Raw genomic sequence first — 72,089 nt, 5'->3', positions numbered from 1 at the left:
GCTTTCAGACCAGGATGCTTATACTTTACACAAACTGGCTCGAATACGTTTTAAAAGAAACAAGACCATTGTTTCGGATGTGGATGCACAATGGCAGGCAGATTTGGTGGATATGCACCAGTTCTCCAAACACAACAGCAATTTTAAGTACATCTTAACAGTGGTAGACATTCTATCCCAATATGCCTGGGCCTTAGGCCTAAGGGACAAGACGAGTGGGGACGTAACCAAGGCCTTTAAAGCTATTTTTAGCGAAGGGCGCATGCCTCAAAAATTACAAACCGATCGGGGGAAAGAATTTTTAAACAAACCCTTAAGCAGATTGTTAAAGCGGCACGGCGTTCACCATTTTGTTACTAATAATGAAGTCAAAGCAGGGGTCGTGGAGCGATTTAACAGAACTTTAAAAACTAGGATGTGGAGATATTTTACAACCAATAACACCTTTTGCTACATCGATGTGTTACCTGGCTTTATAAAGAGTTACAACCAGAGCTTTCACAGAACTATACATACCAGACCCACTGATGTTAGCCCTTCAAATTCTCTGAAGGTATGGAAAATGGTTTATGGCGATGGTTTTAAAATAAAACCGGTTGTTGCCCCTTTTAGAAAAGGCGACCACGTGAGACTATCTAAAACCAAAGGAGCTTTTGAAAAAGGTTATGAACAGACATTTACCGATGAGATATTCATAGTGGATGAAGCCTTAACCAGGGGTCAGAGACCTGTATACCGATTAAAAGACTACGAGGGTGAGACAGTTACTAGATCTTTTTACCCTGAGGAATTACAAAAAGTAAACCTCAAATGAGATAGGATTTACAGGATTGAAAAAGTTCTAGCGGAGAAAGGAAAAGGGAGAAAAAAGCAACTACTGGTGAAATGGTTGGGGTGGGCTGATAAGTTTAACAGCTGGGTGAAAGCTTCTCAACTCTGTGACATTTAGACGCAAACAAACAAAAGTTATTCCTCCCCGCAAAGACAGAGAAGATGAGCGACGGCGGGTTTTACATTACTTTGCCCAGCAACGCCAGCTCTGCAGTTTTTCCCCAAAACACCAGCTCGAACTTTACAATACGGCTAATTAAGCCCTTGGATCTCCGGGGTGCCTGGGAGGTGGGGTTAGTGGAAATACAATACCCGCACAGCTGGAACACTATCAACGAAAACACCCCTTTTGAAGTCACCTTTGGAGATATGGCATGGAGTTTCATCCTACGACGAAGTTATTACGCGTCCATACCTGAATTACTGGATCATATGAACAGTATCATAGCTCATCACCCCGAACTGCCTGAGATGGTCATGAACTACAACCCTGTGGGTAGAAAAATTAGACTTAAATCCGCCGCTTTTACTTATATGTTTTCTACCAGCGGCGAGCTAGCTAACATTCTGGGCTTGGGCCTCAAACACAGCGTCCAAAAATTCCCTTTCTCGGCAGACATTACAGGGGGTTTTAATTCCTTGTATCTGTACACGGATATCGTAGAACATCAGTTTGTGGGGGACTTTTCTGTTCCCCTGTTACGTTGTGTCCCCGTCCAAGGAAGGAACAACGAGTTTGTCACCATCACCTACGATAAACCTCATTACGTCCCTATCAGTAAACACCACATCGACACCATTACCATTGAAATAAAGACAGATCAGAACAAAAGTGTCTCATTTCTCTTTGGCAAGGTGATCATCAAGCTACACCTGTGCCCCCGGAGAGAGCGAGTTTTCTGAAAAAGCAAAACAGTATTATGGCGATCCTAAAAAATTACGGTGACCCCAATGTCTACAGAAACTATTACAAAGCCCAGGCAGGATACGCCCTTCCCGGATGTCATGGGGCCCCCGTGATGTATGGGGCAGGTGTGGGTGGAATATTCCGTAGCCTCTTTCGAAAAGCCGTACCGCTTTTGAGGAGGGGGCTAGAGATTATTAAACCCCATGTAAAAACCGCCGCTCAAAACATAGCTAGAGACGTGGTAGGTCACCTTTCCCACGCTGTTCTGGAGAAGGTGGGGAACACAGCTTCACAGGAAGGATCGGGGCTGATGTACATTAAAAGGAGGAAGAAGAGAAAGAGAAATGTGTCATACCCGCGACGCGCAGGTCCCCCGAAACCCTTTAAAAGAAGGGCTTTGACCCACAGGGTCGGCCATAAGCGAAAGTCCAAGAGTCCATGTTTCTACTCACAAGCACATGGAGAGGAAGATGACTGACATTTTATTTTATTTTATTTTATTTTACTTTTCTACATTTTTAGAGTCATTTTAATAGTACTTAGCACTTGTACAGGGCCTTCCATTCAAAGATAGGATGTTAAAGCACTTCAAAAAAGTTTATAAATGTGGTAAAATAAAAAGAGACAAAAGGGGTTTAATGTGGCAGATGATATCAAGTAGATAATGTCATAGCTGGTTTAACAATAGCCTTAGTGAACACATATTTATGAATAATGGCCAATTTTTCAAACGTGACTAGTGATTTTGGATGCCTCAGGTTTTGGGTGTCCAAATTCAGACACCCTAAAGGGACTTGATTTTCAGAGGGTTGTGGGTTTTTTTTAATCAGGCTTCTTTAGTGACTTTGGGTTCTTAATTAGTCACCTTTGGAAATTCTTGGCTGTTGCCTTTACTTCTGTCAGTATCAAAGGTGCTTCATTAACACATTTTGCATTAAATATACTATTGATATTTAAGGACCTGTGCAACCTTAATTTAGCTCCTTTGGGTACATACATTATGATACAGTCTCTAATTACATAATTACAGCCTATTTGTTTTCTTCTAGGGACCCTGGCATCATACAGTGCACAGGATGGATGTTGTAGCAGGTATTGAATGATGCAGCTATTTTATTTTTTCCTTACTGTTTAATGTGTAGCCCCATGCCTTGTTTATGTTACTATTACATTATTCTATTACTACACTATTCAAACCCTGCTGTGAAGAAGGAGTTACTAATTTCCTCATGGGCTTTTCTATGGTGTTCATCACGACAGCATCTGACTGCTTTACAAACATTAATTAATTTGTCTTCACAACACCCCTGTGAGGTTAGAGATTTTTTACAGATGGGGAACTGAAGCACAGAGAGATTAAGGTAAAAAGTATCTACTAATTTGGGCTGCCCCACTTGAAATGCTTAGGACCCAATTTTTCAGAGTACTTGATAGTATCTAGCACGTTGTATGCTCAAAGTATAGCCCCCATTGACTTCAGTTGGAGCTGTGAACACTCAGCATTTCTGCAAATAGACCACAGGATACCAGATCAGGTGTCCAAAACATGAGGAACACACAGTCAGCAACCACTGTTTAAGCAATTTACCCAGCATCACATAGGAAATCTGTGGCAGAGGCAAGGACAGAATCCAATTTTCCAGGGCATCATTCAACTGCCTTAACCTTGAGACCCTCCTTTCTCTTCCTGCAGTCCTCTGCCACAGTCACAACTCATTTAATAAATTACTCAGTGGTCCTACAGACAACAACCTCCTTTATTGTACAAGACTGATTCACCTCCAGAGCAGGCTCATCCTGTGCACAGAATGAGGCAGTTGGCCTGTGGAGAAAAAACAGTTATGTTATCATGTAATTAACAACTGTATCATCATTCATATGCACAAGGGGGCAGAATTAACGTAGCACAGGCTACCTTAATTCTGGCATTGCCTAACTTTTTTGAGTGCTTGACTTTCTAACCTTACCGGCATTCTTTTAAGGTAGCATGTCTGTTGTTGGTTTGTCGTTTAATGGGGGAGGGGGTATTGTGTATTATTTAAACAAGCCAGAAAATTTCAGATAGAAAGTAGAAGTTTCAAAATGTTTCAAGTGACTGAAATGGAGTTAGAAAGGAACATGGAATCTGTGATTAACAGCAGTTCCAATCAGCTCATGCCATAATAAAGCATTGCAGGTATGCATGGCACAGTACAGAAAATTAAAAATATAACATGGTACCTGTCTGGCATGTCATTGCCCAAATTTACTGGAATCCTTTGGATTTGGGAGCTCAGCAATACTGCAGGTGTAGTCTTTCACCTGGTATTAAGTCTAGATCAAGGAAAGAAAATGCGGTGCAGAATTTTTATTTATTTATTTAAGGATTTGTCCATATCACAGAAAAGGTTTTTGTTTGGTTTGTGAGATGGGTGAAGGTTTGGTGTCTTTATTTTAACACTACTTATTTCATTATATATCATACTGGAAAGTTAGTACTTATATAGTTAACCATTAGGCAAATTTCATGTTTGTGGGTTCAGCCTGAAATCTTGTTAACGTGATAAAACTTTCTTAATTAAAGTAGTGTATTTGTAAAAATTATAAGAAAAATATATTTTCACTCTGCTTTGGACTATAGTAGAAATGTATGCTAGTTTAAATTTCCTGGTTACTACTTTCCTCTAGCTTTTAATAAATTCCCTTATCAAAGCTGAAAGTATTTGCACATCTTGTGGAATTCTTCGACACCAAATCTATCCCGGAGGTATTTCAGAGTGAATTTTAATGGATTTTTGTACTGGAGAAATCATTCTACATTTCAGCACATAGCATCAAGTGACATGGCTGCATACAGATTTTTTTAATATTCTCTCCAGTATACCTCTGTCACTGCTAAGGCTCCTTGCTCTACAACATCTCCTTCTGGGGAATAGGTGTTGCTATAGCTGCAGGCTAATGGTAACTGCCAAACCTGATTGTATGCCATTTAGTTTGGATCTATACAGATTCCAGAGAATCTTGTCTCACTGTCTCCCCCTTTTATCTGTAGGGCTAATCACTTTTGCTTATCACCACCCAAATGTATTTCTTTCCTGATAGAATTGTAACATGGAAATTCACTGTGCAAATTCAGTAGTTCCAAGCCAAGCATTATGTCAGTGTTGACATTCAGACTTGTAACTCATGGCTAAGAAAAAGAAAAGCAAGGTGATAAAGTGAATTTCAAGCCTGTTCACTGATTCCTAAAAGAATGTAGGAAATTGGAGAAGCCTTTACAGTTACATTGTTTTTAAAACTGAGAAAGGACAAGGAAATAACAAGCTAATGTATATTAATAAAATAGGGAAACAAGGTCTAGATTAAATTAATATAAAGTGGATGCATAAATGGTTAAAAGACTGGATTCAAAGAGTAGTTATCAATGGTTCGCTGTCAGACTGGGAAGACTTATCTAGTGCAATCCCAGAGAAGTCAATCCTGCATCCGGTATTATTCAATATTTTCATTAATGTCTTTGGTAATGGAGTGGTGAGTATGCTTATAAATATGTGGATGATGCCAATATGGGAGGGATTTCATGAACCTTGAAGGACAAGATTAGAATTCAAAATGACCCTGACATATTGGAGAATTGGTCTGAAATCAACAAGATGAAATTCAGTAAGGACAAGTAAAAAGTATTCCACTTAAGAAGGAAAAATCAAATGCACAACTGCAAAATGGGTAGGCAGTAGTACTGCTGAAAAGTTATATTGGATCACAAATTGGATGAGTCAACAATTTGATACAGCTGCAGAAAAGTCTAATATCATTCTGGAGTTTATTAATAGGAGGTCATATGTAAGATATGGGCATTAATTGTCCCACTTTACTCTGCATTGATGAGGCCCTCTGCTGGAGTACTGTATCCAATTCTGGGCGCTAGGCTTTAGGAAAGATGTGATCAGTTTCGAGGAAGGCCAGCGAGAGCAACAAAAGTGATAAAAGGTTTAGAAAACCTGACCCCTGAGGAAAGGTTAAACTGGGCATTTTTAGTCTTAATAAAAGACTCAGTGGGGACCTGATAACAGTCTTCAGATATGTTAAGCACTGTTACAAAGAGGACAGTGATCAATTGTTCTCCAATCCACTGAAGGCAGGACAAGAAACAATGGGCTTAATTTACACAAGGGAGATTTAGGTTAGATATTAGGAAAAACTTTTTTACTATAATGGGAGTTAGTTCTGGAACAGGCTTCCAAGAGAGGTTTTGGAAACCCCATCACTGGAGGCTTTTAAGAACAGGTTGAACAAACACCTGACAGGGATGGTCTAGTTTACTTGGTCCTGCCTCAGCTCAGGGGGCTGGACTTGAACTCTCAAGTCCCTTCCAGTCCTAGATTTCAATGATTCTAGGATATTATTTTCAGAGCATTAAGAAATATTTGGGACCAAGTCCTGCTTGCATTAAAGTTAAAGGCAAATCTCTCATTGATTTTCTTGGTAGCAGGATCACACATTGCTGCAGACTGAGAAGTCAGATGGGGCAGGTGGTGAGAGGCCATCTTTGCTCTGCATGAAGGTTCATTGCAGAAATGTTGCTGCTAAATATAGAAAGGTAGCTCATTGGTCAGTGATCAAAGTAATTTGATCTGTAAAAGTAATTTACTATAAACTTATGACTGTTTCTAACCCTCTGCTATTTGACTTGTGCATTTTATTTTTTGCATTCAGTGATTCTGTTTGCAAACTGTTTTGTCCTCATTTTGAAAGACTTGAGAAAGCATGTCTGCAACACCATAAAATGAAGCATCCTAGGCCAAACATAGATTGAAATTAATAAGGACACTGAAGATGTTAGTAAGCAATTGTCATATTACATATTACAGTTTTAATTAATATGCAATTTCATAACTCTTTATGCACATGATTGTATCTTAGTGCTGAGAAACTGAGCATAAGAGTAACAATGTGATTGACTGATTTGGTAAGAATTTGATGTAATTGTTCTATCTCAGAAATTATATCTAGACTCAGTTATTTGCAGTGTTATTGTAGCTGTGTCGGTCCCATGATACAAGAAAGACAAGGTGGGTAAAGTAATATCTTTAATTGGACCAAATTCTGATGATGAAAGGTTGACAAGTTCTCTTTCACCAACAGATGTTGGTCCAATAAAAGATATTACCTCACCCACCCTATCTCTCATTTAAATTGAGTAATGTTCTTTGGAGCTTTGGCTTACAAACCACAGATTCCTTAGCTGGAACTGAACATACCAACCTCTCTTGGCATCCTCATCACATACCTACTGAGGAGCAGAAATGTTACTTCTATGTTGTTTAGGTGGTCCTTTTAGCACAGCAAAATGTAATCCTCATTTTTTGAAATGTAACTAGTGTCAAGAAAATACATGGAACTTGCAGGGACGTGTACAGATTGTATGGGGGGAAGATTTTCAAGGAAGCACCAGGAAGTTAGTCTGTATGCGGGTTGTTAGAATGTTATCTGGAGTCCTTTCACACTATTACACAGCACACAGTACATGACACTTAAAAGTATCTGTATTGTTTCAGATGCTGGCACCTGTAAATGGTATTGGTGAATATGTAGGATAAATCCTTGCGTAGCAATACAAAATGCATTCCTAAATCATCAAAGATGATGGGTGAAATCCAGGCTCCATTGCAGCCCAGGGGAATTTTGCCATTGAATTCTGTGGAGATAGACCATTATCCAAAGAGTTTAAATAAACTTTCAAGAAATAAAATGAAATAAAAAATACACATAAGATGAATTGGCTAAATAAATATTAGAAAAGGAAGGAGGATGTTTGACATACATATTTCATACACCTTAAGAAAAATATGTATTGCAAAGGATTAGTTAGGTAAAAGAGAAAAATGAACCTGAGGTAAAATAAGAAGGAAGAGACAGTAAATACTACCATAACTTTAGAATTTAGGGGCAAATTCTGCCATTCCTATTCCAAGACCAAACCCATTAATTGATTCAAGGTAATATTAGCCAAATCTGGTTCTAAATGAATGTCTGCAAGTTTACTATACTTATGTGTGGACATATACTAGAGTCCAAAAAAAAAACAACCCAGGACATTTTTGGTCAATTCTTAAACCTTTGCTGTACATAATTTACATAAATTATACATAAATGTACATAATTTGGCCCTTCAGAATGTAGTTGAATTTTCCCCAAATCTAGTTACACAGGCAAACAAAGAAATCCATGGGATTACAGCAGTGCTGAATTTGTTCCTCAAAATCACATTATTTCCTATATATCTAATATTTCTTTGGGACCAGTTATGAAATATTTAGAAAGGATTTTTTGGGCTCTCATGTTGAACTTCTGTTAGTTTTTTTATACAAAGTGAAGTATGAAGGGGATGGTAAATACTTCCAGAGATTTTTAAAACATTAGAAGGTAAAGGCAGGTGTTTTAGAAAAGACATATAGTAGGGATAATCAAGAGCAGAAGATGGGTTCGGTAAGAATGTTAAAAGATACAAGGATAGATGTCTATGGCTGATGAATGTTGCAAAATGAAACACATTAAGTGTGAATTAAATTTCACATAACAGAAAATAAATTAACATAGTAACACCATTTAAAATGACTGATATGTCTGATACAGCAAAATAGAAAACTATCAGCATGACATCTATGACATATAAGTGATGAAAACTATCCTGAGGTTAAAAGCAGAAGAGCATAGATCACACTGCATACATTATCAAAAATGCCAGATAACATGGATTTTAAATTAAGACTCTTATGGAGGAGACTCTTGGTAGAACTCAGAAATAGAAATGCATGTTTGTAAACTATTCATTTTTTTTCTCAATGAACAGATGCATGGCTCCTACTTAAGATAGAGTCTTCAAGATTAAAAACAGGTACAACTACAATTATTGTACATATCAACAAAAAGAATTACAAAAGACATATTAAAGAGAATAGAAAGTTTTATTCTATCTTCTTGAATATGCAATAGGTCATAGATTCTTACAACATTCCTATATGGAGCAGAGGAAATTTTACTGCAGGTTTTGTCATGTATTTTCACCTGGGTTTTTTGAGTAAGTTTATTTAGAACTGATCATGTAGTTTAGTTACATGATAATGGTCTTTGTTCCCTAACTGTGATTGTGCATCGATTATTGTTCATGAAGTCATCAGAGTAATTGGAAGCCATTTTGTATCTGTTTCTCTGAGACAAAAGAATCCGTGTTCTCTTTTTGAGGTAATGCCCCAACCCCAACATTCTGCCTGTGCTGTTGCTACAGTTTGACAAACAATACAACATGAGACCTGATTATGGCTATTGCTGTGCAACAGTAATTTACCTTTTACAGGTATTCATCATGTTATAGTCGACCAGATATTCCAACCGGCAACCACTCTCTGAGTTTCTCTTCAGTTGTGCTGGTGTCTGTATGCATCTTTCTTTCTTTCTTTCTTTCTTTCTTTCTTTCTTTCTTTCTTTCTTTCTTTCATAAAAAGTGTCTGTATTGAATTTAGAATTTCAGTTTATTTAAAATATGAATGACAAATGTGACTAATGCATGCAGACTAATAAGCTGCATACAAAGCAATCAACAGAGACTATTAATCAACCCAAAGACTCTCTTGCCACAATTTCTATAGAAGACTGACAATGGTTTTAAAAACTAACACATGAACTTCTGTGGCTTGTAGCTTTTAACAAGGCCAACCTACTCGCTTTCATTTGTTTTCTTTTAAAAAATGTTATGCAACAATATTGAGAGAAGTAGAAATAAAAAAGAAAAGGGCTTTGAGTGGTTCTTCAAGATGGTATTGAATATGGAATATTCAATATGTTAGAACCTGCAGGGCTGGAACTATGGTAATTCTGGGTTGCTGACTCCTCCACTCTTGATAGGAGGCATTGGCTAGGCTCCCGCAGGAGGACCCTGTGAGGCTGGGCTCAGCAGGAAATACTGCCCACCAGGACCTGACGGGCAGCCCCTCACAGCCCCCTGATTGGCCAATACCAGTACTTAAACCAGGAAACCATGAAAAGGAGCTGTCTGAGCAACAACACAGATTGCCTACCTATCTCTGCTCCAGACCCTGCTAGACTCTGGCTTCTGACCCTAGTTTGTCTTCAGTTTCACTATATGATTGCTGTCTGTAACCTTGTGTGCAACCCTGATCTCCTGCTAACCTGATCCTCCCTTTCTCCTGATGCCTAACTCTCAATTCACCCTAAGGCCAGTCTCAGACTATAAACTCCCGGTAACCTGACCCTGCCTGTCTCCGGGAGCATAACTCTCAATTCACTCTCTGGCTCATCTTGGACTCTGACCTCCCAATACCTGACGTAGCCTGGCTCCTCCTCCAACTACTAGGTATGACTGCCCTCATCCTGGTTGTGACACAATAGACCAGGGGTCATCAACCTTTCAGAAGTGGTGTGCCAAGTCTTCATTTATTCACTCTAATTTAAGAGGTTGCGTGCCAACAATACATTTTAATGTTTTTAGAAGGTCTCTTTCTATAGGTATATAATATATAACTAAATTATTGTTGTATGTAAAGTAAATAAGGTTTTTTAAATGTTTAAGAAGCTTCATTTAAAAGTAAATTAAAATGCAGAGCCCGGGCAGTGTGGCTAGTGGGCAGGACCCGGGCAGTGTGAGTGCGACTGAAAATCAGCTCACGTGCAACCTTTGGCACATGTGCCATAGGTTGCCTACCCCTGCAATAGACCATGTGCATAATCATTTCCCCCCATTGCCCAAAAAAACGCTTCCTATTGCTCTGGCATGAAGGCATTGTAAACTTTTTCCTCTCAGGATTGTCTGTAGAGAAATTTAGAATCAATATTTATATCTCATATAGGTAGAAAATCCTCCCTCTCTCCCGCCAAAAAATACCTGCTCTTTGAAAGGCAAAAATATTCTGAATTCAAAACATCATTCTAGTGCATAATTGTTATAATAATGGCAGCACTGGTGAGTCCAGAGTTTTACAGATACCCAGTATGACATGACGCAGGGAAGAAAGGTAAGCAGCAGGATACGGACCCTGGACTTCAGGAAAGCAGACTTCGATTCCCTCAGGGAACGGATGGCCAGGATCCCCTGGGGGACTAACTTGAAGGGGAAAGGAGTCCAGGAGAGCTGGCTGTATTTCAAGGAATCCCTGTTGAGGTTACAGGGACAAACCATCCCGATGAGTAGAAAGAATAGTAAATATGGCAGGCGACCAGCTTGGCTTAATGGTGAAATCCTAGCGGATCTTAAACATAAAAAAGAAGCTTACAAGAAGTGTAAGGTTGGACATATGACCAGGGAAGAGTATAAAAATATTGCTCGGGCATGTAGGAATGATATCAGGAGGGCCAAATCGCACCTGGAGCTGCAGCTAGCAAGAGATGTCAAGAGTAACAAGAAGGGTTTCTTCAGATATGTTGGCAACAAGAAGAAAGCCAAGGAAAGTGTGGGCCCTTTACTGAATGAGGGAGGCAACCTAGTGACAGAGGATGTGGAAAAAGCTAATGTACTCAATGCTTTTTTTGCCTCTGTCTTCACTAACAAGGTCAGCTCCCAGACTGCTGCGCTGGGCATCACAAAATGGGGAAGAGATGGCCAGCCCTCTGTGGAGATAGAGGTGGTTAAGGACTATTTAGAAAAGCTGGACGTGCACAAGTCCATGGGGCCGGACGAGTTGCATCCGAGAGTGCTGAAGGAATTGGCGGCTGTGATTGCAGAGCCATTGGCCATTATCTTTGAAAACTTGTGGCGAACCGGGGAAGTCCCGGATGACTGGAAAAAGGCTAATGTAGTGCCAATCTTTAAAAAAGGGAAGACGGAGGATCCAGGGAACTACAGGCCAGTCAGCCTCACCTCAGTCCCTGGAAAAATCATGGAGCAGGTCCTCAAAGAATCAATCCTGATGCACTTGCATGAGAGGAAAGTGATCAGGAACAGCCAGCATGGATTCACCAAGGGAAGGTCATGCCTGACTAATCTAATCGCCTTTTATGATGAGATTACTAGTTCTGTGGATGAAGGGAAAGCAGTGGATGTATTGTTTCTTGACTTTAGCAAAGCTTTTGACACGGTCTCCCACAGTATTCTTGTCAGCAAGTTAAGGAAGTATGGGCTGGATGAATGCACTATAAGGTGGGTAGAAAGCTGGCTAGATTGTCGGGCTCAACGGGTAGTGATCAATGGCTCCATGTCTAGTTGGCAGCCGGTATCAAGTGGAGTGCCCCAAGGGTCGGTCCTGGGGCCGGTTTTGTTCAATATCTTCATAAATGATCTGGAGGATGGTGTGGATTGCACTCTCAGCAAATTTGTGGATGATACTAAACTGGGAGGAGTGGTAGATACACTGGAGGGGAGGGATAGGATACAGAAGGACCTAGACAAATTGGAGGATTGGGCCAAAAGAAATCTGATGAGGTTCAATAAGGATAAGTGCAGGGTCCTGCACTTAGGATGGAAGAATCCAATGCACTGCTACAGACTAGGGACCGAATGGCTAGGCAGCAGTTCTGCGGAAAAGGACTTAGGGGTGACAGTGGACGAGAAGCTGGATATGTGTCAGCAGTGTGCCCTTGTTGCCAAGAAGGCCAATGGCATTTTGGGATGTATAAGTAGGGGCATAGCGAGCAGATCGAGGGACATGATCGTTCCCCTCTATTCGACATTGGTGAGGCCTCATCTGGAGTACTGTGTCCAGTTTTGGGCCCCACACTACAAGAAGGATGTGGATAAATTGGAGAGAGTCCAGCGAAGGGCAACAAAAATGATTAGGGGTCTAGAACACATGACTTATGAGGAGAGGCTGAGGGAGCTGGGATTGTTTAGTCTGCAGAAGAGAAGAATGAGGGGGGATTTGATAGCTGCTTTCAACTACCTGAAAGGGGGTTCCAAAGAGGATGGCTCTAGACTGTTCTCAATGGTAGCAGATGACAGAACGAGGAGTAATGGTCTCAAGTTGCAGTGGAGGAGGTTTAGATTGGATATTAGGAAAAACTTTTTCACTAAGAGGGTGGTGAAACACTGGAATGCGTTACCTAGGGAGGTGGTAGAATCTCCTTCCTTAGAGGTTTTTAAGGTCAGGCTTGACAAAGCCATGGCTGGGATGGTTTAACTGGGAATTGGTCCTGCTTCGAGCAGGGGGTTGGACTAGATGACCTTCAGGGGTCCCTTCCAACCCTGATATTCTATGATTCTATGATATTGCATCTGTAATGTTAACTAAATACTATCATTCAGTGACATTAAATGAAAATAACTTTGGTGACTTCTCAGATATAAACACCGAAAAAAACACCTCAGACTCAAAACTGATTAAGTCTGTAAATTACTTGTGCTTGAAAAAAAAGACAATTGCCAAAAAAGAGGAGAGCTTTATAAAAGATTATGACAAATTTATATCAGAGGCTTTTTCCTAGTTGTAGGTCAGCTAATGCCCCTACAGTTCTGTACCCAATTCTTACTTGAAGAAGGCATGATAGGACACAAACAGCAGCACTTAAATGAGACTTAAGGTTAATGCAGATCGATCTGACATCTGTATAAATGTGACAGCCAATCCTGCTGAAATACTTTAAAAATATTACTAATGCCAAGATCAACAGTGCTGAATGTTACAATAATATCCAGCTGTGAGAAACAGACACCTCATTGGAATGGCAATTCAGGTTCAGAATTAAGAAGTTCTGAATATGCTGTGATAAGGCTGTGAACCAGACTAAATTTTTCAATTAAATGATTGCCAGAAAGACAACTGAGAAGAGAACACACAACTCATTGGGGAGTGGGAGAGGCCATTCAGCCCTTCCAAGTTCATCCATTCTTAGTACTCTACGTCCCTGTGGATGGCATCTCATTTTTCTCATAGAACCCCTGGTGTTTTTGCCTCAGCAAGTTTGCCTGACAACCTGTTTCACACAGTTATCACTCTCTTCATGAAAAACGTGGTTCTTGACACCTATTTTGATTTTTTTTTGCCTTAAATGGTCATTGTATTTTCCCATATACAATCTTCTGTGCTGAACTGAAAATTTCTCTGATATTATTGTCATAAAAATGTTATATGCTTCAGTTTAACTACATATTTTAGTTTCTATACTATTAGTATAATAGTATAATATTATAAATATTAGTATATTTGCTTAGCTACTGTATTTTCCAGCTAATGTAGATGTCAATATTTTTAGTTGGTCCACTTAAACATGGGGGCTCAATCTCCAGGGTTGTCTTTCTTTTTTCCAGTGCTATGGCAATTAATTTCTGTATCAAAATGAATGAAACTGTTTGTCCTATCGTGTCTGTTTGTTGTAAGACATGAGTGCAGATCTGTAGTAGTTTTAGCTGAATTATGACTTACAGGGCCAAATACTCAGTCATGGTGTATTGGCAATGGGCCTAAGCTAACTGACACCAGATGAGTTTCTGCCCAAGTATCTCCAAGCAAAATTGTGGCAAACATCCACATGGATGAGCTGGTGAGGGGGAGAAACCAAGGAATCTTTCTGCCTTGTGTCCTTACAAAAGTTCTGCTCAGGTCAAGGATGCACTTGGCTAGTGACACTTGAGCCACACACAAGCAGCAGGGAAAGGGAAGGCCACAGTACATACTCCCTGATGCCTTGGTTCCTAGAAATTTTTTGGCATGCTGTTACATGTTTTTCTCTGCAATTTTGGTGCCTGGTGCTGCCAAACCTAAAAGTAGATTAGGCTGCATTAGTATATTTATAGTAAATAGAGCCCTCAATGCAAATGATTCTGAATGATAGAAACTAAAATATGTGACAATGTGAAACTTATGGAATGGTTTCTCTGAAAAAGATTGGCACATTTTATGTTACTTGAATGGCTAAATTTGACCTCTCAGTATATTTCTTTTTGATACTTTGGTACTTTTCTAGTTAATTTGTACACGTGGCATGGTCTTGTATGCACTGATTTCATAATAAAACTATATTTTCATCTCATTTACTGTCTGCCAGTTGTATTTGTCTTCCTAGTTCTATCTATTTATCTGGGCTCTGTCTCAGCACTCAATTGTCCTTTGCACTACATGCCAGCATAGAGACATGAGGAGTAAGAAACACATCACTTCATATTCCTGCATGGCCTCCCTGGATTTTAGGTCCAGGTCCACAAAGATAAGCAAAATGCTGATTATTTACCCGAACTTTACAACAGATGACTCGGAGGTGAGGAAAGTTCCATCCTCCCAGCAATATATCACCCAATATGGATAACCCGGCATAGGAACACCAGTAATTTACTAGTGGTGTGGAATAATGCAGCAAGTTACTACCCTCCTACAGCAAAAAGAGAGCAAGGAGATAATCATGCTTCTCTGGGCCTGATTCCCTTCCTGCACTGATTCTGGTGTGACACACCAACATAACAGCCTTTACAAAGTGCTAACAGCTAAAACACAATCTCTCACTCTAGTAAAGTAATCTGGGAACTTTCAGCATTCAAGTCAACACTTTCTCAGAGTAACCTTGAAATGTTATCCTATATTGATTATTATCTGCTTTCATGAGGTACTTAGCACGTTTTAGGGCACTGAGATAATTTTTATAAATAATCATAATATATTATCTGTCACACTTAGGATTTTTTCATCTCTTTAGTTCCTGGTGTGTAGAACTGTAACAATCTGTGAGGTCTGATCTTTTCCTTGCAAGATCAGTTAGAGCTTACACTTGACAAATTGGTCTTAGCATAGCAGTTCTATTTTTAATTGGTCTGTTATGTACATATTAGAAATATGATCTAATCTTAAAGTACAAATGTATCATTTTATGAGTTTTAGCTTTCCTGATGGCAGTGGAACTATTAGTGGAACTGTTAGTGTAACTAAGATGAGCAGTATTTGGCCTTATTAAGTTACTGGCATTCACATCTTGTAAAGTGAGAGAAGACAGCTACAGAACCTTCTAGGTTAAATTTCAAGCCATTGCAACTGGGGACAGCCATTGAATCTTTCAAATTTTTAAAATTCTCCTCAAGTTCCAGAAAAAGCACTTTTAAGTGTTAACTTGGGAAAAAACATTAGAAAACCTTTTGAAGCAGAGAAACTGCTTCCTTCTATTTTTCTGTGGGTTGAATGTTTTTAAAAAGAACTTCACATTTACCCCAATGGGCCTTTTAGAGGGTAGAGAATATAACCTTTTTTTCCCTCACCACTGTTTACTTTTTTGTATCCTCCATTACAGTAATTCCCAAGGATGCTCATACACATTCTTCTGATATTTCAGAACTGTTTTCAAGGGCTGCAATTCATGACTGAGAGATTCTGCACTGCTGCCACTTTGTTGACAGTTTGGCTGGCTAGGTTATGGAGTCCTCTTATTTAGGTTTGCTCTTGAGCTTTCATACTTCAGATATACAGCTTCCAGAACTGGCTGCACAAAATCTGAAGTATTATAGGAAACTCCAGCCACGGTTTTGATTAAAGTTCTCATTTTGATTATAAAAATGTTCTTGTAAAATTAGCATTTGCAGAATCTGAACCAGAGTTAATTAATAAATATGCAGAAACGAAACCACAAAAATCATTAAATCTAAACTATAAAAAGGTCAGTCACATCAGAGCTCTGCCTACTGTAACTAATCCCAGTTCACCTAGCTTTTCCCCACTTACATTGATATTAAAGTTAAAATGTACAGTAATTGGCCTTTTAAGAAAACATTGAAAATTTATGATTAGACAAAATGAAAAAAAAAGTTTTCTTTCTTTCCATTTTTTTAACACTAGAAGGCACAGATAAAAAGCAATTTTATTTCCAGCTAAACATGAGCTGAGCCAGTCTGAAAGGATCCAGTACTGTCACTCTAAAAGTGGGACTACTCACTCATAGTTTTTACAGGACAGTGAGTATTGTGGATGTAATCTCCACATATAATTGTGTGCAAAGGGGTACCTAATCTTGCATTAATGAGAGCATTGCTATTTCTCAGAAGGAGAGTACCTGTTGGCTGTGGCAGCTGGATGATCTCCACCTCTGTCAGAGCTTTGTACCATTGGTAGAATCAGATTGAATGTCAGTCTATAGCGGTTAGGTTCCTTGACCCTGTGCACAAAACTACCTTTTTTCGGGGACCCTGATCTCCTGTAACAATGCTGACATGGCTGCTCAGCTGCATGGCTCAGTAGAGGCTTGTCATGTAAGCTCTTTGGATTTGTGGGTAGAAAATCTTCTCCTCTCACTCAGACCTGATTGTGACAGATTCAGCAATTTCTTGCAATACTGTGGACAAACCTTAGCCCTGGTCTACACTGGAGGGGAGGGGCGGGGGAATCGATCTAAGTTACACAACTTCAGCTACGTGAATAATGTAGCTGAAGTTGATGTACTTAGATCTACTCACTGCTGTGTCTTCACTATGGCGAGTTGACTGCTGCTGCTCCCCCATCAACTCTGCCTGCACCTCTTGCAGCGGTGGAGTACACGAGTCGACAGGAGAGCGCTTGGGGATTGATTTATCATGTCTAGACTAGATGAGATAAATTGAACCCCACTGGATCGATCGCTGTCCGCCAATCCAGCAGGTAGTGTAGACATACCCTTAGTGAATTAAATTTAAGTATTTTAGGAGTTCATTGTACCAAAAATGCAAATGTTTATGTATTATTGTGGGATTGTATGTAAAGTCTCTGAGGAAGAGACCTGATTGATGAAAACATTGGGAAGTGTTATAAGTATCAAAGGACTCTCAGAAAAAAAGTACTAAACAAACGGTGACTTCTAGGAAATACCTGGGAGATTGGAAATGCAAGTTCTCACCTCCAGACCCATCCTGAGGAGAAAGCATTTGCGTGATGATCACCTGTTACACAAGTCCTAGACCAGAGGCCCAAACTGGCTAAAAAAGTGACTCTTGGATTCATGGGTGTATTTGTTCTGAAATAGCAGCTGTTATGAACTTGTGTCCATAGAAAAACCTCTTGGTGGGGCCTGGTCTCTAGTCTGAGCTCTTTCTGGAGTTGTGGAGATCTCTAGGGAGCTTATTAGCATGTGTGTAGGTTCTTTTATTTCAATGTATTTTCTCTGTAATGCTTTTACCTTAATAATAAATGTACATGCTTAGAAAGAGCAATGAGGTAACTTATAACTGGTAATTGCATTGTTTACATTCTTCAAAGAGTAAGTAAAGTGCAGACACAGACCTATCCAGGACTAATGCAGTGTAGGCAGGAAACTTTGCAGCCTGGAAATACCCTGGACAGGAGGAAAAGAGGTATGTGTCTCCACCCAAGAGAGGTGATGGCTGGGGAGCCGAAAGCTGAAAAGTGGGTGCCCTTGGTGGACCACAGGGGTAGAATACAGATACAGTTGCCCTGAGCTGTGACACTGATAACTAGCAAGGTCTGATTTTCCTGATAGTTTCCCAAACCTATTGAGCCCAGGTTCCAACTCCCACTCCATCTTGGTCAGCATTTCCACGCCCCGTCCCTTCACCCATGCCTGCCTGGAGCATGAACGGATGTGAGACTTCCAGGGAATTCACTGTGTACTGTGTTTCCACAGACATTACTTTGGTATCATTCACAAAGACTCCACCTTGAAGTGTCACTGATACAGTGGAGCTCCAGTTCCAGCTGTTCAGAGAAATCTATGCTCGAAAATGTTTTTTCCAGGCTGCTTTATTATTTCTGTTGATTGTATTAAAAAGGGGGTTGTTTCTGCAGCTCAAGAACAAGCTCATTATTTGGGTTTACATCATGTCTCCCATCTGTTTTGCTCTGAAGAGGGACCGGTGTTAGAGCACTGGTAGGTTTTGTTTGAAAAGAACCTCTGAGCTCCCTTTCTTTGAGCCCTTAGGAGCAAGCTAATATCAAAATTAGAATTTTATATTGTACTTGTAGCCCCTCCCCTGAGATGTAACTCAAGCTTCCTCCCTGATGCTTGTTAGTTGAAGTGGCATCTCCCCACTCCTAGCATCAACTGGGTCTTGGGTTCTTTGTTGTGATACCTGATGCCTCCACTCAAGGTGATTCTTCCCTGTGCCTGGGACACAAGGGGGGCTATTCCTATTACTACTATTCTTAACAAGTATTTTGACCCAGTACACGAGAACCAAAATACAACCCTTAATAAATAAAATGCTATGACCAAAAATAACAATATAACAAAGGGGACTTTATTTGGGACCAGAATGAGAGGCTCTAGAGAAGGAAAGGGTTACAGATAACTAATAAATGCTAAAATATTAGCATAATACAACAAATTCCCCATTTCCCACCATTCACAACTGTACCCCAACCTCCAGTTTCCACTCTGGCATCTCCCAGGCAGATGGACTACTAGAATGAGACCAGAGATGGGTGTACCAGTGGTACCATGGGCATTGTCCAACTCAAAGGGAATAAAAGAGGCCCTCTTAAAATGTTTTTACCCCTAAGTGGGTTGGTTCCTGTCTTGGCTCCATGGTCCAGAGTGATGGGAAGTCTCAACTGGCTCTAGGTAGCTGGAACCAAATTGATTCTCTGCCTCCCTGCACAGTGTTCTACATAGAGCTGCTGGAGTTGTCTGAGCATTCACTACACCCCTCAGCAATGCAAAGCTTCCCTTGGGAGAGACCGTATTCCCTAATCAGTTCTGTTTTCTCTCAACTCTCTACTCAAACAACCAAACTGAAACTAAAACTAGTCCCTTTGCCAGGGAGGGATTGAGCAGCCCTTGCTCCTCATTGGCCCAGCAAACTGTCTGTACAAATCATCTCATCAGAAGTCTCTATTGGCTTTTGAAGGAGTATCCAGTATATTCTGTCCCCTCAACAGACTCTAAGCAGGCTGAGAAAAGGTGTCCCAAGGCTCTGCAGTGGAGCCTTTTTGTTGTAGACCATAGGGTAGGACCTCTAGAGGAAGTTCAATTTCCAGGAGCTGGCAATCTCTGAAGGGGTTACACATTCAACTCCTCGGTTGGAGGGGGAAGTTGGATTCTCTGGTTATCATGTGCCTGCTCTCCCAAATAACTCTGGTGTTTTGCTAGTACAGTTGTCCAGATCTGGTCTCTTCCACTGGGGAGATTGCATTCTGTTAGCGGCTACAACAACATTAACTGCATCAGACTGGCACATGAGCAAACAAGTTGTTCTTTGTATGAATTAACATTTAACTCAGGGTATGCCCTCTTGGGCATAAAAGGCTGAGCTAGTGGCTGGTTTTGTCTTGTATTAATCTGCACACATATAAGTGATCTAATGCACACACACTTAACAGGTGTATTAACTGGACCTGAAGGCATCAACAGACTCTGCTCTCCTCTCAAAGTGTGGTAAGTTTCTTATAAACTGTGAAGGGGCAGCCTTGTATCCTATGTACTGGGTCAGAGTCTCAGCCGGTATTAATTGGTGGAGCTTTTCAGTTCACACTAACTGAGAATCTGGTTCATGGTCTGGCGCATTGATTTCTTGGCCACAGTGTTTCCTGGTAGATAGAGCCATAACACAGATTGAAAACTAATTTAGCTTTTCAGTATGTCCTGCAAAAGGTCTCTTCATAGTGGATAATGTGTATTAATTTTCTACTTGGAGAAGACAGACAGACAGAGGGAGAAAGGAGGGCAGATTGGGTAGTGTAGTGGTCCCTTGCTCCAAGTGGGGAAGGAGGCCACTCTGCTTCACTGTGTCAGGCAACAGCGCTTGGGCTTGGTGGAGCCAAGCAATAACATATCTATAGTTCTGGAGCCATCTAGCAGAGGCAAATAAGCAGTAATGGTCTGAGCTTTAGCCCCCTCGGGCGGGGCAGAGCAGTGAGCAGTCTTTTAGCCCACAGCCTCCTGGCTGGGGCTGGCAGTAAATAACAGTCTAGGGCTCTGGCCCTTTGGGCAGGGCAGAGTTTAAGCTCATCGTCTCCTGATGTGGGGGGAAGCCACAAGCCAAGCATGGGCCTTATAGCCAAGGAGTGCAACGGCTGGCACCCCAGGGGTGGGGTTGGCAGCAGGGGAGGTAGGGGGACCCAGACCTAACTGGCTCCACTGGGTCCCAGCCCAGGGCCCTAGCTGTGGCAAAGTGTTCCGTCACTGGGTCAGCAGGGATTCCAGCCATAACATGGTGACCGCTGCTCCGGTAACAAAACCAGCCTACAGTCTGGTTTCCTTGGGGTACTTCCTACCATGGTCTGGAGAGGGGGTTCTGTAGTCCAAGGGTCATCTGTCTCCTCAGGGCAAATTGTGGATGACATCTCCTGTGGTGGCTTCTATCTGCAGCAGTCAGCAGACTGGAGAAAGTTGTCTCCTATGGCTCCCAGTCAATTGAACTGCAGGGCCCTCCCTTTATACTTCCTGTCTGGCCCTGGTACTTCCAGCGAGGAGGGCAGGGGAGAGCTGGCTCTGCCCACCACGGTAGTGGTCCCTCACTCTCAAGGCCAGAGGGAGGCCACTTGGCCTCACTACAGGTAGCTAATATGTTGAATATTACAACATATTTTTTGTAGTTGCGAATCTAATTCTTGGGTGTCAATTGCCATATTCTACGTAGGTCATAATTAACATTGTGTACTGAATAACATATAACATGGCTCCACTCCTAATGATAACTGTTCTTCCCTTCATAGTGTGTTGCACTTTTGCCTGTTCAGCTGACTGCATCTTTCTAATCCCTGGACTGGGATTTCATAATTGTAGTTGCTTGTTTTCTGTGTACACTAATGAAATTGGTACATCTATGAACTTAAAAATGTTAACTTGGCCTGGAACAAATGAATAGCAGAATGTGAAGCACACTCTCATAATAATCAGAGCTCAACCCCAACTAAAATAATCGATTCTGACATCTCCAAATATTGAAGAGATTCTAATCCATATTGAAATCTGAAATTTGAAGTATTGGAGTTCTAATCACAAAGGAAAATAAAGGCTCGATTAAGAAAATCTAGGGACCTAGACACATTGGCTGCACTTGGTTCCTATGCTGACATGTTCATCTCTTCTGACCATGGCCACATATCCCACAGTCTGGATCTACCTTTGTTATAGTGTGAGGGACCTTCCACAAGAACCCACTGCTGGGCTGCCAGGGGGATACTCCCTTCCCCTTTGGGGGCAGGCTGGCTCTTTCCCCTCCCTAGACCATCATTCCCTGTCTCCTGGTGGTCTCTTGCCTGTCCATAAGAGGGAGGACTCATTCCCCGCCCAACTGAGAAAAGGACTGGGAGTCTGGTGATCACAGCCTGCACCACCACAGCAGAGCTACGGGGTGGTGGCAGCCAGATCCCTTCCACAGGTGAGTTTCTTACTTGGTGTCAGGTGTCCCAAAGAGCAACGTGTTTCAGAGGTAACCCTTGCCTCATAAACTGAGTGGAGCAGCTCACATGTTTCAGGGCTACTGTTCTGGGCTTTGTGCAGACCCAGACAACAACCATTGCACTGGTCACACACATCTTATAATTTCCAGTTTTCCTTCATGACCATACAACTTCTTTTGTTTATGAAATATATGATTCTAATGTCAGCATGTAACAATGAGATGGTTCCCTAGGTATGAGCCTCTAGTGCCTAGGTCCTCATCCATCCCTGGTAATTAGCAGATATATATTGTTTTATACATTCATATCTTTATGCAAATATTAACCAGTCCTCACAATGCCTGTTTGAGTTAGGTAATGTTATCCCCATTTTATATGAAAGGAAACGAACATACTGAGGACAGCAATTTCCCCAGTGTTGCACAATAAGTGAAATGCAGAGCCTGGATGAGAATGTAAGAGTTCCTTTCTTGAAAACCCATATTCTGTCCTCTAAGCCCTACTGTGAATGTGCGGTGGGATGGGAGGAAGTGCTGTCACAGTGATAAGCTAGCAAAGATATAATTCAAATGTAACATTTATAAGTTCTAAGCACCTTCAAAACAAATGCATCATTTGATATTTAAGAATTTTGTTTGCCTAACATCCTTCACAGCTAGAACCCAAACACTGTTATTTAAAACATTTTGATGTCAATGCCTCTTCTGTTTCGACTGCTACCTTTTTTTTCTAAATAATGAAGTTAACTTAAATGGATAGTGTTTGTCATTCATATTTTATTTATATATTTTTGAGTCACTCAGATAAGAAAGAATTACAGCAAGTGATAGACAAACTTCAAAACATTTGGAGATTCAGATCATTTTGGAAGAACATTGAAAAGTCAGCATTTGTTGTGAACTCATTCAGCCTTTTTGATTTTAGAAATAGAGCTGAAAATCTCATAAGAACACATTTTCTTGTGAGATTTCTTGTGCTTTGTATTTCCATCTGGGACAAAAATACTGTGAAAATAGTCTCACATTATTTTGGTACTTCTGATGCTGGCCTATCAATTTGGCTGGAATTTTAAAAAGTGACACCTGCGAAGTTATTGAGAGGTTCTGACTGCAATATGCTAGAAACAACCAAATTAAACATGGTAAAGTTAATGGAGGCATTTAAGATTCAAAGCCTGTAGACACCGCAAATTTGATTGTGGTTCTCATGATGGACATCTGGAACTGACACAGCAAAATTAGTGGAATTTTTTTTGTCTATAGCATTTTTTAGTATAGCATTATAACAAATGTAATTCATATAGGTTCTTATGCTGCCTTCTCCAGTATAGTTTTCTTTCATGATACCTTTTGTTAAATGGGAACATGGGAATCATTCTTACAGCTCAACTCCTGAAAACATGTAGGCATAGATTCACAGACTTTAAGGGTAGAGTCACCTAGTCTGACCTGTATCACGCAGGCCATATGACTTCCCTGAATTAACTCCTGATTCAAGTCCAATAGCTCTAGTTGAGCTCTAGCATATCATTTAGAAAAACATCAGCAATAAAACTAGCCTAAATTAAAGTGGCCTTCCATAGGGTGGAATTCTCATCTATTGAAGTCAATAGGAGTGCCATTGTCTTCAGTGGGGCCAGGATTTCACCCATAATATTTGGGGCAAAGCTACATACCAGGAACCTTTAACTCTGGGGTCTGAGATTAGAAATAGAGACATGTGAAATAAGGAAACTTTTAGGATTTTCCAGAGTACACAGTGACAGAAACAGTTTCTCTTAACACTTGTGTGAACTTCTTTGCTTTTAAAATCTACTCTGTTCAAAGCTTATCTGCAGGAATTATGCATGGGTAAACAAAATCTATTTATGGCACTGTAATATCATGTAAATATGCATGTCTGTTTGTCACCTACTCTTGATGCACTCTCTCTATGAGTGCAAACTTTTCCCCCTCTGGTCCCCTTCAATGCATCTGCAATCAGACTAGTCAATAGACTCAATTTAAGATAAACTCTTATCAGCCCTTAACTGCAGGTTTTACAGACTCCTTTTGTCTCCTGGTTTGTGTCTCAGAGGCCTGACAAGGAACAATTACCCCTGTGCTATCCCAGGCCTCTCAGCGGCCTTCTCCTGCTCTGGTCTTCCGCCTTTATAACTGGGCTTGTTTTCTTTATTGATCACAGCTCCAGGTGAATGTCTCAACCATTGGCAGTACTGGCAGCTGGGTCAGCTGTGTGATCAGCCTAATTGCCTAGAAGTAGGGAAGATAGATATAACCCACTGGTGAGTTTGTGTATGTTTACATATTCCATTCTATGCCAGTTGTAGAGAATATGAATTATTACAACCACTGGCTACAGAAGCTGAACTCTTTGGCTCAAGTTTTACCTGCTTATGCTTTTAGCTCTGCAGGTCCCAGGTTCAATCCTGGTGAGTCAGCCAAGATGGCAGCCATCCCACAAACACAAGTTTTTTATTACATATAAAACATTAACTAGCACTAAATCTATAGGTTGCAAGAAAATGGCAATCTATAATTGCAGCAGCAATTGCAAAACAAGACTGGAACCTGCAAGCCTTCTTCAGAGGACTATTTCTTGAACATGTAGTCTCACTGAAGCTACAGTAAATAGTTTAGATTAGATAGATATAATTTAAACCGAGGTCACATTAATAGACTTCTAGAAATATAGAAGTACCACCATAGATGTGTATTGGTTTTGAAAAATGTGCCTTCAAAATATAACAAATGAACCCCAGATTTTTAGCAGTTATTTTTGAGTAAAAAAGTACTTTGTTTAAACATATAGTTTTGTGAAGATACGTCTTTGTATATCAGAAAGGCTACCATATTCCATCCAAGTTTTCACTAATAAGGACGCCTTCCTTTGATATTATGGAATTTTACTCCATGAAATTCCAGGTACTGTACAAGAATGTAAACAATAATAGAAGCTCATTAGAATGAAACTATCTTTCTTCACAATGAGAGCTCTCAATATGCATTTAATTGGCTGAATGACAGAAGCAAGGGAAAGGAGTACTTGTGGCACATTAGAGACTAAATTGGTTAGTGTCTAAGGTGCCACAAGTACTCCTTTTCTTTTTGCAAATACAGACTGACACAGCTGTTACTCTGAAACCTGTCAAAAGCAAGGGAGTATGTGAAAACCGAAAATATGGCATTTAAGTGGGCATGACAGCCAAGCTATGAAGCTGAGTATTGTTTTAACCCTTTTGTTTGTGAGTAGTCTGACCATCTTTACTTTTATTTAAGCAAAAGGGTAGTGCTGTACCTCTTCATGACACTTCTCAAACAGCTCTGGTGGAAATAGCATGTGAAAATGTTTTTGACAGAGCTGAAAATACACGTAATAAAAACCAGATTTATTGCAAATTAATGGGAAATGCATTATACTGCATTAGTTCTGCTGTAATGGCATAGAATGGTTTGAATTTTCATGCAAGAGTGAAAATCACTCCTCGGCAGAGGGCTTGTGTGAGGTCCTTGTGGAAGCTTCTCAGTTTACATGTGCGGGGAGATGGGGACTAAAGGGGGAAATCTGGTGGAGAAGATGTTCAGTGGCACCTCTGCAGCCCTCTATAGAGGGGAGAAGAGCTCCATGTCAGTTCAAAATAGGCTGAATACGCTTATGTGCAACTAAAGTCTGGGAATCTCTGCACACTTGCAGAGTGATTTAAGTGTGGAAAGATAGAGGCCACTACTTCACTGCAGGGTGTAGCTCCTGCAGAGGAGCTGTGCTGCTATATGGTGATCTGCTCCAGAATTGGTTGGGTATATCCCTGTGTTAGGAGGCCTCATGCAATTGCCTTAACAAAGATCATAGGGGACCCCATCCCTCTGCATTGGTACACCATGATCCTCAGACAGGATAGCTCCAGAAGGCATGACTATTCTGATTCCATTGAATTTCACTTAGCCCTAAAATTTAGCTGCTAATCTGCAATCTGATACTGTCCAAACAGAGTAAAGGAGATGGAGGAAGCAATCATGTTAAAATCTTGACAGAGGCTCAGACTTCCCATAAATAAGATACATAAGACGTGCACAACTAAGAATCAGTAGTACCAGGGAGTAAGGACTTTTGCTTGAAAAATAATTACTTGGCCAAATACAGGGCTAATTTACATATTCACCTGAGGTCCCAATATCATCTCTAGCTAATTCAGAGCTCATCCTTAGTAGAAAGTGAAAGATTATTTTATTGTCTTATCAAATTTGCTGTAACAGCTGGGTAAAGATACAAGTTAATTTATGAGCTGAACACACAGTCTGAAAAAATCAATACAAATTTAAACTAATCCAATTTTCAAATTTAGATAAGAAAAAGTCAACCCTTTAAAATCAAAGGATATCCTTAGGCTGAACTTACCATGGCTCTAATTAAACCTACATTAATTGAATTAACAGTTCTTTAGAAAATCATAGCCAGTTGAATATGACCAAGTATGTTTAAAGAACATATAAAAGAAAATGCAATGTAAGAAAGCAGAGCACAGAAATTATTCCAGTCAATTAACTGGCAAAATTCAATGAATGGGCATGAATTACCTGCTAACAAAATCTTCTTTATTATACCCATCATTAGACTCTTTAATCCTGATGGTGGCTGTTACAAAGCACAATGTTCTTTCCATGTGTCTCTCCATAGAAGCTAAGCATGTCATGACTGTAAAGTCACAAAGTTAATTGGCTATTGAGTAATTAAAGTAGGTAATTCTGTCTTACAAATTATCTGATGTACAAATTTAAAGTTCTTTGGTCAATGTTGTAGATTAGAAGCATAACTTCACATCGGGAAAATATTCACTGGGCTAGTGATGTCTCCCTATTCAAGACCACTGATGAAATTATATGAGGATGCTGATTCACTCAGTGTAAATACTGAATATTTGGACATTTTAAAATTAACAGTTTCCTATTTGCAGATGAGAATAAAATTATTTTTCCCACTTCCTTCCATCCCCCAACAATTCTGTCATTCTAACTCAAACCCAGTATTGATTAGGAATTGTAATGGGACAAGAATAGCTGTTACTTTTTAAAATGTCAGCGTCTCATAGGTGAAACACAGTAATCAAATTGCATGGGTGGCGCCATTTCTGTTCTACTCTAAGTCATAATATAACCCAACATGATTATTATGTACTTTAAGCATGTTTATTGCAGTAGTGCCTAACAACCAACCAAGAATGGGGCTTTGTTATGCTAGCACTGTACAAACACAGAGTGACAAACAGTCCCTGTCCTGAAGAGCTCACAATCTAAATAGACAAGACAGACACAGGAAGGGAGAAAGGGTACAACACACTGTGGTCAGATCTGCGCTTGCATATGTGTTTATCCTGTGTGCTGCCCCAGCTTTGTGCAGACAGCCAGCACAGCAGACCTCAAGTGAATCACCCAACAACAACAAGATCCGTTAAGGTACGAAGGCACCAAGCCAGGTTTATTGTTGACAAAGCACAGTAATAGTACCTGACAGACTCTACAAGGATGCTAAATAATGGGACGGACTATTCCACCCATCACTCTTTTTTTGGGTCCTTAAACAAAGAGGCTTTGCAGGGAACGTATGAAGAACAGATAGAAGCTACTAGAGTGAGCTTTGCCATCACGTTCGCCAAACCCACCATTTCTAGGACCCCCGAACCTACATCCTGATCCTGACTACACCAGACCAGAGTGAAATCATGAACGCTACCAGCTCCAGCTGAATCCCAAACGTCACCTGAGATGAAACGAAATTGGACTTTAACAACAGCAATAACAACTCCAGTCCATCTCAATGAACTTCTTCTCTTTTTCCTAAAGGACAGTTATTACCTTCCTTACTACCATCTAAGAGATTGTTAAACAACAGGCCCCCGAGGGAGTGGGGGCTTTCTAAAACTAAAGCTAAAGGGAAAGGGAACAAGAAACATTAAAATAAAAGCCTTAATAGTTTACATTTCAAGTGCTTCAACTGTTTTCCCTTGAAACTAAGGGTTTGCCATGGAACTAAGCAGGCTGAGGTCTCTATATACCAAACCCTAGTTAACACTGTTTAATGATAGACAGTGACTGGGTTATATTCACAGTTTAGGCCCATATATTCCATCTGTGACATTGCACTCTGCATGATTTTATAAAAATATGCTAATGAGTGTGAATATAATGGAACTGGAGTATGCTTCATGCAAAAGGTCTCTTGTAAGGTATCATTACAAATCTTATAATCTACTGAGTGTGGTCATCTGATTTGTATAAATGTATCATTCTTGTATATGAAACTAGAAATATGAAATATAAGTGAGGTCCTATTGTAATTATGCAATGTGTGGGCCATTAATGGTGGTTTAGAATCTTGATGGCTCCCATCAACTAGGACAATTGGCTGTAGATGGCTCTGTTTACTTGCAAGCCTTCTTGTGAGTCAGGCCGGGAAGAATGAAGGCTTGGGGTCTCAAAGGACATGTGACCATGTCACCTGGTACTGGAATCCATCTTAAACGGGGTGCTTTTCCATTTAGGAGGAGAGGAGGGGACCCAGAGACAAAAGATTCCCACCTTGTGCCAAAGCTATAAAAGGGGGTGGAACAGAACAAAACAGGCTGCAGTCACGAGAAATCCCTTAGTGATCACCTGAACTGGAACAAGGACTGTGCCAGGGGAAAGGATTGGGCCAGACTAGAAAGGAGTCTAGTCTGTGAAAGAAGCTTACTGTAACATCTCTGAGGGTCAGATGTATCTGTAATCAGTTTCTTACTGTATTAGGCTTAGACGTGAATGTTTTATTTTATTTTGCTTGGTAACTTACTTTGTTCTGTCTGTTACTTGGAACCACTTAAATCCTACTTTTTATATTTAATAAAATCACTTTTGCTTATTAATTAACCTGTAGTAATTAACACATGTCCATATCTCTCTATCAGTGTTACAGAGGGTGGACAATTTATGAGTTTACCCTGTATAAGCTTTATACAGAGTAAAACGGATTCATTTGGTATTTGAATCACATTGGGAGCTGGATATCTGGGTGCTGGAGACAGGAACACTTGCTAAGTCATTTTCAGTTAAGTCTGCAACTTTGGGGGACATGGTTCAGACCTGGGTCTATGTTTGCAGCAGGCTAGTGTGTCTAGCTCAACAAGGCAGAGTTCTGAAGTCCCAAGCTGGCAGGGAAAATGGGCTCAGAGGTAGTCTCAACACGTCAGGTGACAGTCCCAAGAGGGTTTCTGTGACCGAACCCATCACACCATCTAAATTAATAGAACAGTCCACAAGGCCTGAGGAAGGGGGGAAAAGGTACCATCTGGGAACTAGTGCCCCCAGAGTTACTGGATCTCCTCTGCACATGTCTGAGTTTGGGGAGGTGGAGTTTTGGGTGGAGGGATGTCCCCAGATGGATGCCCTTTTTCTCCCTCCTTTTTTCTCCTCCCCATGCAGTAAACTGATATAATTCAGGACATTTTGCAACACAGACCCATTATATTTTAAACAGCAGTAGCAAAATAAATCTCAAGAACACAGTTGACCTATTTTGTGTTGTAACTATTTTAACTAGGAAAATTTAATATGTGAATGTCCTATGAGTACTCCTTCATATCCACCCATTACAGAAATCTTTGAGTACTTTATGTTCTTGCATCACCAAAAAGAGATAATATTTCTGTCAGTGATATCAGAAAATTACTAATATGCACTGTTTCATGCTAAGAAATATTGAACCCACTGCCTCCCTGCCCAAGAAGGAAGACTGCTGGAAGCACCCGAAGAAACGAAGGAATTAAACTGGGTCAGGGGGAGGGGGAGAGGCAGGGCTGAGCCCAGCCAAGGAAGGTCTAGCCTGGGAAAGGAATACCTGGAGATTTAAGCTACAAGCAGTGCAGTTTGCCTTCAAGAAATTCTGCAACCTGCATAAAACAACATTTAGGGTGATAAATTACCATTTGTAGCCAATTTCTTTAATGTATTAATCCTAGTTTGTATGTTTGTTTTATTTGCTCGGTAATCTGCTTTAATCTGTTTGCTATCCCTTATAGTCACTTAAAATCTACCTTTTGTAGTTAATAAACTTGTTTTTGTTTATTCTATAACCAGTTTGTGTAATTCATAACTGGGGATGGGGGCAAAAAGCTGTGCATATTTTCCTCCACATTGAGGGAGGGAGCAACTTTCAGATGCTTATACTGTATAGGTCTCTATACAGCGCTAGACAATATAATTTGGGGTTTGCACCCCAAAAGAGATGTGCACTTGAGTGCTGAGCAATCCCCAAGCTGAGTTTTCCCTCACAGAGCTGATTGCACACTCTATGTGAGTGTAAAGCTGTGTGTGTGTCTGTGTGTGTGTGTGCGTGCGCACACACACACAGCAGGACATGGGGAGGGAGTCCAGGCTGGTGTAAAGGGTGGGCTCAGTGGGACCCCAGTACATCAGGTTACACCCCAGGGAAGAGGGTCCAATCTGTCACAGTGGCGCAGCGAGCAGGTTAATGTGCACAGTTTATTGCTCCGAGGCACTGGTGGTAATTTTAAGTGAGTTTTAAATGTGTTGGCTATAGAATAGACAAAGCGGTTACTGGTTTGTTATTTTCTGTTTAATTATTTTGGGCAAAGGAAGTATGGAAAAGTAAGAAAATGAGTGAAAGTGAAGCTACAAAAAAGTTGGAGCTCTAAAAATTACAGGTAGAAGAAAATGAAATGATGCACCAGAGACAGGTGGAATTAAGACAATTGCAGATAAAAGAACAGGAATCAGAAGAAGCCAGACAAAAAAGTAGCCCATGAGAGGTCCATGGAAGCCCAGAATCAAGCCATGGAACTGAAGAACCTAGAGCTCATAAAGCCCTGGAACTGGGAGACAAAGACACAGAGGAGAGGGGAAAAGAGAGAAAACATGAACTGGCCTTAATGGAGTGGAGGAAACAGAACCACACCAGCAGGCCCCACCTCTCCAAAAGCCACAAATGGTAGTGGTTATGTCCTGCATACAGCAAGTCTGGGGACATTGCTGAATATTTAATTGCCTTTGTGAGGTTGTGTGTGCTCCATGAAACTCCTGATAATCAAAAAACTGCCACTTTGGTTGCAAAGTTATGTGGGAGAGCTCTGGGTATATTCAATAAGATGTCAATGAGTGATGCTTCCAATTACAGTAAATGCAAGGAACTAGTTTTTAAACACAGTTTCAGATTACACCTGAAACTTAGAGTAAAATTTAGAAGCCTTAAGAGAGGAGCTGGATTGAGTAATGTGGCATATATAAACCAAATGAGATATTTACTGGATAAGTGGAAAAGTATTTTGAGCTTTGAAGAAATGTGTGACTTAGTTGCTCAGGAACAGTTCCTGAATATGTCTAATGATGATGTAAAACAGTGTTTATGGAATAAGAGGGTAAAAACAATCAAAGATCCTGCAACTTTTGTGGATGAATTTGAATTTGAACAATCCCAAGCATATATTAGGAATAAATCACAGGCAGAGGGGTTTAAGTTTGGTGAGAATCAGGGTTCCCTTTTTACCCCAGGGAAGGAGGGTGAATGGGAGGCTGGATGCTCATTTCTCCAAGTTCATTCCTTCAGTCCTTGTCCCAAATCTCCTGTAAAAGCAGAAGAGCCCAGAAGGTGCTGCTATTGTAATTCTACTGAGCACCTGCAGAATAAATGCCCTGTGATGAGTGGGAACAGGCAGCAGGCATCACATGGAAATGCTTCTACCTAGAGCACAGAGGCACCTCAGGCAATTGCCACTTATCAAACAGGGTTTATAAAGATAGCCACTGTACAGCCTGGCAAGAAGCATATAAAGTTTGTCAAAGTAAATGGCTCCCCGGATGGAGGGATACTGGTGCAGAAATTTCTGTGGTCAGGAGAGACCTTGTTCAGCAGGAAGACATGCCAGGACAGATGGCAGAGCTTTTGTTTGTAGGAGGTCACAAAATCCTTGTGCCTTTGGCTAAAGTGCATATGGAAACTAAGATTTTGAGAGCTGAACAAACAGTTGCTGCTGTTCCACATAACCCAACCCAAGTATTATTGGGGGACGACTTTTTTAAGGTGGCTCAAGCTGTCCAGGGGTCTGTCAGCAGCAAGGAGGAATCTTGTGCTGAAGCCCCAGAGGGAAAGAGTAAAGTCACAGAAACTGCTGGGGAAATGGGAGAGTGTCTCTAATGCCTCTGCAGCATTTAAAAGCAGTCTGCTGCCAGATGGGTGTGGCTCAGACCAGCTCTTACCTGGTGGCTAAGGACAGGTTTTTCCTCCGGGGGGAAGGGAGGATTTTACGTATCTGGGAGAAGGCTGTCCAGTTGCAGTTAAGCAAGGGGCAGATTTCACTCTAGAATGCATAGGAAGATGTGTCCTAGAGGGAAGCCTAGAGGAGGGTGGTGGAATCCTAGAGACTGCTCCGGTGGGTGAAGATTCCATGGGCTCTCTAACTGGAGGGAAACCCAATTCAAAGAGGGAGGAGGGTACAGTGCTTACCAGTGAAAGGACTATTCTGGATCTTAGCTGTGAGCCCACAACAGGGGATAGATCCCACTCTAAAGAGCACAGAGGTGTGTGCCTTAGAGAGGGACCCAGAGAAGGCAGTTAGGAAGGGATGTGGGGGAGTACAGCAATGTCTCCTCACTTATTACCTGGAATGGTTTACCCAGGAGAAATGTGCTGGGTCGGCATCTGTGCTCCCAGGCACCCTACCAGTGGCTCAGGTTTTAAGAGGGAACTGTGTAACTGACCTCCCGGAGGGAAGCAGTCATACAATGGACCTCTTGGGAATGGATGGGGGGGTGACAACAGGTACCCCAATCCAGGTCCCACTTTTGCAAAATGTTGTTCTTAATATACTAGTAAAAACTAAGTAACTGGCTCTTTATGGCAGGATGAGGGTCTTTTCAATGACCTGAGTGTCAGTGAAAATGCTAATGACCCACCCGACAAAGCAGAGGAGGGGCCATTTCCTGAGCAGGTAAATGCCTCTCAAGACCAAAGCATAGGTTGCTGAGTAATGGGAGTGAGAAACACAAAAATACTCCAGAAGAGGGCATGAATTTTTCGCATGGGTTTAACATATCATCTCCAGGGCAACTCTGCAGTGGGAGGGCCAGTAAAATGCAAGGTCTCCTTACACCCTTTCCTCCCCAACATCACAAAGACATACATAAACAAAGAACCTTTACTAAAGGAAAGAGAAAACCTGTATCAGGACACATACTATAGTACAGAAAGGGGTTGGAAAATACAATAAATGCAGAACAAACCTGACTGTCTAAACAGAAGGCATGGTATGATAACAATGCTTCAAAGCCCCTCCCTGTCATGAATTCTCTGATGATGATGTATTTCTTCATGTACTATATATGGATTGTATTTGGTACGGATGGTAAATCCTTTGAAAATGTGTAACATGCATGATTTTGTGGGGGGGGGGGACTTTGGTACAGGCTAGGAGTGGTAACAAGGAAGTCCTATAAAAATACTAATTCTCAGCTAGTACCTGTAAACAGGCTTAGAACTTGTCACAGCAGAGAAAACATAACCAATCTAGACTGCTCTGTGACAGGGGAAACTGAGGAACACCACCTCATGGCATTGGTGGCTAAATGCCAAGACACCTACACTCTAGAAGATATTAATATCTACATTGTGTTGACAGTGCTGTACACTAAAAGGCTTTCAGGCAACTTGGAAAAAAGGACTCATGAACTTAGTAAAAACATCTGTTTGTAACACTACAATTTTTGGTAACACTAAGAAATTAGATAACCAAGACCTAAAGAGAATTTTAGGCACAACTGCCTTCTCATTAGTCAGTGACTAAACCCCTGGAAGTAATCTAAGGTGGGAGGTGTGACATTATGCCCCATATTATTCATAGAAATATGCTTATGATATGAATATGGCATAACTAAAATGTATTTTATACAAGATGGGTCATGTGAGATATCGTTGGAAAGGTTATGATTTATTGAATATGATTATCCAATGTGTATGCATATATAATTTCTGTATCATAATCTAGGAATATGAAGATAGGAATATTGACTATAATGATTACAACTGTGTGTACACTTGGGAAACGTCCACAAGACAGTATGCAACCAGCATGGATGGGCCATTAGGGAGAACAATGGGACTTTGAAGATACTCATCTCCCTTCTTCCTGATAAGTTTCCTGGCATGCCACTTTGACTCTGCAGGGTCATGTGATCATGTCACCTGGTACTGGACATCATCTAGGACTGCTGGTATTTTTCCACTAGGAAGGGATAAAGATGAAACTGGGAAACAAAGGATTGTTGCCATATGAAAATCCTATTTAAAGCTGGGGAGTGAGTTAATCTAGGTTCTTCTCCACTGCCTCCCGACCTGAGAAAGATGACTGCTGAAAAAAACCTGACGAAACAAAGGAACTAAGCTGGTGGTGGACAGGGCTGAGCCCAGGCAAGAAAGGTCTAGCCTGGAAAAGGAATACCTGGAGTTTTAACCTGCAAGCAGTGCAGTTTGCCTTCAAGAAACTCTGCAACCTACATAAAACAACATGTAGGGTGAGAAATTACAATTTGTAGCCAATTTCTTTAATGTATTAAGCCTAGTTTGTGTGTTTGTTTTATTTGCTCGCTAATCTGCTTTAATCTGTTTGCTATCCCTTATAGTCACTTAAAATCTGCTGTTTGTAGTTAGAACAAACAAAAAAGTTTATTCTATAATGAGTTTGTGTAATTCATAACTGGAGTGGGGGGTAAAAAACTGCATATTTTGCTCCACATTGAGGGAGGGAGCAAATTTCATGAGTTTACGCTATCTATCTATCTATATATATATGTACAGCGCTAGACAATGTAATTTTTGTGTTTGCACCCCCAAGGAGATGTGCACTTGAGTGCTGGGCAATCCCCGAGCTGAGTCTTCCCACACAGAGTTGATTGCAGACTCTGTGTGATTCTACAGCTGGGTGTGTCCCTACCTGTGTGTGTGTGTGCGTGCACACAGATGCACACACCAGGACAGGGTGAGGGAGCCCAGGCTGGTGGAATGGGTGTGCTCACTGGGACCACAGTACATCTAGTGGCACCCTGAAGGGAAATCCAACCTGTCACATCCATACTCACTGAGGATCTCCCCTCCTATTAAAGTGTTAGTTTAGAATATAGCTATCAGAGGTGGTCAAAGTCAAAAAGAGGAAATGTCCAGGTAGCTAAAATCAGTCCCATGAATGATTTTTCATACCAGAACACAGATCTTGAACTGCACTTTTTTTTCCAATGAGGAGCAAGTGTGTTACTAAGCGTATAAGATACTGCATTTTGTACCAGTTCTCTTTGCAGATTGAGTATCACATAGATGGCCAGCTCTTCAATCTCAATTCCAGAATAAAGGTGGTCATGAATGAGAATCAAGATTATGTCTACATTCTAAAAACTAAAGAGGCACTAGAACAGTTATTACTGACCTTCAGTATGCTGATGACTGAGCTCTCACGCACAGTGAAGCTGACTTGCAATCCACCCTAGATCTCTTTTCAGGTGCCTATCATAGCCTTGGACTTTTCCCTCAACACTTGGAAGACCAAGATGCTCCACCACTATGCCCCAGCACAAGTTCTCCCACATTCTCCCACAAATTGTCATTGGTGGTGAATGCCTTGAAAATATTGAGCATTTCCCTTACCTTGGTAGCCACCTTTCCCAGACAATTAATCTTGATGTGGAGATTGAACAAAGGATCTGTTGTGCCAGTGTACCCTTTGGAAAGTTGCTCCGTCATGTCTTTATTGACAGAGATCTGCAGATGCAAACTAATATCCTAGTCTACTAATATCATTCCCACTCTTCTTCTTAAGCATCTGGAGTGGTACCAACAGCACTGCCTTAGGAAGATTCTCCGTATCAGATGGGAAGACCATCACACCAATGACACAATTCTCTCTACAGTTAATTTCAGCAGTGTTGAGGTGAAGATTACGAAACATGAACTTTGCTGGGCTCGTCATTGTGTGCAGATGGCTGATATTTGTCTTCTGAAGCAAGTCCTCTTTTCTCAATTTAGTCATGGCAAGAGGACCTGTGAGGGACAGAGGAATGGCTGCAAGGACATCCTGAAAGTATATTTTAAGAAGGGGAGGCATTGACCCCATGAATTGGGAATTACTTGCTGGCCATCAACTGCAAATGGAATTTCATCATACGTCAAGCCTCAGCCCAAGTTGAAGAGATTCGCCTTCTCAGGTTGAAGAGAATCACCTTGCTAAAGAGGCTGAGAAACAGTAGAGGAGGAAGGAAGGAAAGGATACAGAATCACAGCCTGCGATTGTGCTATTTTCAAGTAACCACCTGTTACATATGTGGAAAATCCTGTAAAGCATGAAATCAACTCCTCAACCATCTTAAGTCTCAGCAATGACTTTTCCCCCAGCAGACATCATGGTCATATTGAGGGATAGCTGCTGCCGTCGTCCAGTTCTCTTCACTCTCTTTCCTCTCCATGTGTTTTTCCTTCATCTCTTTCTTCAGAGACCAAACAAAGGTGCCCAACTAATTGTCTAGCAAACAGTTTGCTGAAATATATGCAGTATTTAAGGCATTAGATCAAAACTAGTTTAGTACTTACTGTGTAGTATAAATAGCATCATACCAAATTAACACAACAATTGGAAGGCCAAAGCTATATGTGTAGCAGAATACAAGTGTTGCAATATGGAATTTTCTAGTTGTCATGATTACTACTATCATCAGTGGTGAAATATACTAAATTCACAAATTAAACCATTGTAAAGGCAACAGACTAATGGGGATTAAGGGCCTGATTCTGTAAGTGCCCTCAACTCCCATTAGCTTCAATGGGTATTAAATGAATTGACACTTTGTCAAACTGGGTCCTAAATTTATACACTAGTGGTGCCTCAGACATCCATGCTTGCTAATCACCATTTAATTATAATGACCCGAGTTTGAATATTTTAAACAAAAGTATCAAGTAAAACTGAATTTGTATGGTGGTACTCTAGTTTCCTTAATTACTGCTTTATGCTAATATATATAAACACAAGAACATTGTACCTGTAAACCAGTGTTAGTGATTCATTCCACAGAGGAGAACTAGGATAGAGGTGCAGAAAAAGGTATAAAGAATGATCTAAGCATGAAGAGAGACTGAAAACTTTGTAATTCTTTACTTTAGAAAGGAGATTAATATGAGGGAACACGATAAAAATAAAAAAAAATGTAAATCATATACAAAGGGTAAAATTAGAACTTCTGTTCTCAATATCTTGCAATACAAGAACAAGGGATCATCCAATTAAATTAAAAGGTGAAAAATCAAAAATCAATAAAATGCAATACTTTGTCACACAACATGGAATTAGACTGGAACTCATTGCCAGAAGTAGTCACTGAGGCCAAGAATTTAATGTAATTCAGAAGGGGACTGAACATTTATAACAACAAGAATATCCAGAATTGTTATAAACAACAAGAAAAATGTGGAAGAGATCTTAAACAAGGGGTTAAATATTAGATCTGGGACATTTTTACATAATATTTTTTTCAGTGAAAAAATGCATATTCAGTGACACTAAAAAGTTTAATAAATTTGTGTTTCCTAACCAAAACAATTTAGTGAAACTAAAACTAAAAACCAATTCTAAAATATGTAAAACATTTCATACTGACATTGTTGAAACAAAAGGTTTAAATTTTTAATTTTGAAATGACCTTTTTTCAAAGTTTCTTTTAACTTTATTTAAAAAAAAATCAAAATCCCTTAAAATGCTCAAAGTAGAACCAAAACATGTAATTTGACTCTCCCCAATTTTTTCTTACTTTTTGATTCACCAAAAATTTAGAAAAACCTCTAACCAACTTGCCAGCTAATCAAAAACTTCATTTTCCATGTAGTTCTATTAAGAATATTAAATATGTAAGAACAGCCATATTGACTTAGGCCAACAGTCCACATAGCCCAGTATCCTGCCTTTCGGGGGCCTGTGTCAGATGCTTCAGAGGGAGTGAACAGAACAGTCAAGTAATAATCCACCCCCTGTCACCCAGACCCAGCTTCTAGCAGTCAGAGGTATAGGGACACCCAGAGGATGGGATTATGTCCCTGACTATTTTAACTGTAGGATTCAGGGCTTAAGCTAATCTCTAACTCTTAGGCTATGTCTATACTGCCACGGTAAATTGACCTATGCTACACAACTCCAGCTACATGAATAATGTAGCTGGAGTCGATGTACCTTAAGTCGAGTTACCACGGGGTCTACGCCGCAGGGGGTCGATGGGAGAAACTCTCCTGTTGATTTACCTTACTCTTCTCATTGCGGGTAGAGTACAGGGGTCGACTGGAGAGCAATCTGCTGTTGATTTGGGGGTCTTCACCAGACCTGCTAAATCAACCAGTGGTGGATCGATTTCAAAGCATCAATCCCAGCTGTAGTGTAGATGTAGCCTTAGAGAGCTACTAGAAATCAATATGAGACCTAATATGGGAGACTGATTACACAGTATCTACAACAGATTATGGCAATCACATGATGCTAACACTTTTTCCATTCCACCAATACTTCAGAAAGATGTTAAACAGCAACTGTAAAAGTCATACATTTTATATCATTATGTCCAGATAGCTTGCATCCAAGAGTTTTAAGAGAGCTTGTTGAGGAGCTTGTTGGACCATTAATATTGTTTTTCAAGAAGTCTTGGGACACTGGGGAAGTTCCAGAACACTGGATGAAAGCTATTGTTGTATCAATATTTAAAGTGGTAAATGGGATCACTCCAGTAATTATAGGCCGGTCAGACTGACAACGAACCTGGGCAAGTTAATGGAGCAACTGATGTGGGGCTTGATGAATAAAGAATTAAAGGAGGGTAATATAACCCAATCAAAATGTGTTTATGGGAAAAAGATCCTGCAAAACTAACTTGATATCTGTTTTTCATAAGATCACAAGTTTGGCTGACAAAGGTAATAGTGATGTAATATTTCTTTGACTTCTGTAAGACATTTGACTTGGTACTGCTTGGCATTTTGATTTAAAAAAACCCTAGAACAATATAAAATGAACATGCCACATGAAATGGATTAAAAGCTGGCTAATAGATAGGTAGGGCCATACCAAATTCACAACCATGAAAAACATGTCATGGACCACGAAATCTGGTCTCCCTCTTTTGTGTGCTTTTACCCTATACGATACTATATAGATTTCATGGAGCAGACCAGGGTTTCTCAAGCTGGGGGTCCTGACACAAAAGGGAATTTCAGGATGGGGTCACAAGTTTATTTTAGGAGGGCGTCACGGTATTGCCACCCTTACTCCTGCTCTGTATTCAGAGCTGGGCTGCCAGAGACCACCTCACCAGCAGCACCAGAGAAGTCAGGATAGCATTAGCATACCAGGCCACCCATACTTCTGCACTGCTGCTAGCGGTGGCTCTGCCTTCAGAGCTGGGCTCTCAGCCAGCAGCCAACACTTCCCAACAGTCCAGCTCTGAAGGCAGTGCTGCCACCAGTAGCAGCACAGAAGTAAGGGTAGCAGTGCCACAACACCCCCTACTATAACCTTGCAACCGCCTCACAGTTCCTTTTTGCGTCAGGATCCCTACAATTACAACACCGTGAAATTTCAGATTTCAATAGCTGAAATCATGAAATTTATAATTTTTAAAATCCTATGAGCGTGAAATTGACCAAAGTGGACCTATAGGTAGGGCCCTTTAGATAGGTCTCAAGATGTAACTGTAAACGGAGAATCATCATTCCCCGAGGGACCATTAGAAACACATCTGAGATCTGCTCTTGCCCCTCCACTATTTAACCATTTTTGCCAATGACCTGGAAGAAAACAAGATCACTGATAAAGTTTGCAGATTCCACAAAAAAAGTGGTGTAGTGGTAAATAATAAAGAGGATTGGTAACTACGATAGCTCTATCTGGATTTCTTGGTAAACTTTTCACAAACAAACAATTTGTGTTTTAATGTGGCTAAATAATATAGATATAAATATATTTAGGAATGTAGGCCATACTTTCAGAATGGGGGAGTCTATCCTGGGGAGCAGTGACAATGAAAAAGATTTAGGCATCATGATGGTTGATCAGCTGAACATGTACTTCCAATGACACGGTGGCCAAAAGAACTAATGTGATCCTGGGATGCATAAACGGGATAATTTTGAGTAAGATTAGAGAGGTTATTTTACTTCTGTATTTGGCACTGGTGCAATATCATGCCCAGTTCCAGTGCCCGTAGTTTAAGAAGCATGTTGATAAATTGGACAGAGCTCAGAAGAGCCACGAGTATGATTAAAGGGTTAGAAATCTTGCCATGCAGTGATAGACTCAAGGCACTCAAACTGTTCAGTTTAACAAAGAGAAGGTTAAGGGGTGACTTGATTAGTCTACAAGTACCTACATGCGGAATAAATACTTGATAATATGCTCTTCAAATTAGCAGAGAGAAGTATAATACAATCTAATGGCTGGAAGTCAAAGCTATCCAAATTCAGAGTGAAATAAGATGTTTGTTTTGTTTTGGGGTTTTTTGTTGTTTTTGGTTTTTTTTTTAAAGCAGTAATGAACCCCTGGAAGTAATGAACCCCTGGAATAATTTACCAAGAGTCATGGTGGAATCACTGTCATTGACCATTTTCATATCAAGATTGGATTTTTTTTTCCTAAAAGGTACACTCTACAAATTATTTTGGAGAAGTTTGGTTGGTCTGTATTATGTAGGATGATCAGACTAGATGATCGCAATGGTCCTTTCTGGCCTTGGAATCTATGAAGACAGGATACTGAATTAGATGGAGCTTGGGTCTGATCTGATATAGCAATTCCTATATTCCTAAAAGAACAGGAGTACTTGTGGCACCTTAGAGACTAACAGATTTATTTGAGCATAAGCTTTCGTGGGCTACAGCCCACTTCATTGGATGCATAGAATGGAACATATAGTAAGACGATATACACAAACACACTGTCATAAATATAAAGGGAAGGGTAAACCCCTTTGAAATCCCTCCTGGCCAGGGGAAAGCTCCTCTCACCTGTAAAGGGTTAAGAAGCTAAAGGTAACCTCGCTGGCACCTGACCAAAATGACCAATGAGGAGACAAGATACTTTCAAAAGCTGGGAGGAGGGAGAGAAACAAAGGGTGTGTGTCTGTCTGTATGCTGGGTCTTGGCCGGGGATAGACCAGGAATGGAGTCTTAGAACTTTTAGTAAGTAATCTAGCTAGGTATGTGTTAGATTATGATTTCTTTAAATGGCTGAGAAAAGAATTGTGCTGAATAGAATAACTATTTCTGTCTGTGTATCTTTTTTGTAACTTAAGGTTTTGCCTAGAGGGGTTCTCTATGTTTTTGAATCTAATTATCCTGTAAGATATCTACCATCCTGATTTTACAGGGGGGATTTCTTTATTTCTATTTACTTCTATTTTTTATTAAAAGTCTTCTTGTAAGAAACTGAATGCTTTTTCATTGTTCTCAGATCCAAGGGTTTGGGTCTGTGGTCACCTATGCAAATTGGTGAGGCTTTTTATCCAACATTTCCCAGGAAAGGTGGGGTGCAAGTGTTGGGAGGATTATTCATTGTTCTTAAGATCCAAGGGTCTGGGTCTGTAGTCACCTAGGCAAATTGGTGAGGCTTTTTACCAAACCTTGTCCAGGAAGTGGGGTACAAGGTTTTGGGAAGTATTTTGGGGGGAAGGACGCGTCCAAACAGCTCTTCCCCAGTAACCAGTATTAGTTTGGTGGTGGTAGCGGCCAGTCCAAGGACAATGGGGGGGAATATGTTGTACCTTGGGGAAGTTTTGACCTAAGCTGGTAAAGATAAGCTTAGGAGGTTTTTCATGCAGGTCCCCACATCTGTACCCTAGAGTTCAGAGTGGGGGAGGAACCTTGACATGGTGGCATAGTGGTGGGATTAACCTGAAATCATTTTGAGATCCAGTTGAGATTTTTTGAACTAGAAATACAGATTTTAAAAAGGAATTTTTTTTTCCTTTGGAAAGGAAGTCCTGAAAGCAGCTTGTTTTTTCTCTGCTTTGTGGCCAAGCAGAGACAAAAGGGGATTATCGTTGTGAATTGCAGGTTTTCTTTGCCTGGAGGCAGGGTACTTAACTCCTGCAGGGAAATTCACAGTCTTCCAACCCAGAGTTTTTTTTTTCTTTCTTCCTAAAAGTAAGTAGGGGGTGTGTGTTCTACCCATTTGCTTTTTCTTTGGGCTGGGTAAGCAGGTTTCGAAGTAGTTGGAGGTTTTTTGCTTTAATTTGGGCCCAGAGCAGAGACAAGGGAATTGTCTTTTTCTGTAGGCTGACAATCACTATCAGAGAATAGGTATTCTATTCCAGCACAGCAAAATTTTACAGCCAAGTTTTGTTTGTTTATTTCTAAACCTCGGGTGTAAAGTTAGTTAAAAACAGAGAGGTTAGAATGACCAAATCCTCAGCTCGACTACAGCTGGAATTAGCCAAATTTCAGGCTGAGGAAAAACAAAGGGAACATGAAAGACAGATAGAACTCATGCGGCTGGAGAAGGAGGTACAGGAGGCTGCCCACAAGAGGGAAATGGAGGCAAGGAAGCATGTGGAGGAGGAGAAGGAAAAAGAGAGGAAGCATGTGGAGGAGGAGAAGGAAAAAGAGAGGAAGCATGTGGAGGAGGTGGAGAGGATAAAGGCCCGGCAGAATATACCAACAAACCCTAGCAATCCTTCTCCAGGTACCACTCCCCATCCCAGAAAGTTCCCCACCTACAAGGCAGGTGATGATACTGAGGCCTTCTTAGAAAACTTCGAAAGGGCCTGCCTTGGGTACAACATCTCTACTGACCAATACATGGTAGAGCTGAGGCCGCAGCTCAGTGGACCCTTAGCTGAGGTGGCAGCTGAAATGCCTAAAGAACACATGAACAAGTATGAACTGTTTAAATCCAAGGTGAGAGTCAGAATGGGGATAACACCCGAGCAGTCTCGTCGGAGGTTCAGAGCCCTAAGGTGGAAACCAGACATGTCATTTACCCGACATGCCTACCACATTGTGAAACATTGGGATGCCTGGATATCAGGAGCAAGTGTTGAATCTCCAGTAAATTTGCCCTTCCTAATGCAAATGGAACAATTCTTAGAGGGTGTTCCTGAGGAAATAGAAAGATACATCCTAGATGGGAAACCCAAAACTGTAAACGAGGCAGGAGAGATTGGAGCCAGATGGGTGGAGGTGGCAGAGAAGAAGAAAACTGGTCGCAGTTGGAGCGGAGACCAGAAGGGACCACCCCAGACCACATCCTATTACCGGGGGCCGCCCAAGGCCCCACCTACCTCCCAAAGAACCCTCCAGACCGCTTATCGTCCTGCCACCCCGTTCTCCAGCAACCCTCCTCGCCCCAGTGACCCGTCAGCTGGACGATGTTTTAAATGTAACGAGCTGGGGCATGTAAAGGCCAACTGCCCCAAGAACCCCAACAGATTACAGTTCATTGCACCGGAATCACGCCAGAGGTCCACAGGCCCAAATACCTCCCAGATACCCTTGGAGCGGAGGGAAACTGAGTGTGGGCGGGAAGAAGGTCACCGCGTGGAGGGACACCGGAGCACAAGTGTCAGCTATCCATGCTTCCTTAGTGGACCCCAATTTAATCAACCCAGAGATCCAAGTGAGGATTCAACCCTTCAAGTCCAACTCTTTCAATTTGCCTACAGCCAAGTTGCCTGTCCAGTACAAGGGCTGGTCAGGAACATGGACTTTTGCAGTCTATGATGATTATCCCATCCCCATGCTGTTGGGGGAAGACTTGGCCAATCATGTGAAGCAGGCCAAGAGGGTGGGAATGGTCACCCGCAGCCAGGCTAAACAAGCCGTGAGGCCTAGCTCTGTTCCGGAAACTTCTATCAGGACCCAGTCAGAGGTGATGGACCCGGACCCCAGGCCAATGTCTGCAACAGCAGTAGTGGATCCAGTCCCAGAGACCCAGACGGAACCAGTCCCAGAACCGGAACCAGCCGAACAACCAACACCAGACCCAGTGTCAGCACTGAATCCAGTACTTGCAACCTCAACACCAGAGGGCCCCACCGACCCTGAACTGGCAGCAGCCGATAACCCAACACAAGAGGCTCAGCCGGAGCCTGAATCCCAACATAGTGCACCAGCGGAGAGCGGTTCACAGTCAACAGAAACAGCTCCATCCCCTATATCGCTTCCAGAAGGACCAAGCCTAGGTCCACAATCCAATGAGGGACTGATGTCTCCAGCATCAAGGGAACAGTTTCAGACCGAACAGGAAGCAGATGAAAGCCTCCAGAGAGCTTGGACGGCGGCACAGAACAACCCACCGCCTCTCAGCTCTTCTAATCGATCCAGGTTTGTTGTAGAAAGAGGACTTTTATACAAGGAAATTCTTTCTGGTGGACACCAGGAAGACTGGCATCCTCAGAGACAGTTGGTAGTTCCAACTAAATACCGGGCCAAGCTCTTGAGCTTAGCCCATGATCACCCTAGTGGCCATGCTGGGGTGAACAGGACCAAAGACCGTTTGGGGGGGTCATTCCACTGGGAGGGAATGGGCAAGGATGTTTCTACCTATGTCCAGTCTTGTGAGGTGTGCCAAAGAGTGGGAAAACCCCAAGACCAGGTCAAAGCCCCTCTCCAGCCACTCCCCATCATTGAAGTTCCATTTCAGTGAGTAGCTGTGGATATTCTGGGTCCTTTTCCGAAAAAGACACCCAGAGGAAAGTAGTACATACTGACTTTCATGGATTTTGCCACCCGATGGCCGGAAGCAGTAGCTCTAAGCAACACCAGGGCTAAAAGTGTGTGCCAGGCACTAGCAGACATTTTTGCCAGGGTGGGTTGGCCCTCCGACATCCTCACAGATGTAGGGACTAATTTCCTGGCAGGAACTATGAAAAACCTTTGGGAAGCTCATGGGGTAAATCACTTGGTTGCCACTCCTTACCACCATCAAACAAATGGCATGGTGGAGAAGTTTAATGGAACTTTGGGGGCCATGATACGTAAATTCGTAAATGAGCACTCCAATGATTGGGACCTAGTGTTGCAGCAGTTGCTCTTTGCCTACAGAGCTGTACCACATCCCAGTTTAGGATTTTCCCCATTTGAACTTGTATATGGCCGTGAGGTTAAGGGGCCATTGCAGTTGGTGAAGCAGCAATGGGAGGGATTTACACCTTCTCCAGGAACTAACATTCTGGACTTTGTAACCAACCTATAAAACACCCTTCGAACCTCTTTAGCCCTTGCTAGAGAAAACTTACAGGATGCTCAAAAAGAGCAAAAAGCCTGGTATGATAAACATGCCAGAGAGCGTTCCTTCAAAGTAGGAGACCAGGTCATGGTCTTAAAGGCGCTCCAGGCCCATAAAATGGAAGCATCGTGGGAAGGGCCATTCACGGTCCAGGAGTGCCTGGGAGCTGTTAATTATCTCATAGCATTCCCCACCTCCAACCGAAAGCCTAAGGTGTACCATATTAATTCTCCAAAGCCCTTTTATTCCAGAGAATTAAAGGTTTGTCAGTTTACAGCCCAGGGAGGAGACGACGCTGAGTGGCCTGAAGGTGTCTACTACGAAGGGAAATGTGCTGGTGGTGTGGAAGAGGTGAACCTCTCCATGACCCTTGGGCGTATGCAGCGACAGCAGATCCAGGAGCTGTGCACTAGCTACACGCCAACGTTCTCAGCCACCCCAGGACTGACTGAACGGGCATACCACTCCATTGACACAGGTAATGCTCACCCAATTAGGGTCCACCCTTACCGGGTGTCTCCTCAAGCTAAAACTGCTATAGAACGGGAGATCCAGGATATGTTACAGATGGGTGTAATCCGCCCCTCTGAAAGTGCATGGGCATCTCCAGTGGTTCTAGTTCCCAAACCAGATGGGGAAATACGTTTTTGCGTGGACTACCGTAAGCTAAATGCTGTAACTCGCCCAGACAACTATCCAATGCCCCGCACAGATGAACTATTAGAGAAACTGGGACGGGCCCAGTTCATCTCTACCTTGGACTTAACCAAGGGGTACTGGCAGGTACCGCTAGATGAATCTGCCAAGGAAAGGTCAGCCTTCATCACACATCTCGGGCTGTATGAATTTAATGTACTCCCTTTCGGGCTGCGAAATGCACCCGCCACTTTCCAAAGACTTGTAGATGGTCTCCTAGTGGGATTAGGAGAATATGCAGTCACCTACCTTGACGATGTGGCCATATTTTCGGATTCCTGGGCAGACCACCTGGAACATCTACACAAAGTCCTTGAGCACATAAGGGAGGCAGGACTAACTGTTAAGGCTAAGAAGTGTCAAATAGGCCTAAACAGAGTGACTTACCTTGGACACCAGGTGGGTCAAGGAACTATCAGCCCCCTACAGGCCAAAGTGGATGCTATCCAAAAGTGGCCTGCCCCAAAGTCAAAGAAACAGGTTCAATCCTTCTTAGGCTTGGCCGGTTATTACAGACGATTTGTACCGCGCTACAGCCAAATCGCTGCCCCACTGACAGACCTAACCAAAAAGAAACAGCCAAATGTTGTTCAGTGGACCGGAAAGTGTAAGAAGGCCTTTAACAAGCTTAAAGCGACACTCATGTCTGACCCTGTACTAAGGGCCCCAGACTTTGACAAACCGTTCCTAGTAACCACAGATGCGTCCGAGCGTGGTGTGGGAGCAGTTTTAATGCAGAAAGGACCTGATCAAGAATTCCACCCTGTAGTGTTTCTCAGCAAAAAACTGTCTGAGAGGGAAAGCAACTGGTCAGTCACTGAAAAAGAATGTTATGCCATTGTCTACGCTCTGGAAAAGCTACGCCCATATGTTTGGGGACGGCGTTTCCACCTGCAAACCGACCATGCTGCACTAAAGTGGCTTCACACCGTCAAAGAAACTAACAAAAAACTTCTTCGGTGGAGTTTAGCTCTCCAAGATTTTGATTTCGACATCCAACACATCTCAGGAGCTTCTAACAAAGTGGCTGATGCACTCTCCCGTGAAAGTTTCCCAGAATCAACTGGTTAAAATCGTCCTTGAGATGTGGAAAATATTGTTAGTCTTTATGTACTTGGTAGTATATTTAGAGATGCATGTGTCTTATTAACTCTGTTTTTCCTAGAGCTCCAGGAAGAAATCCCAGCCAGTGTTTCACCCTAGCTGAGATTTGGGGGGCGTGTCATAAATATAAAGGGAAGGGTAAACCCCTTTGAAATCCCTCCTGGCCAGGGGAAAGCTCCTCTCACCTGTAAAGGGTTAAGAAGCTAAAGGTAACCTCGCTGGCACCTGACCAAAATGACCAATGAGGAGACAAGATACTTTCAAAAGCTGGGAGGAGGGAGAGAAACAAAGGGTGTGTGTCTGTCTGTATGCTGGGTCTTGGCCGGGGATAGACCAGGAATGGAGTCTTAGAACTTTTAGTAAGTAATCTAGCTAGGTATGTGTTAGATTATGATTTCTTTAAATGGCTGAGAAAAGAATTGTGCTGAATAGAATAACTATTTCTGTCTGTGTATCTTTTTTGTAACTTAAGGTTTTGCCTAGAGGGGTTCTCTATGTTTTTGAATCTAATTATCCTGTAAGATATCTACCATCCTGATTTTACAGGGGGGATTTCTTTATTTCTATTTACTTCTATTTTTTTATTAAAAGTCTTCTTGTAAAAAACTGAATGCTTTTTCATTGTTCTCAGATCCAAGGGTTTGGGTCTGTGGTCACCTATGCAAATTGGTGAGGCTTTTTATCCAACATTTCCCAGGAAAGGTGGGGTGCAAGTGTTGGGAGGATTATTCATTGTTCTTAAGATCCAAGGGTCTGGGTCTGTAGTCACCTAGGCAAATTGGTGAGGCTTTTTACCAAACCTTGTCCAGGAAGTGGAGTACAAGGTTTTGGGAAGTATTTTGGGGGGAAGGACGCGTCCAAAAAGCTCTTCCCCAGTAACCAGTATTAGTTTGGTGGTGGTAGCGGCCAGTCCAAGGACAACGGGTGGAATATTTTGTACCTTGGGGAAGTTTTGACCTAAGCTGGTAAAGATAAGCTTAGGAGGTTTTTCATGCAGGTCCCCACATCTGTACCCTAGAGTTCAGAGTGAGGGAGGAACCTTGACACACACACAACATGAAAAGGTGGAGTAAGAGGCTAATTAAGATGAGCTGTTATCAGCAGGACCAAAAAAAACTTATGTAGTGATAATCAAGATGGCTCATTTAGACAGTTGACAAGAAGGTGTGAGGATACTTAACATAGGGAAATAGATTCAATATGTGTAATGACCCAGCCACTCCCAGTCTCTATTCAAACCCAGGTTAATGGTATCTAGTTTGCATATTAATTCAAGTTCAGCAATTTCTTGTTGGAGTCTGTTTTTGAAGCTTTTCTTTTCCAAAATTGCTACCCTTAAATCTTTTACTGAGTGGCCGGAGAAGTTGAAGTGTACTCCTACCGGTTTTTGAATATTATGATTCCTGATGTCAGATTTGTGTCCATTCATTCTTTTGCGTAGAGACTGTCCGATTTGGCCAATGTACATGGCTGAGGGGCATTGCTGGCACATGATGGCATATATCACATTGACTTTGTCCTCACCCACAACTATTTCTCATTTGGGGTCAATATATACCTTCAAGTCAGCTGCACTGCTATGGGTACCCACATGGCCCCACAGTATGCCAACATTTTTATGGCTGACTTAGAACAACACTTCCTTAGCTCTCTTCCCCTAACGCCCCTACTCTACTTGCACTACATTGATGACATTTTCATAATCTAGACCCATGGAAAAAAAGCCCTTGAGGAATTCCACCATGATTTCAACAATGTCCATGCCACCATCAACCTCAGCCTAGACCAATCCACACAAGCAGTCCATTTTCTGGACACTACTGTGCTAATAAGCGATGGTCACATAACCATCACCCTATACTGGAAACCTACTGACCGCTATACTTACCTACATGCCTCCAGCTTTCATCCAGGACACACCACACGATCCATTGTCTACAGCCAAGCTCTAAGATACAACCAAATTTGCTCCAATCCCTCAGACAGAGACAAACACCTACAAGATCTCTATCAAGCATTCTTAAAACTACAATACCCACCTGCTGAAATGAAGAAAACAGATTGACAGAGTCAGAAGTGTACCCAGAAGTCACCTACTAGAGGACAGTCCCAACAAAGAAAATAACAGAACGCCACTAGCTGTCACCTTCAGCCCCCAACTAAAACGTCTCCAGCGCATCAAAGATCTATGACCTATCCTGAAAAATGATCTCTCACTCACAGATCTTGGGAAACAGACCAGTCCTCGCCTACAGACCGCCCCCCAACCTGAAGCAAACACTCTCCAGTAACCACACACACCATACAACAAAAACACTAACCCAGAAACCTATCCTTGCAACAAAGCCTGATGCCAACTCTGTCCACATATTTATTCAAATGACACCATCACAGGAACTTATCACATTAGCCACGCCATCAGGGGCTCATTCACCTGAGCATCTACCAATGTGATATATGCCATCATGTGCCAGCAATGCCCCTCTGCCATGTACATTGGCCAAACCGGACAGTCTCTACACAAAAGAATAAATGGACACAAATCTGACATCAGGAATTATAACATTCAAAAACACTTCAACCTCTCCGGCCATTCAGTAAAAGATTTAAGGGTGGCAATTTTGCAACAGAAAACCTTCAAAAACAGACTCCATGGAGAAACTGCTGATCTTGAATTAATATGCAAACTAGAAACCATTAACCAGGGTTTGAATAGAGACTGGGAGTGGCTGTGTCATTACACATATTGAATATATTTCCCCATGTTAAGTATCCTCACACCTTCTTGTCAACTTTCTAAATGGGCCATCTTGATTATCACTACACAAGTTTTTTTGTCCTGCTGATAATAGCTCATCTTAATTAGCCTCTTACTCCACCTTTTCATGTTCCCTCTGTGTGTGTGTGTGTGTGTGTATATATATATATGTTCCATTCTATGCATCCTATGAAGTGGGCTGTTGCCAATGAAAGCTTATGCTCAAATAAATGTGTTAGTCTCTAAGGTGCCACAAGTACTCCTGTTCTTTTTGCGGATACAGACTAACACGGCCGCTACTGTGAAACCTATATTCCTAGGAGACTGGAAATCTAACCCAAATAAGCAACTCTGTCACAGTAGTTGTTCTGATTAGGCTCTCAAAAATTCCTGAAAAAAGGAGTGATTTCTTGCATTATTATTACATTATTGTACATTCTGATGAAAAAACATTTTAATATTTTTGTAGGTCTATTTCATATAGAAATGTTCATGATCATCAGGGAAGTTTGTGTCCATAAAGCACAAGAAGTGGAGATAAAGTAATTGGCAAAAAGAGACACGGGTCAAGATTTTAAAAAATGGGTACCTACACTTGGTCTCCTAAATTAATTGATTTTCAAAACAGCTGAACACCTGTTTTTTATTGCTGAAAGTCAACATTTTCCATGAAGAGGGAAAACATTTTCTAACCAGTTCTAGATTTAAGAACCTAACTTCAAGTACCCATTTTTAAAAAGTGGTTGCTATAATTTATAGCAGCTGTTCCCAGGAGAATTGTAAAATTCAGCTTTCCATATATTCCATAAGCAAAGGGAGTCTCCAAATTAATCTTCTTCATCTGAGATCAGGTCTTTTTAAAATAAAATTAAAAGGTAAAGACAAGGTTCAGAGGCCTAAGTGTATAATTTAGATGCAGGAATCCTTTAATAAAACAAAAAAAAGTATAGAAATTATATGGGTGCTTCATCTCTCTCTGACCTCGGAATCGTAACTCAGATATTTGTTGAAGAATATATCTACATACTTTTGAGTCCCATGTGTTACCCTAACTCTTTAATGGGCTTTTCTCAAAACCTCTGATCCAAACCTACCTGTATTTCGGGGTACTCCAAATTCAGCTCTGGATGCAAATTTTGTGACATTGGCCTTTGTTTTACTTTGGGTACTTTACAACCATTTTGTCTATGAATTTGCTGTCCCCAGCTCTGAATTATCTGAATCGTAACTCATGTGGACTTCAGTTGTTGTCCTAGTCTTTCAAGATATATAATATGCTAGGATAAACATCAGTAACTTCATTGTCACTATTGGAAGGTAAATCACAATTTTTCAAAGATAAAAGATATCAAGAAAAAAATACAGAAAATTACAATATGAGATTATGTTTCAAGTAAAAGAATCTGAGGATGGTTTGTGGTATTTGCCATTACCCCAATATTTCATGAATACACTTTTATAATATCAAAAAAGAGATTAGCATGAGAAACTTTATAAATGCACAAAATGAATGAAGAAAGCTACTGAAAGGTTAAGTTGGTTAGATGTAATAAAACATATCCTGCAACCTTTCATCCATATCTAAAGTGTTGCATCTGTATGGAGCCCCATTGACTTTGCACTAACTCTGCAAATTGCAGAAATGGTGAAAAGTTGTGTAATTTTCCATTCAGAAAAAAACTTCTTTATAGTCTTCACTTTGTTACAGATACATAAGTTTTCTTGATTTATTGTGATAGCAGTATTTCAACAGCATATTGCAGTAACGTTTCAGTTGATGCAAAATGTGACTTTTTAAATCTTTACATAATATTCATTCTGCTCTAAGATAATCAAGCTTGACCTTGGCTTTTATCCACATAAAGTATATACAAATGAATAATTTTTTGTACTTAACTAGCTTTCTTTACTTTATCAGGACACTTATCCTTGAATTGATCTTAAGGGATCTTGCTTACTTTTATAGTGATGTGAGAATATTAAATTGTAAAGAGGTAACTGAACCTTTTGGGATTAAGGTGCTTTTTGATCAGCCTGATTACTTTTTGGTGGAAGAATGCAAAGTAAGAATTTGAGAGCTGCTTATAAATGTTCTGATTAAATTTAAACACACGTAATCTACTCCAAACCCAAGTCAGGTCAAACACTCTGAGCAACAAGGAGCCACTTCTAAAACACAATGTAAAAATGAGTATTTCTTGTCCTTGGATTCCTTTATTCCTTGTTCTTCCTCCCATCATCTATATACATATCCTTCATAATAAAATCAGATGAACACTTGATGGAACTTCCTTTATTTGAGCTTGTGAAGTCTTCACACTGAACTTAACAGCATTTCTGTGTCTGTCTGTATGTAATGCAGTAACTTTTGAGTGCCACATCCAATCAATTCTAAAATGTCAACGAATGTTTGAGGCACTGTGATGGGCTGTCCACCCCACACAAGACTTGAAGGGGGTTAAGGTGGCTGGGTAGGACAATTAACTCCGCAAGCTGCACCTAGAGTCAGGGAGCCAGGATTGATTAAAGGAACTTCAGCTAGACAGCAACAGGCCTGTATCAAGCCCAGAAGCTGAGAGTAGAATGGGGCTTCAGGCTGAGAGAGGACAATGGGTGGAGATACTGCCAAAGGAGAGCACAGCAGGCTGGAAAATGACCAGGAGGAGGCAATCTAGCAGTGAGTGGGCCCTGTGATAGGCATCAATAAAGAGAGTCCTGTTGATTTTGGGGGAATAGCAGAAAACCAAAAGGGAGAAAATGAAGGACACATGGAGCCCCTGGTACTTGATTAGCACAGCTACAGCTTCAAGCACCTCTGCAGGTGTCTAATCAAACAGGTTGATGGCACCAAAGGACATCTTCTCACATAATACCTCTGCTCATGCTCCCAATAGAGAATGGGGTCATTGCTTTGGGAGTAGTGGGAGATGAAGGGCACACATGAGTTCCTGGCATGGGGGCAAATGCAGTAAATCTGGAACTGGGGGGAAGAGGCAATGGTGGGGGATTGAAGGCCTGGTATATGAGGAAGGGGGCCACACAGAGCACCTGGCATGGGGGGCGGGGAGGGTGCACAGAGTTTATGACATGGGGGAAAAATAGGGGAGCCTGAAATGGAGAGAAATGAGGAGCACACAGAACCTCTGGCAGGGTGGAGATTGGGGGAAGTCACAGGGAGACCCTGAAATAAAGGGGGATGGGAAAGTTGCTCAGGGAGATTGTGGGTGAATGGAGAGATACCAGGAGCCCCTGGGGTGTGCATTACACTAAGCCTATATGAGTTACGAAGTGTGTGCCCCCCTAGTTAAATGACAAATTATGGGTCGAATTCAAATTGTGTTTGTGATGGGTATTACAATCCCATCAAGTACCTTAAGGGTCCATTGTTTAAATTAATGATTTAAATAGGATTGATTTCTGCTTCATGGGGGAGGGCTATCACAGCTCATCCAGGATCAAAAAACAGGAGGTGATGATTCTGGGGACATTACAACTTGGCTGATGTGCCTTTGAGATACCACCCTGTGAGAAAGCTCGCATATACTAATTCAAACTGGATTGTCCAGGGACCAACAGCCTAAGTAAGGACTATTGGATAACTATCCTGTGTTTAAACTCACTCAGGAATTTCTTTCTGATACAGCAAATCAACAGGACCTTCTGTCCAAGGGGCTCCCCAATCCTTAGGGTAGGGTTGGAAAGACTGACACCTACCAGAGTACAAATTTTTAGCGGTGGTGATCTCTTGTAAGCTTATTAGCATGCCTCTCCCACAGCATAGGGTCCTTGTCTTTTCTGTTCTTGTTGGCCCCTTCCTTTGTCTGCTCTTCCCTAAAGAGGAAAGTAAATAAATCCACATGCTCACCCTTCCAATTTTTTCTTTAACTCCTTTAGACAAAGGATTCCTAAGGGGTAAATCAGATTCCACATAAGATCCAGGGGTCTTAGCCACTGTATCTCCCAGTTGTGTCTCATTAAAACACAATGCCACCACCCCAATTGCTCAGTATTACTTAGTGGAATGTCAGTAATACCCTTAAATCTGTGATAGCATCATCTGAGAGGGACTGACTTTTCTGCCTAGCCTATAGGCCACCAGTTTTGTCAGGTCACTCCACATCACTCGAGGGGGGATGTCAGAGAGAGGAGCAACTTGGGAAGCAACCCTTGCCCCTGAGCACCAAGACTTGCAACCTCTTCCTTCCTTATCTGTGGACCACTGATGAACTGTGCTGCTCTTTCCTAAGGGGGCCTGCAGGACTCTTGGTGGGTTATGCGAATGAGACCCAGGCTCAGTGACGCTCACTTGCTCCTCATTATCCTCATTCACCTCAATGAGGATCAGATGATCACTGTCCCCACATTTGGGCTCTGAATCTCTCCCATGGACCTCCTGTATAAAGGACTCAGGACCCAATCCAGAAGGAATCCAGTCCTCTGACTCACCACTGTCTACAAAGCAAACTGGCCCCACAGATGTCCTAGCTCCTGGTTCGCTATTTCCCTGATCCTATGGTTCTTCAGTAATGTTGGTTGCAGGGTGTTAGTCCTCATCCAATCTGCACTCCTGTGAAAACTAAGCACTTCCTTCCACATGGGGGGACAATTCCAGACCCACAATTCCACAGCAAAGGTGCCTGAAGACCTCCCCACCGCATCTCTCAGGCCACAATGCTCAATACCTCCAGTAAGGCAGATATGGGTCCTTCTGTGGGGGGGCACCCGTATTACCTACACCCTGTCCTGTGCTGGGCATTCTGCTTGGCATGCTCAGAGCAGCTACTGGACAGGGCACCCAGCTCCTGGAGAGGGCCACTGGCCATACTCCAGGATGAAGCCCCATGAGCCCTTCCCCTCCAACCACCAAAGCAAGAAGTGGAGGTGTACTAGGACACGAGAAGCAGTGTGTTCATGTAGCAGGGGTGATATGCCTGGGCTCCCCTTTCCATAACTGGGGTGGGGGATAGCAACTGACCGAGCCCTGGCAGGGCAGCCCAGGAACACAGGGTCCTTCCCAGCTGCCATCAAAGCTTCATGTGCCCTCCCCAACCTATCCCTCATGAGCAGAGGGAGGGGAGGAGTTGCAGTTACCGGCCCTACCAGGGTTGCACCACCTGAAGACACAGTGGCCCCATAGGCTTCCCCATGTGGCCCTCCTCAAGCAGGGAGGCTGGGGAGGAGCCCCCATGGAATCCCTCCTAAGGGGGCTCCTGCTGCAATAGTAGGCAGAGCCCCCATGCTGGTGGGGCAGGGATATAACCCTTGCAGCAGGGTAAAGATCTATCTGCTGGACAGATCCCCTGGCCCAAGGGACAGAGACCCCTCAGAACCCTTACATACACTCCTCAGCGTCCTGAGGATGACAGCTGTTGTTGCTGCTGGAAAAATAAGCAACTTTTCTCTGTTGGAACAGAACTAAAAGAGACTCCAGATGGTCCTGTTCCAGGTTAAATCCCGGGAGCTGGGAAATCCTGGCCAATCAGCTTCCTTCCCCCTCAGCTGGCCAATGGGTGCTAGATTATCCCATGGGGAGAGAAGCTTCCTGGTGTCCCTGAGTGAGCATCCTCCTCCCTTCCTCCTTGAACTATTCTCTTTCATTGCTGGCTCCATTAAGTTCCCCCAGCCATTGAATCACAGGTGGGTGGCTTTTATCTGACTGTTTACATTTACTCCCTATCTCTCTGTATCTATTTGTTGCCCCTTTTCTTATACCTGGTTTGTAAGACACTTTGGGCAAGGACTTGTCTTTTTGTTCTGTGTTTGTACGGAATGAACAATGGAGTCCTGGTCTATGACTAGGGATCCTAGGACCTAATGCTAATACAATTAATAATAATAATTAATTAATAATAATACAGTGTATTCCATGGTCTTTGTGAGTACGAGGGAGGTGAAAGCAGCACACCCCAAAAATATTCTGGGGTGCAGGGGGACACTAGCACAAATCCCCAGGGTCTGGAAGCAGTCAAGAAGGATAATTAGCCCAGGGTTTTTGTTTGTATTTTTGGGATAACAGTTTGTTTCTTTGAGGACTATAGATCTCATATCCAGTACAACTGAAGATGGTCAAATAATGGGGTGAGGGGCAGAAAGTATTGGCAAATAAATTATTTGTCAGCTGATGAGAAATTCCAGAATAATGTATTTGATAAATATTGTCTCACCAGCTATAGGTATGGGTCGTTAGTGGAGGAGGAAATATAAATAGTAAAGCAATGGGGGAAATCACAGAGAATGAAAGTTCCCATTCCCTCAGTGTCTGGCCCTAACATGAAGGCTGTGTCCATTTTTGGTGTGTTGTGTTATAGCAACATAAGAGTGCTTCTGAACACAGAGGAAAGGAAAGTGCTGATTGGCTGATGCTCGTGGCAGTGATTGATAATGGCCTAACAATACCACCTGCGTTTGCACTTATAACTTAATTTTGAACTTCTTGAAGTTTGTCAGAGCAATAGCTAAATCAATAAGAGAAAGGTGTACAATTTATGAAGAGCTGCTCGTGAAGTGAAAGAATGGGGTTAGAGGCCCTTTCGTTGAACAGGATAGAAAAAATGTTGAAGCATCAGTAGTTTCATTATTTACAACCACAGTATAAAAAGAAAAGCCGTAAAGCTGACTGCAGCACAGTGCTTCTAGTATGCTTTAAAATTTCCCAGACATGCTGTACATTCCCTTTATGCACGAATGCTTTGCACTCTACATTTTCAAGGTGCTATACAAACATTACCGATTTAATCCTCATAAAACTCTTCTGAAGCAATTAAGTGTATTATTATAATAAAGATGGAGAAATTGAGGCAGAGAGGTAAAATAACATGGGCACATAGTGGATTAGTGGTGGATCCAGGATTAAAACACAGGACTTCTTGGCTCCTATCCTCATGGTCTGCAAGATCATGTTGCCTCTATCTCAAATACACACTTAGGGGAATGAAATGTTTTGGATTTTGTTCAGTGATACATAGATTTATCTACAGTACCATTTACAAGCTATGGGCAACAGACCTTCATTTCTTGGTGGATAGAATGGACCTCCCCAGTGCTCAATTTATAAAGAAATAGGTGCTCGCCCTCAGCCCCGGCAAGCCCCAGCATAAATTAAGCACTGATGCACCCCTCTTCCCCCACACCCAACCCTGCCTATCCTCCATGCACTCCCCATACACCCCCCAACCTATACCCCATCACAAACACCCACCCCAAACATACCCCTGCACAATTGTTGGGGGGGAGGGGGCTGGTGCTTTGGTTTCCAAATGAGGCAGGGGACAAGGGAAAGCAGCACTGCCCCCACAACCACTCCCATCCCTATCGCTCTTTTAATGGTGGGGGGTGTTAATTTCCACCCTACCTAATCCATTGCTCCTGTACAAAGGGGTTGTGGGCCCCACCACCTGAATCTGGATTTCTCTGCTCTTGGTCTGGATCAAGCCACCTGCCCAGCTGGAATCCCCTTGGAGGAAAGAGCACCCCACCACTCGTGCAAGGATCAGGCTCAGCTCTCACCTCCTCCCAGTGAGGGTCCCCTGTGGGGGCAGGCTGGGCAGTGCATCCCTTCCCCCGCCACTGACCATGGCTGCTGCTGCGGGATGCGGCAGCTAGAATTGTGGGCACCATGGAAGTCAGTGTCCCACAGCTGGAACACAGAACTGCTCCCCACCTGGTGCATCTTCTGCGCCCCACTCTGACTGCTCCATGTGCCTGCTCCACCTCCCTCAGTGAGGGCCTGCCAGAGACTCTGGGGCTTGCCCTGGTGCCCAGCTCCCCCTGGCCCACACTTCACCCCGGCTGGATGGTCATCTCCCCAGTTCCTGATGTCTCTCCTTGCTGCCAGCACTGGGGAGTCTCTGTCTCTCCTGGGCTTCGCAGGGGGCAGCAGACTCATCATGGAAGCCCCTCAGGAAGGCAAGGGGGCATTGGTACTGGCAGAAGCACTGCTGCGGGGGGGGGGTTGCATCCCTGGCCCTGAAGAACTTGCTACCCGGGTTAGGGGAGCTCATCTTCTGCCACTTTAGCCATAGATGCACCTGCACCTGCTGGACATCGGGCAGGTTCAGTGTGCTGCTGGCCTTCCGCAGGGGTGCAAGTGAGGTGGTGACGCTAGAACCTGTGGGTGAAGCGGTTGCAGCCCCAGCCCAGAAAGGGCTCTCTGTGGCCAGCATGAGCCACTTGCTGCTCACTCAGGACCAGTAACTGATGTAGCAAACTCAGAGGTTCTGGAGCTATGCCCAGACAAACATCGAGGTGCCGGGGCTCAGCCCTAGCAAGCCCAAGCACAAATTAAGTAATGGACTTCCTGTATGAAAACATTCCCATGGGTGAATCCCACTAGAATTGTACACCCTGTTTTGATGAGGGATGTGATAACATGTAGAAAGCTATAGAAATTATAAGATGAATTAATTCACATAGCTTCATTTAAAATAAATTTATGGTTATGTATGCAATTACAGTTTTTTAAAAAATCATTTCCCATTCAGTTGTGTAATAGTTTGAAACTGTCCATAGTGGTGTTTGGTAACAATAATAATAAATCTGTTTAATTCATGCTTCCAGTGTTTCACATACTTAAATTCAGCAGAAAAGTGCCTGATGTAATGTAAAATAAGACTCATGTCAATGAGGAGATTGAGGCAAAGTATTCATTTTATGGGCAAGTAATTGAATCATATTACTTGTATTAAATTGTATCTTATGTCATGAACTCTCTGTTGTATTAATTTAGATGGAATTAAAGGTGTTAAAGTAACCCAGTCACTGTCCAACATTAAACAGAGTTTAGCAAGATTCAGGGTTTTGTACAGAGACACCTCAGCCTGCTTACTACCATGGCAAATACACCATCAAAAATCCATATAACCTTTTATTAAAGAAACGGAAAAGAAGGAAAACAGAGTATTTGAAATGTAAAGTATTAAGTAAGGAAATATTGTTAAAATGAATTCTTGTTCCCTTTAGCTGGAGAGTGTTTTAGAAGGAAACCTCTCCTGTCTGCCAGTCTCTTGGGGGTTGGGCAAAGGGGGCAATTGCCCAGGAGCCTGGGCTATTTAAAAGGGCCCAGGGCTGGTGGGGGTGGCCGGGAGCCCTGGGCCCTTTTAAATTACCCGGGCAGGCCACAGGGCTCCTAGGCACGCATGACCGCTCCGGGCCACATGCTTTGGGGACACCCATGGGCAGGCGTGATTGGCCAGTGCAGTCGGTCCCGGAAGTGATGGGTGGTCCTGGAAGTGATAGATTCATCACTTCTGCCCCCCACCCAGGGATGGCCCTGGCCCTGGGGCCCAGAATTGCTGTTGGCGGGCTTGGTCACTGCTGCTGCTAAAGTTCAATCCCATGTCATCTCTGTTTGGGATTCAGCTGGAGCTATTAGGGTGATGATGTTACCCATGTCCCTCTCTCTTTAGCTTAGTTTGCTCAGGACATCTCTCAGTATCAGGATGACAAAGATCTGGGTACCAAGAGATGGTGGAAGTGGCAGCCATGATGACAGAGTTCACTCAAGTTGCCTTAATCTGTTTTTCCCTGTTCTTTTCCCCAAGTCTCTTTCTTTAAGGACCCCCCTGCCAAAAAAAAAAAAAAAAGAGTGATGAGTGGAATAACCCAGTGGCTCCCAACCTTTCCAGAATATTGTACCCCTTTCAGGAGTCTGATTTGACTTGCATAGCCCCAAGGTTCACCTCACTTAAAAACTACTTGTTTACAATATCAGACATAAAAAACCAAAAGTGCTACAGCACACTAGTACTCAAAAATTGCTTACTTTCTCATTTTTACCATATAATTATAAAATAAATCAATTGGAATATAAATATTGTACTTACATTTCCGTGTATACAGCAGTATAAACAAGACGTATGAAATTTTAATTTGTACTGACTTTGCTAGTGATTTTTATGTAATCACTGCTGTAAAACTAGGCAAGTATCTAGATGAATTGATGTACCCCCGGGAAGACCTCTGTGTACCCCCAGGAGTACACATACCCCTGGTGGAGAACCACTGGAATAGTCCATCCCCTCATTATTTTGTCCACAAATTAGGCCTAATACCCAAAACACCAATTTTGGTTCATTAATTTCTTGTTCCATGTCTTCTTTTTTTTACCAAGCATGATTTCCACATAGTCCTTCAATCAGATCAATGTATCTTTTTGTTTAGACTAATTTTGTCTCTCTCTTTCTGGATCTCTTGCACCTGTTTATAACTTTCATTAATGAAAGCAACTTGACTTAGTTTCTATTAATATTTGTTAGTATAGGTTATTGTAATATTTTATGAACATTCATATATTTTGTACAATTGAGCTTACAACTAGGATAATTTTTGTAGGCGCAATTATCACAACAGGTCCCATTAAAGTCAGAATCTGGCCCTGGGGCTGTGTGAATCTTTTATTACAACCCTAAAATAAGGCCAGATTAACAAAAGTTTTGTTGATGTTTGTAGACTTTTTTCACTAAATTTGGGCAAAGTTTCAATTACCCGTGGGTTCCAGGGCAAGATTTACAGCTTTGTTTGAAACTAGACAAAATATGGTGTCTGTAGTTACATTTCTCTTCATTTTTTTATTACTCATCATCCTCAAAATAAGTATAAAACACATTAGCCAAATGTGTTGAGTGTAAATATTTGATATATTACAACATATCAGTCTTTTTTGCAAAGTATCCCATAGTCAGAGGTAACTGAATTTTTGCTGGATGGTTTTATTTCTTCCTCCCCATCTCTTAAATAACATTCAGAAAAAAAATAGTTTCAATTAAATAGACTGATATATAAATTCAATTTTGCGGATCACACAGATTATAAAATTATTAAATGTTGTTCTCTAGTTCAGGAGCAAATTCTACTGAGAAAGAAAAAGGTCACCCAAACGATTACTTGACCTGTAGCTTCACTGTTTATGTCTTACCAGTTCCTTCCCCACATCCCAGACACTGAATGTATTTCACTTTGACACCAGTGCATGATATGTTTCTTACTTACTCAAATATATGTTCAAACATATCTCCTGCTAAAACAAAAACTTCCAGGGACATACCTTTTGTGTCAGATTAGTGAAATGCCTGAGGATAAATGCAAAATGGAAAATAAAGGGAGACTCTGAAAGCAAAACTTATTAACAACTTTTAGTATTAGAACTCACTAGAATATATTACATGACAGTACTATAGAGCCACATAACATAAGATTCAGAATTAATTTAGGATCTGCTATTGGAAATAGATTACTTAAAAATACCTTACAACCTTACTTTGTGTTTTAAAATACTGTTTTGGAAAGAAAAAATTGAACTTTAACGTTTCGTTTTGCAGAGACTTTAGCTCAGTGATGTATTTAGAAAAGGATTGTGATGGACTGTGTTCATTGGTGGCACTACCTAGGGGTTAGGGAATTAGGCCTTTCTTCTCCACACTTCTACTCTTTCTCCTGGTGGTGATCAGTCATTTATTGGGGGTTGACTCAACTGCTGGTCAGGTTACCACTCAAGTTCCCCTCAGTGTGACAGGGTTTCTAGGAAAATATGGGGTTCAGCTATTGAGCCCACCAAAGTGTCCATTCTCAGCTGGGACGGGGGCGTTTCTAAAGGCATCTATCCTTTCCCTCCTTTCCCATGGGGTAAGTCTAGAAAACAAGAGTTTTCATGCCCTTCTTAATGGGGGGAGGGAGTTGAAAGGGGAGCTCGGCCTCCCACTACAGCAGGCTCCAGCCCCAGGCCCTGTAAGTGTTACCAAATGTCCAGAACTCAGGAGTGTCTTAAAACTTCCTTCCTGGGCCTTACAGTCCATTCTCTTGTCAAAGTCTTGCAGTCTGTCACAAAGTAGTAGAGAAAAGGAACCAATTGAGCCTTCGTCCCCTCTGGTCTCAGGAGGCAGGTTCTTCCTAGCGAGGTGAAGGTTTCTGTATCACCCTTCTTCAGGAGCTGTCAGGTATCAGTCCCTATACCTGCCTTATCAGGCCCCTACTAAGCTATCTGACTCCAGCTTAAGCTCCACCTCCAGCTGGAGCATGCTCTTCAGCTGCAGCTGGGTGGGGTTGTGTGGGCCCAGAGTTGCTCCTTAACTCCATCACCAGGGTAATGAACTTGAACAAAAACTTCACTGCACAAAGAGCCATCATTCCACATACAACTTTTGCTGATGTTAACTTGAGAGCCTGATATTGCACACATTATGGAACTTCTAGATCTCTTGCAGTACTTCCGTTCATGAAGAAGAAAACTTTCATTCTCAGAGCCTGTGATTAGGCTGTCTGCCTTTTCTTCCTTTGTCTTTCATCTGACTGTAGCAGGAGAATAACTAGGGTGACCATATTTCCCTATGCTGAATATGGGATATCTGGTAAAATTACACTTATTCAAGCGAGTTCAATGGCAATCAATTGTGCAAATGTTCAAGTTGATTGAGGCCCTGTTAAAAAGAAATAATGCATAGTTGGATTCTTTTTATTTACCTTCTTATATTTAAGGCTTTAAGGTTCACATGGGGAGGGGTGATATACACACTCCTACCCCTCTCCACACACACACACCAACACACACACACACAGAGAGAGGTGACACACATACACTCCAATACACCTCTCTCACTTGGGGGGGGCATGGTTTACTGCCCAAACCTCGCCTCCCCGTCTACCACTCTAGGCCCTCCATATCTGGCTGGGACCGCCTCTCTTGGTACCTGGTACCTCGTCTTCCCAAGACAACACCAGAAAATATGGGACAATTTGCCAGTTTTTAAGAAAAAGTCAGGACACCTGCAGGAGTGTGTAAATACAGTACTGTCCCTTTAAAAATGGGATGTCTTGTCACCCTAAGAATGACTCTAGTATGTAACAGGTGTTAGAACTGCAATAGAGGTCTTTCTACGGGATGGGGAGCAGGCAGATACCAGACACAGTGTTGGTATATAATACTCTAAATGCTTTTTATTGGTTACAAAACAAACCTTATTTACTTTACATTTACACCCCAAACATACTATACCAGAGTCTAAAGGTAGGAATATATCAGTCGAGCTGGTGTTTCCTTTCCTGATGATTCTCCATATTTTTCTCAGAACATAACAAGATTGTTTTTACACAAATAGTTCTAATAATTCTTCACCTTAAGTTCTTGCTTCAGTTGCCAACTTGCAACACACATATTCATGTCAAGCACGCATCATTCATACCAGGCCTCAATGACCTATAACATATTATGTGAATCACAAAGTATATTGAAATATATATATATCTCCCAATATCCCCACCTTCTTGATACATGATTAATGCCATTAATTATTGTATCACTTTATAATTTTGAAAGCAATTCAATTTTATATATTACTTGCTCCAAAACTTCTTGTTGCTCTTTTATTCAGCAATATAAACATCATAATAAAGGTTAACAAAATCATTAATGCAAATAATATGACAATGGGATGTAACATTTCATTTATAAAAGCTGTGACACTGGGAGACCATTCTTTAAACGTATCATGCAATGAGAAATTGCCATTTTTTTTCTTTTCCCAGTTTTAATATTTGACCATTGTAAATCAAATTTTTTATTTTTCCCAGCTGAGCAGACTTAGGCACATGTTTTGCATATTGCCTGATTTTTTTTTCTTTTGTCTTAGGCCTCCCATTTGAATCCCATCTTAATTTAGTTACCATCTCCCACTCCTGAGGACCCATTTCCAGTAGGAGCAACTTGTCATCGGGGCTTCCCTATAGAGCAGGTTTCTTTGAACTTTCAGCTTGCAGCTGAAACATTTTTCAGCTTCTTAAACATTTTTGTCTTCCATCCTTTGCATTTCTTTGATTAATTCATCAGTACGTCTCCCATTCCACTTATCCATATCTACTCCCCTCAATTTCACATACCTCCAAGCGATATTCTGAATCACATCTGCTCCCTTCTGGGGCTCATTTTGATTATTCCACCCTCTCCCTCCTTGGGGTGGGGTTTTTTGTTCTTTACCACAACCTCTTCCTCTCTCATAGTATCCTGATCTATAAGCACTCTCATTTGAATATGTTGTTGCTTCAACAAAAGGGTTTCAATCCTTCTACCTGGCTTTCCCCGTCATCATTCTTTGGCATACTATCCAGTGCTCCAGTGCATCCATAACAGGTAACCCCTCATCCTGGGCTGCTTGGTTCACCAAATTAGTAGACACTGCTAATAAATTTCTGACTAATCCTTTAAACACATTATTTCAAAATTCCCTCCGATTCAAATCAACTGCCAACAAAGACTCATCTGTGACATGTCTGGCAACCTTCGCTCTGAGATTAGTCACCGGTTGTATTTCTCCAGCCATTAATCCCAATGTTATTCTCCTTAACAGGTAATTCCTGGGTGAATCTTCAGACTTCATGTGATCTGCACTGGATAATAGCTTCATGGGTCTTTGACCTATCTCTTTTCCTAACGGCATAATAAATCATGGTATCAGTTGGTGTGCTTCTGGCTGCTTGTCCAAAGCATTTTTCACTTGATCTACTGCCTGTCTAATCTCTGCAGTGGTAGCTGCCCTGATTAACCTATAAGATTCACTCATATTTAAATTCTCTGTTTCTCCTAACTCTGCCCACTGTACTAGCCATGTAGCTAATTTTTTTTTATATTTACTGGGCCTGACTTTACCATCAACTGTAAATCTGATGAACTCTCAAGAATTATTTGTGTCTGCTCTGACTGTATCTCCCCCACTGCATCCTTCATGGTTGATCTCTGTTCTATCACTGCTACAGACTTTTCTGGCGTAGGCTCTCCTGGCCAGTTTCTTATTTCTTACCTCAACTTAGTATAATGCCCCCCTCGAGGTTGGTCAAATTTCCTTTTCTCTTGACCCCCTTGCAGAGTCTCTCCATATCAAATATCATTAGAATCCAAATCCAAATCTCCCTTTTTGACACACAGCTGCAACTTGCAGCTCCTCTATTTTCACTTGCTTTTTCAATGCTGCTATAGTTTTCTGGCACCAACTGTAAGTAATGCTTGTGATCGCCTCTTCCTTTTCCTTAGTCAAATCTTGAATTAACTGTTCCATTCCTATCACTTGATGGTCTAATTTATCTTTGTCTGCTTTAATCTTTTCCAAATGCATTTTTTTCTCCAACTCCCTATTTTGTTTCCCCATTTGTACTGAGTTTGCATTATCTGTGCCTGCCTCATTTCCTGCTCCAAATTTTCCTGGCAAGTTTTAAAATTTTCTTGTAATGTTCGTAACAGACTTTCCCCCTTACATGCAATTGCCTTTTTTACAGCTTGCCACAACAGACATTTGTTTTTTACTGGCATTAGGCTTGTATAGCTGTACATATTTTTTAAACATGTTTTCTAAGGTATCAAATATTACATTCAGTTCCACTGCACCTTCCATCCCAAGGGTACATCCCAATTTCAATAATCTCATTCTCTAACAGAGAAGGGCTTTAACTTTAATCCACTGGGGTTCCTCTTCCGCCCCTTTACTTCTCTTCTAAAACAGTATTTTAAACATTATTACAATAACACCATGTGGTATCTTCCGACGCATTTGTTTTTCTCACAGATTTCTTACAAATTTCACTAATAAGGAGCCACCCTTATTAGTCTTAAATAAAGACTCCCCCAACACTGTAAGACCCTGTCTTGAAATCCAGCACTCCTTAATATCTTTCCCTCCCCCACCCCGTCACATTCTCCACAACATGTCAGACCCGCAATAGAGGTCTCCCTATGGGATGGGAAGCAGGCAGACACCGGACACAGTGTTGGTATATAATATGCTAAATGTTCTTTATTGATTACAGAACAAACCTTACTCACTCCACATTCACACCCCAAACATACTATACCAGAGTCCAAAGGTTAGAATGGTCCTGATGGCCAGTCAAGATTCCTTCCAATCATAAGATGCGGGGAGCCAGCAAAAAACACATTTATAGCCACATGGGACTCTGGATCAATAAACGACTCTGATTTGCAGAAATCATAGGCAACCATTTATAGTCCATTTTGTCTCATCATCAGTTCTTTGCCTTTGTTTACTAGGCCATCTACCCACACAATTCCAAAGAGAAAATCCTGGGCGGGCCACCATGATCCAAGGTGTGCCATTTCCTCCAATTCTTACACAATTTTATATCAGTACAGCTGGTGTTGTTTCATTTTCTGCTGATTCTCCATATTTTTCTTAGAACTATTTGTGTAAAAACACTCTTGTTATGTTCCAATAATTCTTCACCTTAAGTTCTTGCTTCGGTTGAGAATTTGCAGCGCATGTATTCGTCTCAAGCAAGCATCATTCATACCAGGCCTCATGACCTATAACATATTACATGAATCACAGTGTATATTGATATATATATCCCTACACAGCCTGAGGATTAAATTTTATTTATTATTTCTCTTACACTAGCAACTAGAGTGGAGGCCCAACTGAAATCAGGGTCCATTATGTTAAGCACTCTTCATGCACAGCCCCTGCTTCAAAGAGTTACAATCCAAAGAGACAAGGCAGAGGGTGGGAGAAATTAAATGTTGTTATCCTGATTTACAGAGGGGGACCTGAGGTACAGATAGCTTAAGACCCTGCTCCTGCAATTCCTTGTATGAATGCTGATTGCTATGCTAACTCAGAGACTTATTGAAGTCATGGGGTTCCACATAGCCACAGAAATCCACCTGCACACAAGAAATTTCAGGATCAGGGCCAATGTGGTTTGCCTAAGGTCACAGAAAAGGCAGTATTTGAATTGAATCCAGTCCTCCTATGTCCCAGTCCAGTGCCGTAACCACGAGCCCATACTTTCTCATTTTGTTTATGTGTTCCTTATAGAGTTAAACATATGGGTTTAAAATTACAAAGAATTTGCCCTTTTGAATATGGAAGAAATTATTTCCAGTTCTGTATAAGTGAGGAACAAGAATAAGGCTTTTAATAGCTGTGACTTAGGCACTTAAACCCTGCTAACTTGCAATGAGACTTAAGTGTTTTTGAAAATTCTGTCCCTATAACAACAGTATGTTGATGTGGACACAGAAACAATGAGACACAGACACAAGAACATGGTTAAAAGAAGAGGCTGCAGTTTTATTTAAAATCATAATCTAGCTGGGTAACCACCCCCAAACTACCCTCAGAGCTGTTCCAGTATGGCTCTCAATGGGCAACAACAGACCTGATGGACTATTAACCTGAGGGTGAGGGTGAAGGCTCTGTCCCCTAAATCTCCTCAGGCCTGCCCTGGGACCCTGACTGGCACCAGAGTTCCAGCATGCTCCCCTCCTCTGATCCAGAAGAAGGAGAGATACAATGAGGGGAACCACATGCTGTGCAAGACACCGAGGCAATCCCCTCCCCATATATTGCCATGTTCAAGACCAGTGCCCAGGAAGCCCAGGAAGTTACAGGGATGTTAACTGAGCTTTTCTAATCCACCAACTGCACTGGAATCTTCTAAGGTAGTGAAAACTGTGCTTTTAACTCTCCCAAACCAGACCTGGATGCAAGTTGGGGAGTGGGGGGAATCACACAGCCAATTGCCAATTTTGCCACATGGTAAAATCCCTTCTAGACCCTCAAACTGGCAATAAGCCTAACTCTGACAGAATCAGATATCCAGCAACTGGAGTAAGAGTGGAAAAGGTGGGGCTCAAACAGGAAATCCACAATGGCTACCCTGACTCTGCAGCAAAATGTATCAACTCCACTTTAACCAAATGGGAGCCAAACACTCAGCACTACCTTCACTGCCCAGTGGTGGGCAGTACAGGTCCTAGAACCCAGGCTCAGCTGCAGCATGTGATCCGTTCTCCTCCCCCCCATGCCCTGTAGCATGAGGGAGGGTGGAAGGAAGGGGCAATGAAGAGAGAAGAGCCACTTCCACACATTGAAAGATAGGACACTGCCTATGCTGTTCCCAGTTCCCACCCACCTTGTCCTAGCAAATTGTCTCTACTGCTTTGGGTCCCATCACAGCTGCACTCCAGCTAGCAGGGTTCACATGTACATGGCTTACAATTCACCTGCTTACCACTTCCATGTATGAAACTTAGTGGCAACATATTTGACTGGCTGCAATGTGAGGACTACAAAGGCCCAATTGTAGAACTCTTATTCACCTTGAGGAGTACTTATGATACTAGCCACATTGAAGGTAATAGGACTGTTTGCATGAGTAAATGTTCTCCAAAATTACCAACGGTTTTACAATAGAGCCTCAAGTTTTAAACTAGACTTGTTGATTTGTGAGTATTTTCTCCTTTTAAATTGCAGTTGTTTGCTTTAATTAGAATGATAAATCAATATAAAAAAGATATTGTCCCATTCTTAAATATGATTAGTATAAACTTGTAGTAAAACAATATAGCAAGAAAGAGAGCATCATATATTTATGGATTTTGTGGGTTTTACTAGTAGCTTTAAAGTTTCCCTTAAAAGTTAACTTAATCCATCCAGTCAATGGGCCAAAGAGGCAAAGTTTCTGCTTTTGTGTAGTGTAAATGTCCAACCAAGTCTTTAAAGCCACCAGTGCCACCAGTCAGTTTGCTGCATACACAACTACATGTTTCAGAGTAACAGCCGTGTTAGTCTGTATTCGCAAAAAGAAAAGGAGTACTTGTGGCACCTTAGAGACTAACCAATTTATTTGAGCATGAGCTTTCGTGAGCTACAGCTCACTTCATCGGATGCATACCGTGGAAACTGCAGCAGACTTTATATATATATATATAATATTTATAATATATATAAATATATATTTATATAACTACATGTGTAACACAGCCTCTGGCCAATGTTAAAGAAGGTGTGGTTTCCTTTTTGTTCCATTCGCACTATTAATGTATCATGTTGTGCTGTATCAGGTTGCATGGCATGACATATAATATTTAGTTGCCACAGTTATGGATTGAAAGCAATTAAACCAAATTCATCCCTGGTTTAACTCCATTGACTTCATTGCAGTTACTTGGAAACAGATACACACACACAAACACATATACTATTTTTTAACATAAAATAATTATATTTCCTCAGAGTATTCTTTTGAATACTCTCCATAAAAAAAAATCTTCAAAATTTTTCTTCTCATTTGTAATTATTTAATTGTAAAACCTAACACACAGTCTGATCCTTTTTCTTGACTGGGCTCTTACACAAATAGTATTACTGATGTTAGTACAACCACTTGTGTAAATACTCACTGATGTGAATAAGGATTGCACAACTGGCCCTTAATTGAATTCTCTTGGAACAGAATCAAGACCACAATTCGCACGAAAGAGTCATACAGTTGGATGCTATAGTTGTAGATTTTGTAAATGGCCATTGCCACTATTCCAGGTTACCAACTTTCAGTCTTTTTATTTTGTTTTTCCCCCTGAAAGTTTCATTTTTGTAGGTTAGTTAGGTGGCCAACAATTATACTGTATCCTTACTCATAAGAACGAGTCCAACAGGAACATTTCCAGATCTTGTTTCTTTTAAAAAATAGTAGCATGGGATTAACTGGGTATCATCTACAAACCAACTTTGTCAAGCATCCTCTTTCAATTAACTTACTACATGAGAACCCATTGTACAGATTTGACTGGGCATAAAATAAGCTTTCAGAACAATTTGCTGCTCTATGAAAATGATGTCGTTTGCTGCCTGGATTTTTTTTTTTTATGCTTGTTACATAGGATTTACAATACCACTGTGCCTTTGAGCCTAAAGCTGAAATCCTTTGCACATTCTTATAGTCCACCGCTCTTTGTACTTAGATGTCATACATCTTAAGGAACAAAAGCCTTCTTTTTTTTATTTCTCCTCATGTACAGAACATATTGAGGAACTTTCCAGCCTGTCAGTGTCTATAGCTGGAGTCTATACAAGTTTGTGCAACATAGGCAGCATCCGGGGTTGCTTATTTCATGGGGAAAATTAAAGGTACCTGTATAACAGAGCTGTCAGACACCCAGCCCATGGCCTGATCCAGCCAGCTTGGGTGTGTGTATGTGTGTGTGTGTGTGTGATCTGTGTAGTATATTCCATTTTGGTCGAATCTAAGCTTTTATTCTTTTTTGTTTCTTTCTTTAAAAGTAAGGTTTTTATCCCTCATGTTTGCAAAGCTGAGGCTGCACACAGCCTGAAACGTTATCTCTGAGAGCTGTGAATGCCTCTGCCTTGGCCCCGCCTCATTAATATCACTGGGCTTTTAACTGTAAAACCTAATGACGATGCTTTAAATGCAAGGGGAAGGTGAGGAAAGGATTAATAATCATAAATCGCAGGCAGCAGATTAACAGCAACATCCAAAAACACCTTTCTCATCTCTCTGTTTCTATGGCAAGAGCAGCGTCTTTACTAAAGTTTGACTGACAAAGGGTAATTTTTGTTAAATTTCACAAAGTGAAAGTGAAATTTTGCAATTACTAATCTTTTCCCATCCACTGTACAAAGTATAAAAAGTCAGTGTGAGCCCTTGTAACTCCAAGTCAGAGGAACTTTTTAAAAATTAAAATGACATTCCAAGGTGCATCATGCCCAGTGTGTTGGGTCCTATCTATTCTAAGCAGAAAATCCCAGTTGGAATTGTGTACCATTCTCCTGGCCAGCTGGCCATCTGCCTGCATCTGTCTCTTCTATGCAAATACAAAATTCCCAGAAGTATATGCTCCAGCTTCAATTCACTTCATATTGCAATTGGCTGTGCAGTATTGAGAAATTGTTTGGCTGGTGCATATACTTTTTAAAGATATTGGCACATACAACTTTCTGTTCTTTAAATGAGCATAAAAGTTAATTTTTGAAAAAAAGGAAAAATAAGAGATGGTGGAGGAAGGAAATCATAAGCAACTGTAGAAGCATTGTTGAAGATTTAAGAGCAGTGATCTAGGATTTGGCAGACAGATCAGACTACTGGTCTATCAAGTCTGTTATCTGCTTTTAAAAGTGGCTACAGTTGATGTGTCAAACAGGAAAACAATGGGGCTAGCCAAGTGCACCACTCTGTATATAGATCAGATACAAGGAAAGCTATTTTCCACTGCTGCTTATAACTCAGCAAGATGTGCACGCTTATCTCTGTCTTTATTTAAGTGCGTAGAAGGGCAACTAGGCAAATAGTTTTCTTTCCATTCTCTACAGACTAGAATAGCTAATTTATATAATCCCTATTTATTGAAATACATTCTAGAATTCCTGTTGGAATGTGAGGGAAAATATTAACTCTCTTGTTCAATAATATAAAAAGCATAGTTCTGTGCTCTAGAAATTGAGATAAAACTGGTCTGGATGAGAAGATAATTAAGCCTAACGGATATACAGTGAGAGCAGAATTTGTCCCTAAGGCTTGGGTTGTACAAGTTGGTTTCCCGCTTCCTCTCATTAAAGTATGTGTGCTCTGACCCAAAAGATCATGTAGACTGCTCCAAAACCCCATATAATCACAATCTGGAGAGTGGGGAATGGGGCAGCCCAAGGGTGATTTAATACTTTTGCTTACTCAGTTGTCTTTATTCAAGAAACCCAAGTAGATCCCATCACAAAAGCATATCACAATCCTTGGCCATATAAGTAGGGGGAATATCAAGTAGAAGTAAGGAAGTGTTATTCCCTCTAACAACGAAATGGGTGCTGAAAAATTGGAAAGGTTCAGAAAAGAGTTACAAGAATGATTAATGGTCTAGAAAATTTGCCTTACAGTGTGAGATTTTAAAAGCTCAATCTATCTATCAGAAAAGGCTCTTTGATCTGGTAAACAAAGGCATAACAAAAATCCAGTATCTGGAATGTGAAGCTAGATAAACTTGGACCAGAAATAAGGCACAATTTTTTAAATAGTGTGGAAGTATAACATTGTATAAGTATAACCTTGTATAAGGGGACATGCTGGACACATTGTATATGAGAGGGCATGCCAAAACATGTTACAAAGTATCTGAGGGAGCACACGTAGGGACAGTTAGCTTTTGAATGAAGAAGCAATTAAGATAGAGCCAGCACGTCTAAGAAGCAGGCATCAGAATGGAAGGTGTGAAGGGCAATTAGTTAAGTTAACTGGAAGCTGTTAAAGGAGATTGTTAAGGGTGGCAGGTAATTGAAGATACGTGACTGGTCTCAGGGATCTCGAAGGGTGGTGACTAAAATCTTTTTCTTCTTTTGTCTGTAACTTCTCTGTAACTTGTTCTCCAGCAAGCTGTATAAATTAAGAGACACAAGCCCCACTCGGGGGGCTCACTTCTAAATGTATTAGCAGAGCAGCTTTGCTAATAAAACAGAGTGGTCTGATAAATTGTGAGTCTGAGTCAAACTTTGACAA

This window comes from Eretmochelys imbricata, chromosome 4, assembly GCF_965152235.1.
Source record: "Eretmochelys imbricata isolate rEreImb1 chromosome 4, rEreImb1.hap1, whole genome shotgun sequence".
Lineage (NCBI taxonomy): Eukaryota > Metazoa > Chordata > Testudines > Cheloniidae > Eretmochelys > Eretmochelys imbricata.
Note: the sequence above shows the minus strand (reverse complement) of the source record.